The sequence below is a fragment of the Salvelinus fontinalis genome, chromosome 34 (genome assembly GCF_029448725.1).
Source record: "Salvelinus fontinalis isolate EN_2023a chromosome 34, ASM2944872v1, whole genome shotgun sequence".
Classification (NCBI taxonomy): Eukaryota; Metazoa; Chordata; class Actinopteri; order Salmoniformes; family Salmonidae; genus Salvelinus; species Salvelinus fontinalis.
This window is the reverse complement of record NC_074698.1, coordinates 18,418,786-18,490,874: the sequence shown is the minus strand read 5'-3', so window position 1 is coordinate 18,490,874 and position 72,089 is coordinate 18,418,786. Positions and strand designations below refer to the sequence as shown.

Genomic DNA, 72,089 nt, shown 5'->3' with positions numbered 1-72,089 from the left:
GCGCATGCCACACGTTGATCAGCTCCAATCGTTTTGGAATGCAAAGCATGTTATTAAGGTGAGTCACCCTGACTCCCACCACGGGTAGACAGTTAGGTGTGTAGGATCCTGTTGTGTTTTTCACACAATTGAATCACAGACTATTCTTTGCTGGTGCTGCGCTGTGTTGATGTATTCTGCCTCACACCCAACCCCTGTCCAACCCCCAGCCCCAACAGTGTGTCTTAATGAGCAGCTAACACATAACATCAGGTGCCTGTGTGGCTGGAAACCTGGATAAATCCCATTATGCCTCACTTTCCTCTGGGTCACTAACAGCCCCTAATCTAACAGGAGGATGACGAAATGTGGCCTGTCTCCAAGGGAGCTCGCTGTGTTCTACAGGAGCACCATCGAGAGCATACTTTCGGGCTGTATCACAGCCTGGTACGGCAACTACACACAACACACTAGCCAATAGCTTCTAACCCCTGAACAGCCACCACTAGTCAGCTACCTGAATTTCACTGTACCCTGTAATTACATCTGTAACTCTGTACATGTGACTATTAAATTAATCTAATCTAATAGCCTGACTGATCAAAACAGTATGAACTAAATGTTCAAATCCGGGTGCTGCAGGATTATTTTTGCTGTGACAATATAGGTCAGATTTGATCCTACATCTGTCTGTAGTGAAGTGGCATGTAAACGAACACCCATTCAAAGGCAGTATTGAGTGAATACTGGCCTGAACATAGCGGAATAGTCACTTCCAACACTGACAATGTTGTGTTTATTCAAAGCCAATGCGATCTTCATACTTAACTTAAAAATAAACGCATTCTCATGTCCATATCTGTAACCTTGAATTATTTACATATCCCCATGGCTTCCACAGCTGTATTTAGACAGTTCCCACTGCCTGTCTTCCACATCCCCATGGCTTCCACAGCTGTATTTAGACAGTTCCCACTGCCTGTCTTCCACATCCCCATGGCTTCCACAGCTGTATTTAGACAGTTCCCACTGCCTGTCTTCCACATCCCCATGGCTTCCACAGCTGTATTTAGACAGTTCCCACTGCCTGTCTTCCACATCCCCATGGCTTCCACAGCTGTATTTAGACAGTTCCCACTGCCTGTCTTCCACATCCCCATGGCTTCCACAGCTGTATTTAGACAGTTCCCACTGCCTGTCTTCTACATCCCCATGGCTTCCACAGCTGTATTTAGACAGTTCCCACTGCCTGTCTTCTACATCCCCATGGCTTCCACAGCTGTATTTAGACAGTTCCCACTGCCTGTCTTCTACATCCCCATGGCTTCCACAGCTGTATTTAGACAGTTCCCACTGCCTGTCTTCCACATCCCCATGGCTTCCACAGCTGTATTTAGACAGTTCCCACTGACTGTCTTCTATATCCCCATGGCTTCCACAGCTGTATTTAGACAGTTCCCACTGCCTGTCTTCCACATCCCCATGGCTTCCACAGCTGTATTTAGACAGTTCCCACTGACTGTCTTCTATATCCCCATGGCTTCCACAGCTGTATTTAGACAGTTCCCACTGCCTGTCTTCTACATCCCCATGGCTTCCACAGCTGTATTTAGACAGTTCCCACTGCCTGTCTTCTATATCCCCATGGCTTCCACAGCTGTATTTAGACAGTTCCCACTGCCTGTCTTCTACATCCCCATGGCTTCCACAGCTGTATTTAGACAGTTCCCACTGCCTGTCTTCCACATCCCCATGGCTTCCACAGCTGTATTTAGACAGTTCCCACTGCCTGTCTTCCACATCCCCATGGCTTCCACAGCTGTATTTAGACAGTTCCCACTGCCTGTCTTCTATATCCCCATGGCTTCCACAGCTGTATTTAGACAGTTCCCACTGCCTGTCTTCCACATCCCCATGGCTTCCACAGCTGTATTTAGACAGTTCCCACTGCCTGTCTTCCACAACCCCATGGCTTCCACAGCTGTATTTAGACAGTTCCCACTGCCTGTCTTCCACATCCCCATGGCTTCCACAGCTGTATTTAGACAGTCCCCACTGCCTGTCTTCTACATCCCCATGGCTTCCACAGCTGTATTTAGACAGTTCCCACTGCCTGTCTTCTACAACCCCATGGCTTCCACAGCTGTATTTAGACAGTTCCCACTGCTTGTCTTCTACAACCCCATGGCTTCCACAGCTGTATTTAGACAGTTCCCACTGCTTGTCTTCTACATCCCCATGGCTTCCACAGCTGTATTTAGACAGTTCCCACTGCCTGTCTTCTACATCCCCATGGCTTCCACAGCTGTATTTAGACAGTTCCCACTGCCTGTCTTCCAAGTGTGATCGACTGAATGTAGTGCATCGGGCACATCCAGTTTGTTTGTCAATTCACACACCTCGATAGGACTAGCGAGTCAATTCACACACCTCAATAGGACTAGTGAGTCAATTCACACACCTCGATAGGACTAACGAGTCAATTCACACACCTCGATAGGACTAGCGAGTCAATTCACACACCTAGGTAGGACTAGCTAGTCAATTCACACACCTCGGTTGGACTAGCGAGTCAATTCACACACCTCGATATGACTAGCGAGTCAATTCACACACCTCGGTATGACTAGCGAGTCAATTCACACACCTCGGTAGGACTAGCGACTCAATTCACACACCTCGGTAGGACTAGCGACTCAATTCACACACCTCGATATGACTAGCGAGTCAATTCACACACCTCGGTATGACTAGCGAGTCAATTCACACACCTCGGTAGGACTAGCGAGTCAATTCACACACCTCGGTTGGACTAGCGAGTCAATTCACACACTTCGGTTGGACTAGCGAGTCAATTCACACATCTCGATAGGACTAGCGAGTCAATTCACACACCTAGGTAGGACTAGCGAGTCAATTCACACACCTCGGTTGGACTAGCGAGTCAATTCACACACCTCGGTTGGACTAGCGAGTCAATTCACACACCTCGGTAGGACTAGCGAGTCAATTCACACACCTCGATAGGACTAGCGAGTCAATTCACACACCTCGATAGGACTAGCGAGTCAATTCACACACCTCGGTTGGACTAGCGAGTCAATTCACACACCTCGGTTGGACTAGCGAGTCAATTCACACACCTCGGTTGGACTAGCGAGTCAAATCACACACCTCGATTGGACTAGCGAGTCTGAATGTTAGTTTACGGAAGGCAATTTGCTAAACGGGGGTGCTGTGGGATTATTCAAGATACTCTTTGAAGAGGGAGGGTATCAGATGTTTTTGGAAGACGGGCAGGGACTCTGCTGTCCTAGCTTCAGGGGGAAGCTGGTTCCACCATTTGGGAGAATAGCTTTGACTGGTCTGAGAGGGTGCTGACCTCCTGTTGGTGCGGGAGAGCCAAGAGACCAGAGGTGGCAGAACGGAGTACTCGGGTTGGGGTGTACGGTTTGAGCATAGCCTGAAGGTAGGGAGAGACAGTTTCTCTTTATGCTCCATAAGTAAGTACCATGGTCTGTAGTGGATGCGAGCTTCGACTGGAGCCAGTATGATGGGCTGTGGAGCGGGGTGACATGGGAGAACTTGGGAAGGCTGAACACAAGACGGGTTGCGGTGTTCTGGATCAATTGCAGGGGTTTGTTGGCACAAGCAGGGAGCCCAGCCAACAGCGAGTTGCAGTAGTCCAGATGGGAGATGACAAGTGCCTGGATTAGGATCTGCGCCACTTCCTCTGTGAGGTCGGGTCATACTCTATGGATGTTGTTGAGCATGAACCTGCAATACCAAGTCAGTGCTTTGATGTTTGGAGAGAACGACAGGATGTTGTCCAGGGTCACGCAAAGGTTCTTTGCACTCTGTGAGGGGGACACTGGAGTTGTCAACCGTGATGGAAAGGTTATGGAGCGGGTAGGCCTTTCCCGGGAGGAAGAGCAGCTCTGTCTTGTCCACACTCACACACACAAACCAGCCTCTCTCTTGCTCTCTCTCTCTCTCCCTCTCTCTTTCTGTCTCTCTCACTCTCTCTCTCTCTCTCTGTCTCTCTCTCCCTCTCTCTCTCTGTCTCTCTCTCTCCCTCTCTCTCTGTCTCTCTCTCTCTCTCTCTCTCTCTCTTTCTCTCTCTCTCTCTCTCTCTGTGTCTCTCTCTCTCCCTCTCTCTCTCTGTCTCTCTCTCTCTCTCCCTCTCTCTCTCTGTCTCTCTCTCTCCCTCTCTCTCTCTCTCTCTCTCTCTCTCTCTCTCTCTCGCTCTCTCTCTCTCTCTCTCTCTCTCTCTCTCTCTGTATCTCCCTCACAGTTAAACCTCTCTCTCTCAATTTCAATTTAAAGGGCTTTATTGGCATGGGAAACATATGTTAACATTGCCAAAGCAAGTGAAATAGATAATAAACAAAAGTGAAATAAACAATAAAAAATAACAGTGAACATTACACTTAGACATTTCAAATGTCATATTATGTCTATATACAGCGTTGAAATGATGTGCAAATAGTTATAAATAAACATAAATATAGGATGTATTTACAATTTCTTCTTCACTGGTCGCCCTTTTCTTGTGGCAACAGGTCACAAATCTTACTGCTGTGATGGCACACTGTGGTATTTCACCCAATAGATATATGAGTTTATAAAAATTGGATTTGTTTTCAAAATCTTTGTTGGTCTGTGATCTGAGGGAAAGATGTGTCTCTAAAATGGTCATACATTTGGCAGGAAGATTGAAAGTGCAGCTCAGTTTCCACCTCATTTTGTGAGCAGTGTGCACATAGCCTGTCTTCTCTTGAGAGTCAGGTCTGTCTACGGCAGTTTTTTTGTTAATTCTTTCCAATGTGTCAAGTAATTCTCTTTTTGTTTTCTTATGATTTGGTTGGGTCTAATTGTGTTGCTGTCCTGGGGCTCTGTGGGGTCTGTTTGTGTTTGTGAACAGAGCCTCAGAACTAGCTGGCTTCGGGGGATCTTCTCCAGGTTAATTTCTCTGTATGTCACGACTTCCGCCGAAGTCGGTCCCTCTCCTTGTTCGGGCGGCGTTCGGTGGTCGACGTCACCGACCTTCTAGCCATCGGTGATCCACTTTTCATTTTCCATTAGTTTTGTCTTGTCTTCCATCACACCTGGTTCCATTTCCATCAATTACATGTTGTGTATTTAACCCTCTGTTCCCCTCTTGTCCTTGTCGGTAATTGTTTGTTGTAGTGCTTGTGCACGGTATGCTGGTATGTACCGGGTTTTGTTTGACCCATATATTGTATAGTTCTGTTGACGGTAGTTTATGGATATTAAACGACACAGTTGTAAGTCAGTTTTCGCTCTCCTGCGCCTGACTTCTCTGCCGCCAGTACGTACCTCACTACACTGTAGGTGATGGCTTTGTTATGGAAGGTTTGGGAATCACTTCCTTTTAGGTGGTTGTCGAATTTAACGGCTCTTTTCTGGATTTTGATAATTAGCGGGTATCGGCCTAATTCTGCTCTGCATACACTATTTGGTATTTTACGTTGTACACGGAGGATATCTTTGCAGAATTCTGCATGTAGAGTCCCATTTTGTGAATTCTGAATTCTGCATGGTGTTTGTCCCATTTTGTGAATTCTTGGTTGGTGAGCAGACCCCAGACCTCACAACCCTAAAAGGCAATGGGTTCTATAACTGATTCAAGTATTTTTTGCCAGATCCTAATTAGTATGCCAAATGTTCTGTTCCTTTTTCATGGCAAAGAAAACCCTCTCGCTCCACCCGCAGACACAGTAACTCTGGGGGGCTGTATGTGTGTGTGTGTGTGTGTGTGTGTGTGCGTGCGCGCGTGCATATGAGAGGGTAGTCCCCTCACACCACTCACTCTCAGCTCTCTCTCCTCTACCCTCTGCCCTCTGACATCTGAAGAGATCGATCTGGAGGTGGAGGGGCAGGTCTACTGTACGCTCAGACAGAAAAGCAGGGGGAGAGTCCCTGAATGACAAGTTTTAACCAAATTCTAATTGGAAGGCCGCATATTGGTAAGGACCCCCACCAGCAACAACATGATACAATGAATGAAAGCCAGGAGATTAATATCTGCAGCCCATGTAACCCCTCACCCTTACTGTAACTCACTAATAGAGACAGATATGGTCAAGAGCCTCTTGCCTCTGGGGAGACACTACTAGACAGAGAAAGGGGTTAACTGTGTTTTTTTAGCCTCAGAAGAAACAGGGTTAGAAAAAAAACCACCTTCCTGGCAAGCAGACATTAACAGAGACAGGAGGGCAAAGAGCCATTTACTGCTCTGCTAGTTATTAAACTCTGCCTGTGTCCCAAATGGCACCTAATTCCCTATGTAGCGTCTGGTCAGAAGTAGTACACTGTGTAGGGAATAGGCTTTCATTTGGGACACAGCCTTACACTAACTGACACAGAGGGTTAGAAACAATCACACTGCACCACCTGCAGGTTGGCATTTACTGGGAGGACGCATGTACTGGAGGCAGCTCTGCAGGGTGATTTTAAACCTAACCCTAACCTGAGCCCTAACCTAAACCACACTGCTAACCTTATGCCTAACCATAACCTTAAATGAAGGTAGACTCCCTGACCCTGACAGAGACAGAAGGTAGAAGCAGCCCTTACCTCCGGGCAGACTGATGGGGCCACAGCCCTGGCCCTCTGGGTCCTCCTCCACCATGAAGACGGTCTTCATGCAGAGCTTCCAGAGGCCAAAGTGGGCCGTCTCACAGGTGGTGTTGAACTTGTCGAACGGCGGGCTCAGTACAGTCCAGTGGTCCGTTACCATGGCAGCCAGCATGCAGGAGATGCCCACCAGGATGACGAAGAACATGATCTTCACCTTGGTCTTCTTCTCCTCCAACATGGTGCTGAGAGTGTATGAAGTGTGTGGGTGTTGTTGTGTATTATAGTAAAGGTCCCTGTGAGATTGTCTAGCTCCTAGAAAGCAGTATTAAGAATTAGTCTTCTCCAGCAGCCTCAATAAAGCAGGAAACGTCTCCTCTCTCTCTCTCCAGCTCTCTCCATCCACAGATCTCTGCTTCTGCTCGAAGAAAAGAGGCCAGATAACAGTGCCCTAGATTCCTACTCTCCCTCTCCCTCCCAGGAACATGTTTACAGTGTTTAGCCCGAGTCTATACAGCACTGCTGTGAAGAAGGATGTGAAATATTTACCAAAACCGTCCCCACTTCAACCACTCTGAGCTACTTGGGGTCAGGGGTTGTGATGGGGTACAATCGAACGAGACAGGTTGAGGGCTCGATCTGGTTTAAGCTTTCATACGACATTGAAGATTCAGAGGTGGAAAAGACTCATATCTAAGCCAAAGTAAATATTGCACACATTCTGTAGATATTGTTGTTCTAGATACCCTTGAAATCAAATGTGAATATTTAGAACATGTTCTTTGTAATAGATTCCCGTGTTATTTCTACCTATCAGAAAATGTCTTGTTGCTCTCTGGCTCCATTTAAGGGGCTCATGGGAGAGTTCCTTTATTACGAGCTGATCTATTTCTCCACCAATCACTGAGGGGCCTGAGACACGGGGGCCCCCACCTGACGGCTGCACCCAATCCAAATTCGGGAAAAGGAAGGATCTATTTAAATCTAACAGAGGACTACAGAGGACTAAAGATAATATATCTTTACACCTTAATAGTTGACAGTGAAGGATTCATGAAATGATTGTTTTTAATCTACTGTCTAGCGATATAAATCCTTTGTCATTCAAGTACATCCATTCTGCAGATGAATGGGTTTAGTCTTGGAAAGGGCATGTAATTGTATATAGCAACAGGTGTCTCCACTTGTTCCTCTGCTGTTTCACATTATTTTGGTTGTTGTGTTTTAAGTGTCTGGTATTCTATATGTATAGCTGCTTGAAGATGCTACTAAATCCACCATTTATACTATACTGGAATGTAAATGGAATGAATCCTCAGACTAAATAGTGAAAAAAGGGACTTTCTTGGACTTAATGAATGAAACAGAATCAGAGAGAATGTGTGATGAAATCTTCCTCCACCATGAAGATGGTCGACATGCAGAGCTTCCAGAGGCCAAAGTGGGCCGTCTCACAGGTGGTGTTGAACTTGTCGGACTGTGGGGTCAGTACAGTCCAGTGGTCCGTCACCATGGCAGCCAGCATGCAGGAGATGCCCACCAGGATGACGAAGAACGTGATCTTCACCTTGGTCTTCTTCTCCTCCAACATGGTGCTGAGAGAGTGAGAGTGTGTGGGTTCAGAGGGTGTGTGGGTTCAGAGGGTGTGTGGGTTCAGAGGGTGTGTGGGTTCATAGGGTGTGTGGGTTCAGAGGGTGTGTGTGGGTTCAGAGGGTGTGTGGGTTTAGAGGGTGTGTGGGTTCAGAGGGTGTGTGGGTTCAGAGGGTGTGTGGGTTTAGAGGGTGTGTGTGGGTTCAGAGGGTGTGTGGGTTCAGAGGGTGTGTGGGTTCAGAGGGTGTGTGGGTTCAGAGGGTGTGTGGGTTCAGAGGGTGTGTGGGTTCAGAGGGTGTGTGGGTTCAGAGGGTTTGTGGGTTCAGAGGGTGTGTGTGGGTTCAGAAGGTGTGTGTGGGTTCAGAGGGTGTGTGGGTTCAGAGGGTGTGTGGGTTCAGAGAGTGTGTGGGTTCAGAGAGTGTGTGGGTTCAGAGGGTGTGTGGGTTCAGAGGGAGTGTGTGGGTTCAGAGGGACTGTGTGGGTTCAGAGGGTGTGTGTGGGTTCAGAGGGTGTGTGGGTTCAGAGGGTGTGTGGGTTCAGAGGGTGTGTGGGTTCAGAGGGTGTGTGTGGGTTCAGAGGGTGTGTGTGGGTTCAGAGGGTGTGTGGGTTCAGAGGGTGTGTGTGGGTTCAGAGGGTGTGTGTGGGTTCAGAGGGTGTGTGTGGGTTCAGAGGGTGTGTGTGGGTTCAGAGGGTGTGTGTGGGTTCAGAGAGTGTGTGGGTTCAGAGGGTGTGTGTGGGTTCAGAGGGTGTGTGGGTTCAGAGGGTGTGTGGGTTCAGAGAGTGTGTGGGTTCAGAGGGTGTGTGTGGGTTCAGAGGGTGTGTGTGGGATCAGAGGGTGTGTGGGTTTAGAGGGTGTGTGGGTTCAGAGGGTGTGTGGGTTCAGAGGGTGTGTGGGTGTGTGGGTTTAGAGGGTGTGTGTGGGTTTAGAGGGTGTGTGTGGGTTCAGAGGGTGTGTGGGTTCAGAGGGTGTGTGGGTTCAGAGGGTTTGTGGGTTCAGAGGGTGTGTGTGGGTTCAGAGGGTGTGTGTGGGTTCAGAGGGTGTGTGTGGGTTCAGAAGGTGTGTGTGGGTTCAGAGGGTGTGTGGGTTCAGAGGGTGTGTGGGTTCAGAGAGTGTGTGTGGGTTCAGAGGGTGTGTGGGTTCAGAGGGTGTGTGGGTTCAGAGAGTGTGTGGGTTCAGAGAGTGTGTGGGTTCAGAGGGTGTGTGGGTTCAGAGGGAGTGTGTGGGTTCAGAGGGAGTGTGTGGGTTCAGAGGGTGTGTGTGGGTTCAGAGGGTGTGTGGGTTCAGAGGGTGTGTGGGTTCAGAGGGTGTGTGGGTTCAGAGGGTGTGTGTGGGTTCAGAGGGTGTGTGTGGGTTCAGAGGGTGTGTGGGTTCAGAGGGTGTGTGTGGGTTCAGAGGGTGTGTGTGGGTTCAGAGGGTGTGTGTGGGTTCAGAGGGTGTGTGTGGGTTCAGAGGGTGTGTGTGGGTTCAGAGAGTGTGTGGGTTCAGAGGGTGTGTGTGGGTTCAGAGGGTGTGTGGGTTCAGAGGGTGTGTGGGTTCAGAGAGTGTGTGGGTTCAGAGGGTGTGTGTGGGTTCAGAGGGTGTGTGTGGGATCAGAGGGTGTGTGGGTTTAGAGGGTGTGTGGGTTCAGAGGGTGTGTGGGTTCAGAGGGTGTGTGGGTGTGTGGGTTTAGAGGGTGTGTGTGGGTTTAGAGGGTGTGTGTGGGTTCAGAGGGTGTGTGGGTTCAGAGGGTGTGTGGGTTCAGAGGGTTTGTGGGTTCAGAGGGTGTGTGTGGGTTCAGAGGGTGTGTGTGGGTTCAGAGGGTGTGTGTGGGTTCAGAAGGTGTGTGTGGGTTCAGAGGGTGTGTGGGTTCAGAGGGTGTGTGGGTTCAGAGAGTGTGTGGGTTCAGAGGGAGTGTGTGAGTTCAGAGGGTGTGTGTGGGTTCAGAGGGTGTGTGTGGGTTCAGAGGGTGTGTGGGTTCAGAGGGTGTGTGTGGGTTCAGAGGGTGTGTGGGTTCAGAGGGTGTGTGTGGGTTCAGAGGGTGTGTGTGGGTTCAGAGGGTGTGTGTGGGTTCAGAGGGTGTGTGTGGGTTCAGAGGGTGTGTGTGGGTTCAGAGAGTGTGTGGGTTCAGAGGGTGTGTGTGGGTTCAGAGGGTGTGTGTGGGTTCAGAGAGTGTGTGGGTTCAGAGAGTGTGTGGGTTCAGAGGGTGTGTGTGGGTTCAGAGGGTGTGTGTGGGTTCAGAGGGTGTGTGTGGGTTCAGAGGGTGTGTGGGTTCAGAGGGTGTGTGGGTTCAGAGGGTGTGTGTGGGTTCAGAGGGTGTGTGTGGGTTCAGAGGGTGTGTGTGGGTTCAGAGGGTGTGTGTGGGTTCAGAGGGTGTGTGTGGGTTCAGAGAGTGTGTGGGTTCAGAGGGTGTGTGTGGGTTCAGAGGGTGTGTGTGGGTTCAGAGGGTGTGTGTGGGTTCAGAGAGTGTGTGGGTTCAGAGGGTGTGTGTGGGTTCAGAGGGTGTGTGTGGGTTCAGAGAGTGTGTGTGTTCAGAGGGTGTGTGTGGGATCAGAGGGTGTGTGGGTTCAGAGGGTGTGTGGGTTCAGAGAGTGTGTGGGTTCAGAGGGTGTGTGTGGGTTCAGAGAGTGTGTGGGTTCAGAGGGTGTGTGTGGGTTCAGAGGGTGTGTGGGTTCAGAGGGTGTGTGTGGGTTCAGAGGGTGTGTGTGGGTTCAGAGGGTGTGTGGGTTCAGAGGGTGTGTGTGTGGTTTCAGAGGGTTTGTGTGGGTTCAGAGGGTTTGTGTGAGTTCAGAGGGTGTGTGTGGGTTCAGAGGGTGTGTGTGTGGGATGAAACAGAATCAAAGAGAATGTGTAAAATAGTAGAATCGTCATTACAGACACATTAATTCAACCTTTCATATTGTATTTCACTGTGTAAAACATGAGGTTACGGATGTCTGGGCTTTTTATAAACTACTGTGCCCCACTTTAGGCAGGGACTCTGGCCCATTTTCTGTAGTGACAAGTCTATCACAGCCCGCGGTTTTAACACAATAAATGGAGGGCGACGATGTGACAAAAGGGGAAAAAGGCACACTCTGCTGTTTGTGTGTGTGCAATTGTGTGTGCGTGCAATTTTGTGTGTGTATGTGCACGTGTACGAATGCGCGTGTGTATGTGCTTAAAAAGCCCCAGAGAATCATAATGTTTCACACTTCCAGAAACAGAATGCATTCTGATAGAACTAACGTGCTCTTCAGAAACACAATCAGAAGCCTACTGAACCAGCAGATGGACAGTAATCAGCAACACTGGAAGACAAACTAAGGCCCATGGAGTTGAATCAAGACCTTTGTGTTCATTAGCACTTTTGTTCACCTGGATTCATTCTCTGTGAAACCTCTCTCTTTCTCAACCCAACCCTCCTCCCACCCTTCTTGAGAGAAAGATTAGCAATTTCTCTCTCTTTTGAGCTCTCTCCCTCTCCTTTTCTCACTTTCACTCTCTTTCTCTCCCTTTCTCTTCCTCCCTCCCTCTCTCTCTATCTCTGATGACATGTCAGTTGGGAGACCTTTCTATATTTGTAATAATGGTATATTTCCGTGCCGCCTGTCTCCCCAGCTAACCTCCTATCTGTGCCGGTGTAGAATCAAACACCATCCACCTGCGGTGTCGCCAAGCAACAGCCAACAGCGACAACTCATGTCCCTAGCGTCCCTGGCAATGATGGTCAACATCATCCCACCACGGAACCTCTGTCAACCTGTGAAGGATGAGAAACAGTGAATAGGCTCAACACCGTGCGGCAGGAGACTGTCTGTCTCTGTCTTTCACCTGGGAGTGTTATTCAGTGAACTCCGAGGCGATTTTCCTTTAATACCGTATCTCCTTAATGTTCTCCCTTAATCGTTTCTGAGTTATTCTTTTTTTCTTTAGAAAAACAGCCTTAATTGGTGGCTAATTTTACCGGGCGCAGATCATAATTTTAGGGCCTTCTGAGGAACCGATTGTATTCCTTTGCTAATGACAGACAACATTACTCAAGCTAAATGAGATTAGCCCGGCCCCAGGCCATTTCTAGTTGGGTCATGTTAATACTTAGCTATCACACAATGATTCAACAAGCGTTTAGCATTAGTGCTAGTTTACGCTAATGTGCCTGTTGTTATGCTAACGTTGCGCTAGCTTCGACCACGGATCAGAACAGAATTCAAAACAGGAACATTATGAGGTGCAATTATGCAATCATGAGGGCTGGCATTTAATGAGTGTAATATCATACAAAACTCAATTAAATGTAAATGTTCAAGGGCTCGCATCGCCTTTGTAGTCTGGTATCAGATATTCATATCCAAGGATAATTTCCCCTGCTAGATCAATTGCGCTGACGCCTCTTTATTATAAATAACATTCTACAACCTCAGTACAACCAAGACAGTGAGGAAGATGTCACCTTTGCAGTGAGTGTCAATACACCATCGTGTTCGTACAGTTTCTACGTCTATCTGTATTTACCGTTTTATAACAGTTAAAGGTTGATTAGAATCTTAGATAATAGTATTTTTCCACTGGAGTAATGGAACTGTAAGCATTTTTCTCCAAATAAAGTATTTTTAGTTGACTGATGGGCTATAGATTTGATGCACAGATCCTTCACTTTACGTATGAATAGGCATTTCAAAGACCACATCACGCCTCTGAACGTCTCCTTCTATTGTGAAAGGTCAATTACAAAGTGATGGGCCAACATGAAGGTTTGGTGCATGATGACAAAGAAAAGAGAGAGGAAAAGAGAGAGAACATCATTTGTTTGAGATTGCATCATCATGTGGTATGAATGGCCTCCCAACAGAAGTTGGTCATTCGACACGCTGCTTTTTCGGCCACTGGCGATTGGCTAGTTTCAGAGACAGGACTGTCGTCACAACTGGGGTCATCTAAACCCACTGCCTCGGTCTCCATCTGCAGCCTGTGACTTCTCTCATTCTTCAAGGATGGGAAGTTGGACCGTCTTAGGATGGTAAGTTGGTGGTTGAAGTTATCCCTCTAGTGGTGTGGGGGCTGTGCTTTGGCAAAGTGGGTGGGGTTATATCCTTCCTGTTTGGCCCTGTCCGGGGAATCATCGGATGGGGCCACAGTGTCTCCTGACCCCTCCTGTCTCAGCCTCCAGTATTTATGCTGCAGTAGTTTATGTGTCAGGGGGCTAGGGTCAGTTTGTTATATCTGGAGTACTTTTCCTGTCTTATCCGGTGTCCTGTGTGAATTTAAGTATGCTCTCTCTACTTCTCTCTTTCTCTCTCTCGGAGGACCTGAGCCTTAGGACCATGCGTCAGGACTACCTGGCATGATGACTCCTTGCTGTCCCCAGTCCACCTGGCCGTGCTGCTGCTCCAGTTTCAACTGTTCTGCCTGCGGCTATGGAACCCTGACCTGTTCACCGGACGTGCTACCTGTCCCAGACCTGCTGTTTTCAACTCTCTAGAGACAGCAGGAGTGGTAGAGATACTCTCAATGATCGGTTATGAAAAGCCAATTGACATTTACTTCTGAGGTGCTGACTTGCTGCAATCTCGACAACTACTGTGGTTATCATTATTTGACCATGCTGGTCATTTATGAACATTTGAACATCTTGGCCATGTTCTGTTATAATCTCCACCTGGCACAGCCAGAAGAGGACTGGCCACCCCTCATAGCCTGGTTCCTCTCTAGGTTTCTTCCTAGGTTTTGGCCTTTCTAGGGAGTTTTTCCTAGCCACCGTGCTTCTACACCTGCATTGCTTGTGGTTTGGGGTTTTAGGCTGGGTTTCTGTACAGCACTTTGAGATATCAGCTGATGTACGAAGGGCTTTGTAAATACATTTGATTTGATTCAACCTCTCCTCTCATTCTTCAACCTCTCCTCTCATTCTTCAACCTCTCCTCTCATTCTTCAATCTCTCCTCTCATTCTTCAATCTCTCCTCTCATTCTTCAACCTCTCCTTTCATTCTACCACTCTGTTATTTTATTCATGGTTTTATAGAGCAAGGGATGGAAGTACAGGAGGGGAAATGGTTGAATTGATTGATTGGTCCAATGTGGTTGGTATGTTGATCGAGTGAGTCCAACCACAGCATAACTTTCCTCCGTGTGACACTGCCCGACCACAGCATAACTTTCCTCCGTGTGACACTGCCCGACCACGGCATCACTTTCCTCCGTGTGACACTGCCCGACCACAGCATCACTTTCCTGCGTGTGACACTGCCCGACCACAGCATCACTTTCCTCCGTGTGACACTGCCCGACCACAGCATCACTTTCCTGCGTGTGACACTGCCCGACCACAGCATCACTTTCCTCAGTGTGACACTGCCCGACCACAGCATCACTTTCCTCAGTGTGACGCAGCCCGACCACAGCATCACTTACCTCCGTGTGACACTGCCCGACCACAGCATCACTTTCCTGCGTGTGACGATGCCCGACCACAGCATCACTTTCCTCAGTGTGACACTGCCCGACCACAGCATCACTTTCCTCAGTGTGACGATGCCCGACCACAGCATCACTTTCCTCAGTGTGACACTGCCCGACCACAGCATCACTTTCCTCAGTGTGACACTGCCCGACCACAGCATCACTTTCCTCCGTGTGACGCTGCCCGACCACAGCATCACTTTCCTCCGTGTGACACTGCCCGACCACATCATCACTTTCCTCCGTGTGACGCTGCCCGACCACAGCATCACTTTCCTGCGTGTGACACTGTCCGACCACAGCATCACTTTCCTCAGTGTGACACTGTCCGACCACAGCATCACTTTCCTCCGTGTGACGCTGCCCGACCACAGCATCACTTTTCTCAGTGTGACACTGCCCGACCACAGCATCACTTTCCTCCGTGTGACACTGCCCGACCACAACATCACTTTCCTCCGTGTGACACTGCCCGACCACAACATCACTTTCCTCCGTGTGACGCTGCCCGACCACAGCATCACTTTCCTCCGTGTGACACTGCCCGACCACATCATCACTTTCCTCCGTGTGACGCTGCCCGACCACAGCATCACTTTCCTCCGTGTGACACTGCCCGACCACGGTATCACTTTCCTCCGTGTGACGCTGCCCGACCACAGCATCACTTTCCTCCGTGTGACACTGCCCGACCACAGCATCACTTTCCTCAGTGTGACACTGCCCGACCACAGCATCACTTTCCTGCGTGTGACACTGCCCGACCACAGCATCACTTTCCTCCGTGTGACGCTGCCCGACCACAGCATCACTTTCCTCCGTGTGACACTGCCCGACCACAGCATCACTTTCCTCAGTGTGACACTGCCCGACCACGGTATCACTTTCCTCACTTTCCTCAGTTTCCTGACATTGTACAGTTCATCTGTGGATAGAAAAAAGAATGAGGCTTAACATGAATTGCAGCTTCTTTTGAAACCAACAAAGAAAAACATTGAGAATTAATACATGAATACTGACACTTTTTATGTGCTATTATGCCTATGCATTAGATTTGAGATGTGATACGTTTTACACTTGTCTTGCCTGAAAGAGAATAAACAATAGGGAATTGAAGGGAATCAGACACACAATAGAACGACAGACAAAACATACACAAGCCAAACAACAAGAGGTTGTACCCCAATTTTATTTTTTCTCATTCATATTAACAACTTTATGTTGACTGTTGGATGGAGACTGAAAGAAAGATAGAGAACAGCAATATCAGCTAACAGAGATGTGATGGGAATCAGCAGGTAGTTCCTCAGAGTTAGTAGAGGAGAAGAGTACAGGCATACTGTGTGTGTGTGTGTGTGTGTGTGTGTGTGTGTGTGTGTGTGTGTGTGTGTGTGTGTGTGTGTGTGTGTGTGTGTGTGTGTGTGTGTGTGTGTGTGTGTGTGTGTGTGTGTGTTTTATTGTTATAACAGCAAGGCTCAATAGTAGTCCTGTTTAGAACATTGAAACACTCCCCCTCTACGTTCATCACTCTACAGAAGGGAACGGGAATGTGTTTTCAGTGTATTAAATGGAATCCCAGACAGGAACAATGGTATCCACCTCCATGAGTAAAAAGCATGACCGATGCAACAAACTATCAAAGTCTTTTTCCGTCATCACATCTTGTTTGATACATTATTCTATTAAAAGATGTGATTTCAATTCAGCAACACTCTATACATGCTTTGTGTTGGCTTGACTTTTGTATATACATTTTCACATTTCAAACCACCACACGTTTGTTTCAAACTGTAACAATGGTCACACAATGATATCAGCATTTCCTGTTTACGGTGGCCCCTCAGGGACAAACATCCACTTTGAAATCCTCTGCCCATAGTCCAGTTCTCTGCCTCACAACAATGGCAATAAAGCAGTGAATCCTTGAATCTCCAGACCTCAAGGGGTTGAACTGTAGAAGCTATAATGGAATATTTCCTGAGAAATCAAAATGAAAGAGAAGTTTGGAGGACAAGGATGCCATGGATGACTGGAGCTCCAGTTTACAGATGTGGATTGGCGCTAGGCCTCTCGAGAGATGGCTAACTTTATTTTCTCCCAACCTTCAGATCGACTTCTCTGTTCTGCACTGGACGGTGGAGACCTAGAAAACATCCAACCAGACAGAGAGCAGACAGACAGACAGGTAGCCTTTCAGCCACTTCATTCTCTGTCGGTTCTCGATCATTATCCAACCGCCGGCCTGGCTGTTGAAAAGCTGAAAGAAGTCCTGTGCTCTCTCAATTCCTGGGAGAGTCGGCTTTTGTTAGCTGCTCTTTTCCTGTGACCAGTGCCCCCACAATGTCAAATCTCAGTATGGTTTTAGATTAGAACACTGAAGAAAGGGGACTGGGGACTGACATAGAAATAAATAAAGATTGCAGAATGTCCATAGGTTCCATTGACATCATCATGTCAGCCATATTGGACTGGACTCTATGGTGACTGAGCAGTAGGAATGATCTTTGACACAGAGATGAGATGGGGATGAATTGAGATTGCTGTAGGATGAAGGGTATCAGAGATAAGTTTTAAGACAGCTGGTTCGACTTAGCAGTTATGGATAAAATGTCATCAATCCAGTTTCAATTTAAAAAAAGAATTAAACATACACTGAGTGTACCAATATTAGTAACACTTCCCTAATATCAAGTTCCACCCCCTTTTGCCCTTTAGAACAGCCCCAATTCGTTCGGGTTTGGACTCTATAAGGTGTCGAAAGCATTCCACAGGGATGCTGGCTCATGTTGACTCCAATGCTTCCCACAGTTGTCAAGTTGGCTGGATGTCCTTTGGGTGGTGGACCATTCTTGATACACACTGGAAACTGCATGAATAACCCAGCAGCATTGCAGTTCTTGACACAAACCAGTGTGCCTGGCACCTACTACCATACCCTGTTCGAAGACACTTCAATCTTTTGTCTTGCCCATTCACCCTCTGAGTGGCAGACATACACAATCCATGTCTCAATTGTCTCAAGGCTTAACAATCCTTCTTTAACCTGTCTGCTCCCCTTCATCTACACTGATTGAAGTGGATTTAACAGGTGACATCAATAAGGGATCATAGATTTCACCTGGATTCACCTGGACATTCAGTGTCTGCACATTCAAAAGGTGCCATTTCTCTTTTAAACTTGAAAATGTACAACACATTCTTAATCTGGAAATTAGCAGTAGTTTGGATGTGTGTTTTTTTTTATAACAGATGGTCATTTAATCATAGAAGTGTCTAGAATTAAATGGCTATGGTTGCAGGAAAAAAAGGGCATAATATAACATAACTCTAACCCTCACCTTAACCAAACCCCTAACCTTAACCTAACTACAACCAACTAAGTTTTACATGGGTTCGCTGGTCAGTCATGTCCCTTTAGTTTTTCCCAGATACAAATGAATGGCTTTGTTGAGAACTCAATCCTTGGATTTGTTTCTCTATTAAACTGACAGTGACACAAAGTAAGGCTGGACAACAGTAGCTACTAACAGATATCACAGAGACACAGAGCTCTACTCCAGTAGGCTATACAGTAGCATGCAAAGGTGACAGAGGGCTTCAGGTTGGACAATACATTTAGTTGAACTACGTTCGATACTTAAAGCAGGTAAAATAGGGTGAAATGTTGTACATTGAACAATTCACGCAACAGTTTCCCAACACACATTGGCAATCAAAATCCATCAACAAGAGGATATTCCACTCTCTTCTCTTTTAAGCATTTCAAGGACACATTTTAAAGGGAATGGTTTTCTTGTATGTAGTGTACGACATAAACAATGATGGTGACTAGTCTGTTGCAGTCAAAAAGCACAAAGGAACAACAAGGAAGAGAACCAAGCACTGTTTATGTCCAGTGACCCTTAGAAACCATGTCACGGGCAACATTTTATAACCTTATATCTCTGTCCATGTCCTCAGTCCTCGTCCTCATGTTGTTTTTCACTGAGGAGGGGCTTTGTCTTTTCACTGGCTCCGTCTTTCCCTGGAACCACGGACTCTGACCTACCTCCATCCTCCATCCACATCAGGGGGCATCCTCAGTCCACCGGCCCGTCTAAAGCTCATCTCACACGGGCGTGGTCCGCCGGTTGACCCCGTCCTTCAGGTCATTGGGGAAGCAGTTGTGCAACTGCAGGAAATTGCCTGAGCCGTGCTCGGGGCTGTATGCGTTCTCCGGCACGCCCCCTTTCAGACCCCCCTCGCGGGTCAACGTGTACATGGTCAATTCTCCCAACGGCCCCGTTGCCGAGGTCCCACCCTTCAGCCTCGCCGGCGAGTTCTCCTGCGAAGCGTCAGAGGAGCGCGAGCTGGAGTGGGACGTCCGCCGGCGGAAGCGGTAACTGGGTATGCGTGAGTAGGGTGAGGAGGAGGACATGGAGCGGATGAAGTCGCGACGAGCATGGAAGCGGACCTCCTTGTTCTTCTCGATGTAGATGTTGACAGCCAGGACGGCCACCATCTCGGCCACGATGAAGGACAGCGCTCCGAAGTAGAAGGACCAGCCGTAGCTGTAGGTGTTCTTCTTGTCCTCATCGCGCTTGTCACTGGGGTCGCCGGCGTTGCTGGAGATGTAGACAATGATGCCAATGATGTTACTCAGGCCTGAGAGAGTTATAGAAAGACAGAAACACAGAGAGAGAGTGTATATGAGGGAGACACCGAAACAGAGACAGAGAGAGACAGAACATCAGACAATCTCTCAGCCCATTGGTTTTCCTATCAGGCTTCGGCCCTAACTTGAGGAACGTGTAATCAGATCTCTGGATAATACTAGTCATCAGTCAGAGATCCCAGGACACATCTTCTCTCTGGTCTGATAAGTAATGAACAGTCTTAATGATCGGTGCCACTTCTCTACATGACTGACCTCCCCAGCCCTAACACACTGCTCTAATGTATGTAGAGGACAGCGTATGGCCTTCTCAGCCTGCGCTGTGAATGGACTTCACAATTCAGACCGAGCACAGGTAACTGATGACGGTGTGTGTGTGTGTCAGGCCCTGAAGGGTGTGTGTGTGTCAGGCCCTCAAGGGCGTGTGTGTGTCAGGCCCTGAAGGGTGTGTGTGTGTCAGGCCCTGAAGGGTGTGTGTGTGTCAGGCCCTGAAGGGTGTGTGTGTCAGGCCCTGAAGGGTGTGTGTGTGTCAGGCCCTAAAGGGGGCGTGGCTTACCTGCGGCTACGAACAAGATGCCGGCGCTAAGCAGGATGCTGTTCCTGCTGCTATAGATACGTCCCACGGCCAAACACAGCCCCCCCAGCATCAACAGACAGGTGCTGAGGATAGGAAACACACTGGACGCCCGCACAATACCTGGAGTAGAAAGAGGTATGGTTAGTCACACACACACACACACACATGCGCACACACACAAACACACACATGGACACACATACACACACTCTCTGGCACGACTAACAGTCAGAGGAAAAACTCCCTGCAGCTTTTTTCTGTACACACTGAGTGCTACTGTGGGTTTTAGATATTGAATAAAATCACTCTTTAAAGTCTAATGTCTTGGGGGAATATAAGAAAAAATAACCATAACTTAAAATGACGAGCAGTAACAACAGTTAGGATTACTACACACACAGTCATGAGGTCTGAACATTTATTAGAAGAGAAGTGGAGAAGAGAAGTGAAGTGAAGATGACAGGAGAGAGGAGAGGAGAGGAGAGGAGAGGAGAGGAGAGGAGAGGAGAGGTCAAGAACAGAAGAGACAATGACCACTCACGTAGGAGGTATTCTGAGCTGTCTGTGTCATAGTCGTTATCATCTGGGAAATGGTTGATACGGTAACAGCTCCCTACGTTAATCCCTGCAGGACATTGAAAGAAACATTGCATTGAATTTACACACCGTGAGTGAAACAGCTGAGGAACAGACCTCAGTTATTTTCTTACACCGTCAATCAAATCAAATGTTTTATAAAGCCCTTTTTACATCAGCAGATGTCAACAAATGCTTATACAGAAACCCAGCCTAAAACCCCAAACAGCAAGCAAAGCAGATGAAGAAGCATGGTGGCTAGGAAAAACGCCCTAGAAAGGCAGGAACCTAGTAAGAAACCTAGAGAGGAACCAGGCTCTGAGGGGTAAACAGTCCTCTTCTGGCTGTGCCGGGTGGATATTAAAAGAGTAAATGGAAATTAAGGCTAGATCGTTCTTCAGTCACAATGGTTGTAGAGGGTGCAACAGGTCAGCACATCTTCAGTAAATGTCAGTTGGACTTTCCTAGCCGAGCATTCCGAGGTCAGTAGGTGCGGTAGAGAGAGCGAAAGAGGGAGGGAGGGAGGGAGGGAGGGAGGGAGGGAGGGAGGGAGGGAGGGAGGGAGGGAGGGAGGGAGGGTCGAAAACAGTAGGTCCGGGACAAGGTAGCACGGCTGGTGAACAGGTCAGGGTTTCATAGCCACAGGCAAAAAGGCAGAAACTGGAGCAGCAGCACAACTATAGTGGGGCAATAAAGTATTTAGTCAGCCATCAATTGTGCAAGTTCTACCACTTAAAAAGATGAGAGAGGCCTGTAATTTTCATCATAGGTGCACTTCAACTATGACAGACAAAATGAGAAAAAAAATCCAGAAAATCACATTGTAGGATTTTTAATGAATTTATTTGCAAATTATGGTGGAAAATAAGTATTTGGTCAATAACAAAAGTGTATCTCAATACTTTGTTATATACCCTTTGTTGGCAATGACAGAGGTCAAACGTTTTCTGTAAGTCTTCACAAGGTTTTCACACAATGTTGCTGGTATTTTGGCCCATTCCTCCATGCAGATCTCCTCTAGAGCAGTGATGTTTTGGGGCTGTTGCTGGGCAACACGGACTTTCAACTCCCTCCAAAGATTTTCTATGGGGTTGAGATCTGGAGACTGGCTAGGCCACTCCAGGACCTTGAAATGCTTCTTACGAAGCCACTCTTTCGTTGCCCGGGCGGTGTGTTTGGGATCATTGTCATGCTGAAAGATCCAGCCACGTTTCATCTTCAATGCCCTTGCTGATGGAAGGAGGTTTTCACTCAAAATCTCACGATACATGGCCCCATTCATTCTTTCCTTTACACGGATCAGTCGTCCTGGTCCCTTTGCAGAAAAACAGCCCCAAAGCATGATGTTTCCACCCCCATGCTTCACAGTAGGTATGGTGTTCTTTGGATGCAACTCAGCATTCTTTGTCCTCCAAACACGACGAGTTGAGTTTTTACCAAAAAGTTATATTTTGGTTTCATCTGACCATATGACATTCTCCCAATCTTCTTCTGGATCATCCAAATGCTCTCTAGCAAACTTCCGACGGGCCTGGACATGTACTGGCTTAAGCAGGGGGACACGTCTGGCACTGCATGATTTGAGTCCCTGGCGGCGTAGTGTGTTACTGATGGTAGGCTTTGTTACTTTGGTCCCAGCTCTCTGCAGGTCATTCACTAGGTCCCCCCGTGTGGTTCTGGGATTTTTGCTCACTGTTCTTGTGATCATTTTGACCCCACGGGGTGAGATCTTGCGTGGAGCCCCAGATCGAGGGAGATTATCAGTGGTCTTGTATGTCTTCCATTTCCTAATAATTGCTCCCACAGTTGATTTCTTCAAACCAAGCTGCTTACGTATTGCAGATTCCATCTTCCCAGCCTTTGTTTCTGGTGTCCTTTGACAGCTCTTTGGTCTTTGCCATAGTGGAGTTTGGAGTGTGACTGTTTGAGGTTGTGGACAGGTGTATTTTATACTGATAACAAGTTCAAACAGGTGCCATTAATACAGGTAACGAGTGGAGGACAGAGGAGCCTCTTAAAGAAGAAGTTACAGGTCTGTGAGAGCCAGAAATCTTGCTTGTTTGTAGGTGACCAAATACTTATTTTCCACCATAATTTGCAAATAAATTCATTAAAAATCCTACAATGTGATTTTCTGGATTTTATTTTCTCATTTTGTCTGTCTTAGTTGAAGTGTACCTATGATGAAAATTACAGGCCTCTCTCATCTTTTTAAGTGGGAGAACAATTGGTGGCTGACTAAATACTTTTTTGCCCCACTGTAGGTGGACTGGGGACAACCAGGAGTCATCAGGCCAGGTAGACCTGAGGCATGGTTCTAGGGCTCAGGTCCTCAGAGAGAGGGAGCGGAAGAGAGAGAGACAGAGAGAGAGATAGACAGAGACAGACAGAGACAGACAGAGAGAGACAGAGACAGACAGAGACAGACAGAGACAGACAGAGAGAGACAGAGACAGAGACAGAGAGACAGAGAGACAGAGAGACAGAGAGACAGACAGACAGACAGACAGACAGAGAGACAGACAGACAGACAGACAGACAGACAGACAGACAGACAGAGAGAGGGGGAGAGAGAGGGGGAGAGAGAGAGAGAGATGTAAGAATTAGAAGCAGCATACTTAAGTTCACACAGGAAACCAGATAAGACAGGAGAATTTCGCCAGATAGGACAGACTGACCCTAGCCCCCCAGCACATAGACTATTGCACAATATACACAGGAGGCTGAGACAAGAACTTGGCAAGAACTTGGCCGTGTAGACAAAGTGTTTCCAATCTCTCCAAAAGAATGTGGTGATTGATGGTGTCAAAACGTGGTACTAAGGTCTAGAAGCACGAGGACAGAGGTAGAGCCTCGGTCTGAGGCCATTAAAAGGTAATTTACCACCTTCACAAATACAGTCTCAGTACTATGATGGGCTCTAAAATCAGACTGGAGCGTTTCGTATACATTATTTGTCTTCAGGAAGGCAGCTTTTTAAAACATGTTTGAGAGGAATGAGTGGGAGATTCGATACAGGCCGTTAGTGGGGGGGGGGGGGGGGGGGTCAGGCTTTGGCATTTTCAGGAGAGGCTTCATTACTGCCCCATTTAGTGAGTCTGATACACATTATGTTCAACATAGGAGGGCCAAGCACAGGAAGTAGCTCTTTCAGTAGTTTAGTTGGAATAGGGTCCAGTACAGTGATGTGTATTCATGGCTGCCATTTCATTTTTTTCAAATCGCAACAGGCTGAATATATCTCACAAGAGAAAGCATCAGAGCGAAACAGAGTCTCTCTGTTTCTCTACGTGTAGGTCGTCTATCTGATGCTGTCTGGTCCAAACCAATATGACATTGTTGCCGCCCGTAGCATTGAATCCAAGGGAAGCCAGCAAGCATCTGGCCTCCATTGAAAAAAAAAAATTGACAAAACTAGCCAATCATCGTTGAGCTAAACTGAGCGACCTCAGCTGTGCATGGTCCAGGTGCATAAAAAGTGTTAACTATCAAATCCCATTGAGAGCATACGCAATTGACAGAAAAACTTTACTTGTTGCTTCTTGTTGTGTTGTTTTCCTCCGGTAGCTAGCTAGCCAGCTAGTTAAAATTGGCCCTTTCCTAAATTAGCCATGGATGGAGATAGGGATTTGGAGTTTGGTTTTACTTAATTCTCTGTACTGGCTAATGATTAAAATGATGGAAGTTCAATATGTAGCTAGATGTAGAAGGCTAATGTTAACTAGCTAATGTTGCCCATAAATGGAAGTTAGGCTAGCGAGCAAGTACTTTAGCCAAGTAGCCTAGGACAGCAAAAGATAGCGTGTACTGTATGACAGAGCGCTAAGCCGTTTCGTGACCATAAAAGAGAGGAGGATGGCATTGGAGTTTCTCTACAAGTAGAGTGAGTCAACATGTTTTTCTACTTGCACGAACGCTCACACAGAAATCAGAACCATGGACAGCCATATCATAATAAGCTTACGTTGATTGGACTGTTTTGGGTATGTTTTAGTTGTCACTGTATTAGACTAAGCAGAGGTGATTTGATGATGTTGAAATGTTGAAGTTGAAATGGTGTTGGAATAGTGGAGCTCCTGTTTTCTTTGTGACTTGCTGTAACTCTCTGTGGTTCTAAATCAATAGTTGTTTAGTGGTCTGAAAATATCAGAAACATTAACTTTCTTGACTATGCTGTAGGTCATGTAACTATCTGTTACTGTACATGCAATATGCTTTGTGGACTTCACTGGACAGAGGTGGCTTCCTCAGTGATTTTACCCACACACTGCTTCTGGTCCAGTCGACAGCTGGAAGGTTTAGAGGCCATGACTATTTTCGTGAATGTGTTGAGAGATACAAGATAAAAGAACTTGAGTGTCTGCATTGATCCTAGGTCCTGGCAGTTCTGTGCAGACTCAGGACAACCGAGTTTTGGAGAAATAGGCAGATTCAAAGAGGAGTCCGTAATATGCTTTCTAAAGATCATGATCTTTTCATCTAAGAAGTTAATGAATTCATCACTGCTGAAGCGAAGGCCACCCTCTCTTGGGGAATGCTGCTATTTAGTTAGCTTTGCAACAATATCAAAAATACATGTTGGATGGATTTTATTCTCCTCAATCAGGTTGGAAAAGTAGGCTGATTGAGCAGCAGTGAGGGCTCTTCAAAACTGCACGGGACTGTCTATATTTGCACACAGTGTGTGAAAAAGCTGAGGAACTGACCCCGGTTCATTTCTTACACATTAGACTAATACAGTACTTGAAGATAAGGGCACCAGGGGGACAATATAAGATAATAGAAACTGGCATCTCATTTAAAAAATATATTGCCTTCCTCCTATTGAAAAGCTCTAGATTCTCATAACTTAGTGATGAATAGCACTGTAGGACACAATAGGACACCATCTTTTATTCATCCACTATAACAAACTGGTTAACACTGAGATATTCATCCACTATAACAAACTGGTTAACACTGAGATATTCATTCACTATAACAAGCTGGTTAACACTGAGATATTCATTCACTATAACAAGCTGGTTAACACTGAGATATTCATCCACTATAACAAGCTGTTTAACACTGAGATATTCATTCACTGTAACAAGCTGTTTAACACTGAGATATTCATCCACTATAACAAGCTGTTTAACACTGAGATATTCATCTACTATAACAAGCTGGTTAACACTGAGATATTCATCCACTATAACAAACTGGTTAACACTGAGATATTCATCCACTATAACAAGCTGGTTAACACTGAGATATTCATCCACTATAACAAGCTGGTTAACACTGAGATATTCATTCACTATAACAAGCTGGTTAACACTGAGATATTCATCAACTATAACAAGCTGGTTAACACTGAGATATTCATCTACTATAACAAGCTGGTTAACACTGAGATATTCATCTACTATAACAAACTGGTTAACACTGAGATATTCATCCACTATAACAAACTGGTTAACACTGAGATATTCATCCACTATAACAAGCTGGTTAACACTGAGATATTCATCTACTATAACAAGCTGGTTAACACTGAGATATTCATCCACTATAACAAGCTGGTTAACACTGAGATATTCATCCACTATAACAAGCTGGTTAACACTGAGATATTCATCCACTATAACAAGCTGGTTAACACTGAGATATTCATCTACTATAACAAACTGGTTAACACTGAGATATTCATCCACTATAACAAGCTGGTTAACACTGAGATATTCATCTACTATAACAAGCTGGTTAACACTGAGATATTCATCTACTATAACAAGCTGGTTAACACTGAGATATTCATTCACTATAACAAGCTGTTTAACACTGAGATATTCATCTACTATAACAAGCTGGTTAACACTGAGATATTCATCCACTATAACAAGCTGTTTAACACTGAGATATTCATCTACTATAACAAGCTGGTTAACACTGAGATATTCATTCACTATAACAAGCTGTTTAACACTGAGATATTCATCCACTATAACAAGCTGGTTAACACTGAGATATTTATCCACTATAACAAGCTGTTTAACACTGAGATATTCATCTACTATAACAAGCTGGTTAACACTGAGATATTCATTCACTATAACAAGCTGGTTAACACTGAGATATTCATTCACTATAACAAGCTGGTTAACACTGAGATATTCATCTACTATAACAAGCTGGTTAACACTGAGATATTCATTCACTATAACAAGCTGGTTAACACTGAGATATTCATCCACTATAACAAGCTGGTTAACACTGAGATATTCATCCACTATAACAAGCTGGTTAACACTGAGATATTCATTCACTATAACAAGCTGTTTAACACTGAGATATTCATTCACTATAACAAGCTGGTTAACACTGAGATATTCATCCACTATAACAAGCTGGTTAACACTGAGATATGAAGCTCATGGAGCACTTGTTCAACTGAACTTCATCTCCTCCTTGGTGGCGGAATAGATTATTCCATTACTCCCCCTCTTGGTTCGTACACTGGTGTCAGAAGTGGGATTGTGAGGAAGTGGAAAAGAATGTGAGGAATGGTTTGTCCTCAGACCTCGATGGTGTGTTCAACGCGACAAGGGGATGTTTGGCTCACCTCAACCCATTACCTTTTCCCTATATTGGCTTTAGATAAAGCAGCAAGCAGCCGATGAGAACCTCATCTAAGGTGAGGTGAGGCAATGGTTATTTGTTCTGGCTTCCAAAAAGGTGCAGTCAATGCCCTGCGTCTCTCTGGGGCTTGCAAATTAAGATTCCAGCTCATTGCACAACATGTAAATCGTGGGCCACCACAAAGCCAATTTGAGTTAGATGCTGGAGGAACAACACACACACACACACACAAACATACACACACTGACATTACACCACAGTGTGATTAAGAATGCATTACCCAGAGGTATTTCGTGCATTTCAGTGCATGTCCAAATTCATCTGAGGTGAATCTCTGATTGGTTGAGCTCAGGGAAAACAACCACCTTATTGGAACAACAAAGGAGTGGGCTCTCTGATGGCTTTAAGTACCTGTCTCTGTGTCGTGTGTGTGTGTGTGTGTGTGTGTGTGTGTGTGTGGTGTGTGTGTGTGTGTGTGTGTGTGTGTGTGTGTGTGTGTGTGTGTGTGTGTGTGTGTGTGTGTGTGGTGTGTGTGTGTGTGGGTGTGGTGTGTGTGTGTGTCTGTTGGGTAGGGGAGAGACCTATTGCTGTAATATTGTACACACTCAGGGGAGGGAGGGAGGGAAGGAGGGAGGGAAGAGGAGGAGGTGGAGGGATTAGGGTGGAGGCGGGAAGGAAGATGAGGAGGAGGGAAGAGGAGGAGGTGGAGGGATTAGGGTGGAGGAGGGAAGTAACATGAGGAGGAGGGAAGAGGAGGAGGTGGAGGGATTAGGGTGGAGGAGGGAAGGAAGATGAGGAGGAGGGAAGAGGAGGAGGTGGAGGGATTAGGGTGGAGGAGGGAAGGAAGATGAGGAGGAGGGAAGAGGAGGAGGTGGAGGGATTAGAGTGGAGGAGGGAAGGAAGATGAGGAGGAGGGAAGAGGAGGAGGTGGAGGGATTAGGGTGGAGGAGGGAAGGAAGATGAGGAGGAGGGAAGAGGAGGTGGAGGGATTAGGGTGGAGGAGGGAAGGAAGATGAGGAGGAGGGAGGAGAAGGTTAATGGATACATAGTGTTGTTGTGGTATTGCTGTTCAGCCTCCAATTCAATAGACTACTTACCATCTCTGCCTTGGGCTGGACTGGACTGTACCTGAGTTTATTCGCAGTGTTGAGCACAGCCAGCACTCAGCAGTGTCACTGTCAACAGTTACTGTGGTGTGTGTGTTTGTGTGTTTGTGTGCTTGTTGCATGTGTCTTGAACGAATGTTATAAGATTCCATGGACACCTTTAACCATAGTGTTGTTGTGGTATTAACCATCTTATTTCCTCCCTCAGATCCCTAATGGCTGAACACCAGTGACAGGGTTGACACAGTTTCCTCCTGACTGTATAAAACCTTATTAGGTGAGTAACCACCAAGGAGGACCCTAACAGCTAGTCAGAGACCCAGGAGACCCTCTCTGTACACCCAGGGTGACTCACAGAGCAGGGGCCTTGAGACACACACATAGCCATTAACTGGGTCTGCTGTTTAATAAGGACCGTAAAATCACACAGTCTGTCTGTATGTTTATATGGCAAATAAACACCTCATGTAACTGATAATTGTCCCGAAGAAGAGCATCGTTACCCAGTAGTGGTGCGTGGGTGAAATCCCTGGGGAAGCCCCTCCCCCCATAAAAAGCCAAATTTCCACATACAGTATATGTTGTGATAATTGCATTGTTTGCTCTATAACCTGCTAGAACCACAGAGAGTTACAGCAAGTCACAAAGAAACAGGAGCTCCACTATTCCAGCACCATTTCAACTTCAACATTTCAACATCATCAAATCACCTCTGCTTAGTCTAATACAGTGACAACTAAAACATACCCAAAACAATTTTGTACAATCAACGTAAGCTAAATAAGATGTCGCAGTCCATGGTTCTGATTTCTCGCTGTGTGTGTGTGTGTGTGTGTGTTTATTTAGGTGGAAAAAAACATGTTGACTCACTCTACTTGTAGAGAAATGCCAATGCCATCCTCCTCTCTTTCATGTTGACAAAACAGTCTATGACTCTGTCATACAGTACATACTTTTAGTTTTGTTGCCCTAGGCTTCCTGGCTAAAATGCTTTCTCACTAGCCTAACTTCCGTTCATGGGCAACGTTAGCTAGTTAACATTAGCCTTCTACATCTAGCTACATATTCAACTTCCATCCTCTCAGACCAGGGGCACAATGTATGAATTAATGGTTGGATCAGAATCGCCGTTATAATCATTGGCCAGTATGGAGAATTAAGTAAAACCACAAGTCCAAATCCCTATCTCCATCCATGGTTAATTTAGGAAAGGGCCAATTTTTTCTAGCTAGCTAGCCACTAAAGGACAACAACACAATGAGATGCAACAATTAAAGTTGTTTCTGTCAATGACGTATGCTCTCAATGCGATTTGATAGGAGTGAAGCCAAATCCAAACTGGCTTCTTTTGACACTCAGTTTAGCTCAATGCTGATTGACTATTTTACACTTTTTTGTTAAGGGAGGCCAGATGCTCACTGGCTTCCCTTGTCTTCAATGCTACGGGTGGTAACAATGTCATACACTTTATGACCAGACCGCATCAGATAGATGGTCTACACGTAGAGAAACAGAGAAGTGCTGTTTCACTCGCTCGGATGCTTTCTCTGGTGAGATACATTCAGCCTCTTGCAAATTGAAGGAAAATTATGAAAACACAGAGACGAAAGATAAATAATTGAATGTTTTTTTAATTTTGGGGTAAGCCTGGCTTCTCTTGGCATCAATGAATACACACCACTGTCGTTACCAGGACTGTTATTCTCATCTGTGTTTTGTTCTTTCTAACAAAAGCGATGTTTGGACATGACAATGACATTGCTGGAATGGACATAACGGGTGAGCAGTCATTTATTTATGTCCAGCATTTCCCCTCTCTTGCCTCCTCACCCATCTCATCTCCTCCCTCCCCCAGAGCGTCTCACTCAGACCCCAGCTCCAACCTCCCCAGTCTGTCTGCCGCCATGGCCCCTTCCACCTGTGTGTGTGTGTGCGTGTGTGTCTGTCTAGGGGAAAAGGTAAAGAGAATATTGCATCTGATTTGTAATCCGATTAGAGACAGAGGCTCCTGGGCTTGTGATTTACGAGCGGTGGTTATCAGTCTAATGTCTAAGGTGTGTGTGTGTGTGTGTGTGTGTGTGTGTGTGTGCGTGCGTGCGTGCGTGCGTGCGTGCGTGCGTGCGTGCGAGCGAGAGAGAGAGAGAGGAGAGAGAGAGAGAGAGAGAGAGAGAGAGAGAGAGAGAGAGAGAGAGAGAGAGAGAGAGAGAGAGAGAGAGAAAGAAAGAGACAGAGAGACAGACAGACAGCGTGTGAGAGAGAGACCAGTCCCTGAGGCCTTCCTTGGAGACCACCGCTGGGCACATTCTCTCCATGGCAACCCCAGTTCTGTTCCAACAGCCTGATTTCCATAATGTCTCTAAGGATGCCTTTGACATCTTCATTGTGCTTTAGTACAGCTGGCAACCACCGACAGCCTGTCACATGACTCCCTGTCAACAGCCCCCTAACCCCTCAAGAAATATATCCCCATACACACACCTGTCTATACCTGTTGTTTACGAAGCATGTGTTAAATACATTTTGATTTGAAACACAAAACACAGATATTACATCATGTACCCACACACACATGCCCTGTGAGTGAAACAGCTATCACAGCACATCATTGCTGTGGGTGACAGAGTGATGTACTTTGTCATTATTGTGAATTAACTCAGCTCAGCCAATAACGAAAAAGCCTCAGTGGAATAAGCCAATCGCAATACAGTATCACAGCATCATATCCTACACTCTCTCAACTCTCCCTGGTGTCTACCCTGCCTTTTTCCTATCCTCAAGACATATCATCTCTCCAGTTGAATATTTTAATGGGCAGATTAATTAAGGAAACCCTCCAAATGAACATCAATACATATATCTATAATATATAGTATAGACACATCATTAATACAGCCTGGGGGCTATAATGTAATGGTACATGAGGTGGCTGTATAGTACAGTCAGTGAATGTAAGGCAGAGTCCCAAATGTCACCTTATTTCCTTTAAAGTGCACTACTACGCTACTTTCAACCAGGGACCATATGTCTCTGGTCAAAAGTAATGCACTACATAGGGAATAGGGTGTGATTTGGGACTCCTTACATTCACTGACTGTACTATACAGCCGCATAGTATACCATTACATCATGAAAAGGGGCCAGTGAGGCTGTGGGTTGGAGTCTATCAGGGGGAGTAATCTGGTTTTATAGAGCTGTAAACAGATAGGACACTGTTCCCCAGCCTATAAAACAACCAGCCACTGTTCCCTGGTCCTCTCAGGTGGTAGCATAGAAATGTAATTACTAGAAGGGACAATTATTCTGTGATGGGTGGTCCAGCTCCCAGCGGCCATATTAATCTGTTTCTATGGTGGTATAGGCAGCTGGAAGTGCTAAAGGCTGGGATCGCTAGAGGTGCGACTTAATAGTGCAGACTGGCTTCCTCTCCTTGTCTCCTTTCCTTCATCTTCACCAACGTGAATACCGGGATGCATCTCAATAGGCTAAAGTGGCTTTTTCTCCTTGTCTCTTTTCCTGCATCTGCAGTCTGTTACAATGGGATAAAACTGGATAGGTTAAATTTAAGTCACCGGTAAGGATCCTCCATTTCCCATTCAAACCTGTGTTTTCAGATCAGTACAACTGAATGAGAGGAGGTGAGGATGAGGTGAGGAAGCCACTTTAGACTATTGAGATGCACCCAGCATCTCCATAGTTTCCAGCCCACCCACATAATAAACTGGCTCTTAGGTTTGAGCTTCAAAACTAAATATAGGAATAAATGAATCATTCAGTAATGATAGAGTTTGAGTGGCGGTTCACCGATTGAAATGTCACCTGTGTGTAATTTGTAACACATGGAACCAAGCAGCGCTCCACCTGATTTTGTACTCCATTGGCCTATAGTTAGTCATCAGGGTTCAAATGTTATGGTGTTGTCCCCTTATTGGCTCAATAGACCCCCATATAAACTCAGCAAAAAAAGAAACGTCCCTTTTTCAAGACCCTGTCTTTCAAAGATAATTCGTACAAATACAAATAACTTCACAGATCTTCATTGTAAAGGGTCTAAACAATGTTTCCCATGCTTGTTCAATGAACCATAAACAATTAATGAACATGCACCTGTGGAACGGTTGTTAAGATACTAACAGCTTACAGACGGTAGGCAATTAAGGTCACAGTTATGAAATCTTAGGACACTAAAGAGGCCTTTCTACTGACTCTGAAAAACACCAAAATAAAAATTCCCAGGGTCCCTGCTCATCTGCGTGAATGTGCCTTAGGCATGCTGCAAGGAGGCATGAGGAATGCAGATGTAGCCAGGGAAATAAATTGCCATGTCTGTACTGTGAGACGCCTAAGACAGCGCTACAGGGAGACAGGACGGACAGCTGATCGGCCTCGCAGTGGCAGACCACGTGTAACAACACTTGCACAGGATCGGTACATCCAAACATCACACCTGCTGGACAGGTACAGGATGGCAACAACAACTGCCGGAGTTACACCAGGAACGCACAATCCCTCCATCAGTGCTCAGACTGTCCGCAAAAGGCTGAGAGAGGCTGGACTGGGGGCTGTAGGCCTGTTGTAAGACAGGTCCTCACCAGACATCACCGGCAACAATGTCGCCTATGCGCACAAACCCACCGTCACTGGACTAGACAGGACTGGCAAAAAGTTATCTTCACTGACGAGTCACGGTTTTGTCTCAACAGGGGTCATGGTCGGATTCGTGTTTGTCGTCGAAGGAATGAGCGTTACACCAAGGCCTGTTCTCTGGAGCGGGATCGATTTGGAGGTGGATCGGAGGGTGAGGCCTAGGGCCATTCCCCCCAGACATGTCCAGGAACTTGCAGGTGCCTTGGTGGAAGAGTGGGGTAACATCTCACAGCAAGAACTGGCAAATCTGGTGCAGTCCATAAGGAGGAGATGCACTGCAGTACTTAATGCAGCTACCGACTGTTACTTTTGATTTTGACCCCCCCCCCCCACATGTCTGTGGAACCTGTTCAGTTTATGTCTCAGATGTTGAATCTTGTTATGTTCATACAAATATTTACACATGTTAAGTTTGCTGAAAATAAACACAATTGACAGTGAGAGGACGTTTCTTTTTTTGCTGAGAGGAGAGGAGAGGAGAGGAGAGGAGAGGAGATGGAAGGTGGAGAAGGAAGGAAAAGGTAGAGATGAGAGGAAAACAGAGGAGAGTAGAAAAGTGGCAGTGCTGGTGGAAGTGAGAGCCCGGTGGCTAATTAGGACCCTTGCGGCCTTTCGGCGGACACATTTTAATTACAGACCTGTGAAGCATGCTGAGAATGCCAAGCGAGATTCAAAATAAGCTAATTATGAGCGCTATAGTGAGAAAGGAGCTGTCCAGTGCTGAACTTAAACTAACAAAAGACAAGGGTTTGATTTCAGCACCGGACAGCTTCTTACTCTCTGCTACAGCTAATAGCATAGATGGCAGGGATGCTGATGGGTGGGGATGCTGGACAAAAGGGATTTGTCTTCTGCTGACAAATGTATTCAAAGATTTACGGCACCCTACTCTGTGGACAGCGCTCAAGCTCTCTGCTCTGTCTGCTCTGTCTGTGAATGGAACCAGTGACTGGAACCAGTGATTGGAACACAAAGTGCTTGTGGAATAGTGATTTCCAGAGCACTAAATTGTGAATTTCTGAAATTACAATCACAAGGGAATAGAATTAAAGATAGCCATTGACCAATCAGAAGTTATAATTTGTGAAACATGCCGCTAGGCTACATCCTGCTTTTACATTTTTATCCCATGCATATACATGTCGAAAGAATGAACACTTGCTGAGCAGAACACTGAGAAATGAGCTGTCCAGTGTTGAAATGAAACTAGCACAGAGGCTAATAAGAACACATTAGTGGGCTGTGTTCATGCTAATAGCTCTTGCTATGTGCTACTTTAATTTCAACACTGGACAACTCAAGATTCACTCTGCTCAACAAGTGCTTACTGTCCCCATGTTTTAGATGTGTTACAATGTGTTTCTACGGTCTGGTGTCACAGCCGTTGACTCCTAGAGAGAGGCTGCATATCTCACACTTAATGCATGGACCTGGAAGTTGGATTGTGAGGTCAGGTGACAAATACCTTTTCGCACTGACCTAACTATCAATTGCATTACCCAGAATGCTTTTTCAAGTTTCAAGTTTTCAGCACAGATAGAACTATGAGCTAGATATTTCCCCAGATGTATAAATGTGAAGCATCCGGTTGACATTTCCACTCACTACCAAATATGGTGATGAGAGGATGCCCAGTGGCCCACATTCTGCTCATTTTCTCATCGATGAAACATTTGATCTTCATACAGTTTTCTTTTTCCAAACTACAATTTATAACAAACAGAGTGGACTGCGTTTTGTAAACTTTACCCATTCCCAAAGTTTCAAAAAATTCCATTGTTTAGATTTAGAAGGAGTGCAAGGGCGAATTGCACACAATCTTCACCAAGTAGGCGTTCCCTAGCCGAATTATGCAAATAAATATTGGAAAGTGCCACTAGTTCGTCCTTGGCTCTGCCCACTATCATTAATTTGCTCAGATGAAAACGACAGACTTTGGTCTATCTTGGGTTAGTAATAAAAACTCTTTGTTTTTATTGTCACTAGTAGGCCTGCAGTGAAATACTTTTCTTGCTTTCTCTTTCCCAACAATGCAGTAATCAAGAAGTAGGGCAAAAAAAGAAATACAAAAGTCAAGTAGAACCAAAACACACGAGAAATAGAAATGAGAAGAAAACGAGAACGTGAGTAAGCTATGTACTGTACAGTGTCAGTTCCAGGGTCAGTTACGAGAACGTGAGTAAGCTATATACTGTACAGTGTCAGTTCCAGGGTCAGTTACGAGAACGTGAGTAAGCTATATACTGTACAGTGTCAGTTCCAGGGTCAGTTACAAGAACGTGAGTAAGCTATATACTGTACAGTGTCAGTTCCAGGGTCAGTTACGAGAACGTGAGTAAGCTATATACTGTACAGTGTCAGTTCCAGGGTCAGTTACGAGAACGTGAGTAAGCTATATACTGTACAGTGTCAGTTCCAGGGTCAGTTACGAGAAAGTGAGTAAGCTATATACTGTACAGTGTCAGTTCCAGGGTCAGTTACGAGAACGTGAGTAAGCTATATACTGTACAGTGTCAGTTCCAGGGTCAGTTACGAGAACGTGAGTAAGCTATATACTGTACAGTGTCAGTTCCAGGGTCAGTTACGAGAACGTGAGTAAGCTATATACTGTAAGGTGTCAGTTCCAGGGTCAGTTATGAGAACGTGAGTAAGCTATATACTGTACAGTGTCAGTTCCAGGGTCAGTTACGAGAACGTGAGTAAGCTATATACTGTACAGTGTCAGTTCCAGGGTCAGTTACGAGAACGTGAGTAAGCTATATACTGTACAGTGTCAGTTCCAGGGTCAGTTCCAATACCATATTTACAATGTGCAGGGATACTGGAGTGGTAGGGGTAGATATGTATAGGGGTAAGGTGACTAGGCATCAGGATATATGATAAACGGAGTAGCAGCAGTGTATATGATGGCTATTTTAAGTTACGTTTTTATTGTCATGTGCACTAGTACAGTGAATTGTGCACTAGTACAGTGAATTGTGCACCGTCAATTGGCCTTTCTTGCTTGCTCTAAGATCTGGCATGCGTCAACAACGCCTGGGCACAGTCTCTTCCTCTTGTGTTCTTATCTACTGATGATTGTCCCCATGACAACCGAGGGACACTTGTACACTCAAATGGCGTCTGGTGTGTTGATAGTGGTACATTTGATCTGTTAGCCTTGTAATACATGTTGATCTAAATGTCAGAAAGATTGTCTGAATAAATAGCATTTCTAGCCATAATGTACTGTACTGTAGATAGCCTATGTATAGTCTATTCAGATATACAGTACTGTAGATAGCCTATTTATAGTCTATTCAGATATACAGTACTGTAGATAGGCCTATTTATAGTCTATCCAGATATATACAATAACTGTGGAACCTCTGTATGTGCAAGAACTGTAGTAAACAAACATAGCAGTCAAAAATATAGAAACACTTGTTTTCTTTTTTCCCTTTCCTTGATGACTTCTGTTTTCTATAGGCAACTTCTAGAGCTAGCTGCATACTGCTCCATTCAGCTTTCAGCTACATAATACAAATGAAACTTGGCTAAACTAAACTAAACTCTCCTAAATAAAAAGACATACAGAGACTGGATTCTCTTTTCAGACTTTTATTTTGCTACATGTGTAAAAATAAAGGTTACAAATAAATCTTGTAAGGGAAAAAAGTGTCTGTCTTGCTTGTCTTTAGGTGACAGAGGTGTACATTTCCCAGCTGTATGTGTTATAGTACACCTGAGGTGGCGCATAGCAGCCGCAGCAATAGGCCATGGGCTGGACAGTCGCCCATGTGTATGTCATCTGCATCTGCTCGCTGATATCATAACTCGATGTCTGCACCGACCCGGAGTCGGTTGCACGCGCTCCAGGGGTCTCAATGATCTCGAGGGTCTCTGAGGTCTTGGTAGCTGCTGCGGCGGTGCCACGGTTACCAGAGGACGAGGCGATGGCCGCGGCGAGTCCATTAGCAATGGTTGTACCAATGGAAGCAGCGGCGAGGTCACAGTTGATGGCCGAAGCAGTAGTCACGCTGAAATCACCTGAGCCCAGCCGGGTCTCAAGGTTCTGGATGGCTTTTGGAGCGAGTTTCTCCGCGGGGCTAGTATTGGGAATGGGGCTCCAATCCCTGGCCTCAGGTCGAAGGCTCAGTCCTTGGGCGGTCGCCACGACTCGTTTCAAAAGCTCAGTTAATTCTCGAGACTTCACTCTCTTGTCCATTTCAATTGCCATCTTGATTGACAGGGTGAAGGTGTCAACTAAGTCGATGTGGGTGTCCATGTCTGATGGATTTATGATGGTTGATGGACGATGCAGCGCTTTTATAGGTTTTGGACCGTGGCGTCATAATGGATGCGAACATTTCGTCACACGTTTACATCATTCATACACACCAAGCACTGTTATCTTATTTGGTGTCTTAGATTTTTTTTGTTCCTGTTATGTTTACTACCGTGCTGTATGTTTACACGGAATAGATAGGCTATTTGCAGAGCTGAAAGAAACGACAGGGAATAGGATGTTGAAAAACGACGGGGATGTATTGAAAAATCAACTAGGTTGTCCTAATTAGACTATCATGGCCAGTAATATATTTGATAGCCTATAAAACCACGGATGTGTTGGAGAGCTATACCAATCATAGGCCTGCCATCATCCATGCTCATCAAACTTGCTCAGCCTTTCCTTTTCCAGCTGTTTTTTTCCTGTAGAAAGCAGCCAGTAGGTGCAATAAAACACTGTGTGATAACCGCATCAGAGATACTGCACTCCGGCTGCCAAGCCATTTGTAATCTCTGATGGGCCTGTCCGAGCCACGCCTGACTTTCAAAAAATTTCCTGCATCAGGCGCGTCCATGCGCTCGTGGATGTCCGTGATGTGGAGCAGGCATGGATAGATCAGGAAAGATTCATAATGTGTGTTGGAATAGGAGCTGAACACACAGAAACAGACATAGGCTGCCTACCTTTTGGATGACATAAATTGATTATGCCGCCGAAGCCTCGTGTAAAATAACCTGGCTAATCTTGTAAATTTTTCTAGCTTTTTCCAATTGATAGTGTGTTAAAATGTTGTCCATATTTATAATTTCAACAGTGTTGCTTATTAGCAAATACATTCACTATCAGGAGGCCAACATGTTGTATGATGACGAGTTCTGGCTTTAGTCTAAGTCAAACATTCTGGCCGCGCAGTTTATTCAGCACCACCGACAGCTGCTCGAGCGCTATGCTCTGTCTGCGATTGGAACACAACAAAGTGCTTCAAGAATAGTGACTTCACGCGCGCTAAATTATACATGTCTACTTGCTAGTGATATCCACACCCCTCAGCACACGTATTCTCAAATCATTACTAACAGCATTGAGGTCAGGAGTGACTGTGGGTTGACTGAAGGGACACTTGACTTGCAAATTGGGGTGGTAAGCCCTAAGGTCCCATGAAGATAAGACAACCTTGTCATATAGGCTAGGATAAATCCCAAGCCCTTGGAAAAAACTAAACAAGTACAGGTTAAAGTCTGATTTGTTGGACAGCAATTTCAGCAGCTTTGTTTCACCCACGTAAGCTAAACCACCTCAAACTATCATGGAACATTATGTTATTCAAGTAGAGTTTGATACAAGAACCTAAACCTTGAAAACGTCTTAATTCCAATTGTTCTAAAAGGCTAACAGCAGTGGATGAATGGGCATATATTGTTGCCCTTGCCTCCGCATCTGACCAACTAGACTACGAGCCATGTAGGCCTATTGGGGGCTCTGGCCTATACACGACGTATTATCAAAATACTTAACATAAAACTACATTAAGCAAGCATGTCTAGCTATACCTATAAAAAAATATATGCATTTGTACATCTTTAATGGCATAAGAACATTATATTTTACTTTGTTTGGACAATGAGATCTCTGTACAGATTCGTCTTTATTTTTACAACCTAGTCTCTCATGTTTCCATAGCAATTAGAGAGACGTTGCCAAGCAACACCCTCAAATACAATAAAGACGTGAATGAAGGCAGAGCTCGTCCTGAAGGCAGGACTCATAAAGGTCCTCAGAGCGTCTTTAAGTTTAGGAAACAGCAACAGTGTAGTGAACATACCAAACAACTTCACTCTGTCAGTGATTTATAAACTTTTTAAACAAGTGTGTTGATAAACTTGTTTCCTCCATTATCTCCCATAATCCACTCATAGAATTAGAGCACCGTTTCTGATAGAAACGTATTCCCTGTATTTAAACTAGATCATTCTTACGGCCAACACCTTCTGCGTTTCGTGTATGTGTCATGCTCATATCACTGCCAATCAGTCCTTATTAAAGACTACCATATTTACTCTCACCCTGTTTGGCGCGCGTAAAAACACACTCTTTGACGGCGTTAAGTCTTCCTCTCTCTTAGCGAAGAGAAGCCAATACAGTTGATAGTAGAAACAAAACAGCACTTCTATGAGACAGACAATTACCTTGATCATTCTTCCTCCAAATATGTAACATGAAGCCAAATACTTTTCCCTTTTCTGTTTTTAATATATTAGGCTACCCGTAAGCACCCTTTCTCCACATGAACTCAACATGACTTCACATTACCAAAGTATAATAGAAAGAGTAACCTATTTCAGCTTGCCTTACCTTCAATACAACAGATTCTCCACAGCCCAGAGTGCGTAAGATCTCCCCTTGCCTTCTTGGGTTGTGACTGGGTGTCATCCGTACTGGCATTGGTTGCGTTGCATATGTATGCCCGTGAGTACAGCCAGTAGTCCGTCCCGATGGCTATGGTCATGAGGCTGAAAGCGGCGAAAGCCCCCACGGTAGCCAGCAGTGTCTGAACCCCACGGTCACACCACGCCATGGCGCTTCATATTATTCAACAGAGCCCCGTCTACACACACCTGTAGAGCGTCACGGCGCGGCGGGTCATCTGGTCATACCGCATGTCCACTGCGCTTTGCTCGCTCCTCTCTCCTATCCAAGGATCTGAGACGTAGGCTACGTGTTGACTATGGGTGACACCGGATCAAAATGTTCACTTGGAGCTGTAGCGCTCACTCCGTGTGACAGCCAGCTTGAGTGATCCGAACGGGAGAGAAATCGGTGTCCACACTGATCTGACGCGCCCAGACAGCCCACATGTTTGGCCATTCATATTTTCTGAATCGCCTGATATTTAACCCCAGGTTGATTTTATGTTCCTGGTTTGCTCCTAACCTATATACCAACTTTTATTGGAATCATAACCTATCAATATCACTGATCTATGGAGAGATGTCACTAGGAAGGGAGGGGCTGCAGAGAAATAATGACAGTCCGGTATTGACATCTCTCTCTGTGATCTACCTCTCAAGCCAGTTCAAGCCTGGTTCATGTGTCAAAGACATGGAGACCTGAATTACCCTCCTAAACCCCAGATATCTGGCACGAGATATCACCCAGATACGTGGTGCTTACCAGTATTGTCTTAGACCTACTCTCACTACTGACTGCTGCCCCCAATGCCACTGTAACTTAAGCCTCTGAAAACGAAAATGGCGACAGTCACTCGTATTCTTGATTATAATTTAAGCTAAACAGACTGGCAATCAGGATAGCTCAAGCCCTCTGTGCAGGCTGTTAAAAATGCACTTAGATGTTTACTGAGTACATGTTACTATCAAGCACACTATAAATCACAGCAGACAGTAGGACACCACTGTTCTTCACATGTAGCCTGAGGCCTATATGCTATTATAGGTATTGATGAAACAATATTACAACCTCATGCCACATTAACCTTTGGAGAAGACTAGAGACAAGCATATAAGACACAGCCTGCATCTCAAATGGCACACTATTCCCTTTTTATTGCACTACTTTTGACCAGGACCCATAGGGCTCTGGTCAAAAGTAATGCACTATATAGGGAATATGGTGCCATTTGAGATGCACAAAGAGCTACCTGCCTGTGCTAGCCAGCCTATGACAATGACTGATACTGTATGTAGGCACAGCATGTAACAAGAGGCAGTAAAAGTCACAGTGGCCAGAATTTACAGGCTATTGTCCCTCTGTGAAGGAACAACAGGAAGCACCATCCACCCCTGACGTCATGCTGGGCTTCTGATTGGTTGGCTTCCACCAGGCCCAGTAGATGTAGTCTGGGGGTCAATAGTTTGTGTGTGTGTGTGTGTGCCTGACACAATGGTCGATCACTTACTGGAGTCTGAAGAGAGCCAAGCACAACTACCCGTTGCAGCTGATGAGCGTTTACTATTGTCGATATGGAAGCAAACCATGTGGCAACAGAGAGTCAGTTAATTGTGTGGCTGGCTGTAAGCTTTACAGCAAATTATTAGGGCCAGGAGTCTTTTATGACCATGTGACCTGATCAAGAAAAACTCCTGGGTCCTTATTCAAAAAGTGTCTCAGAGTAGGAGTGCTGATCTAGAAACAGTTCCCCTGTGGTGATCAGTAGATGGTTTTGTGTCTTTATGTCACTGTTGTCAAACTCATAAGCATGTTCACTCTAGGGCAGTTTCTCAAATGGCACCCTATTCCCTTAATAGTGCACTACTTTTCACCAGGGCCCATAGTGCTCTATAGGGAATATGCTGCCATTTCGGACTCTAATTCACCTTGGAAAATTGTTCAACTGAGCATCGCCTTTCATATAATCTATCCCCTTATCCTCCACTCTTTCCTTCATTCTTTCCCATGTAGTTCTGTCCACCACACTCCCTAACATCTACTGTTCTATCCTCCTCCCTCCACCTCTCTCTGCTGTTGTTGTTCTTCAGTCGACCCCTCCCTAATTCAACCATACTCCCCGATGTTGCTTCATACCACATCACCTCCCTCCCACAACCATACTCCCTGATGTTGCTTCATACCACATCACTTCCCTCCCACAACCATGCTCCCTGATGTTGCTTCCTACCACGTCACCTCCCTCTCAACCATACTCCCCGATGTTGCTTCATACCACATAACCTCCCTCCCACAACCATACTCCCTGATGTTGCATCATACCACATCACTTCCCTCCCACAACCATGCTCCCTGATGTTGCTTCCTACCACGTCACCTCCCTCTCAACCATGCTCCCTGATGTTGCTTCATACCACATCACCTCCCTCTCAACCATGCTCCCTGATGTTGCTTCCTACCACGTCACCTCCCTCTCAACCATACTCCCTGATGTTGCTTCATACCACATCACTTCCCTCCCACAACCATGCTCCCTGATGTTGCTTCATACCACATCACTTCCCTCCCACAACCATGCTCCCTGATGTTGCTTCATACCACGTCACATCCCTCCCACAACCATACTCCCTGATGTTGCTTCATACCACATCACTTCCCTCCCACAACCATGCTCCCTGATGTTGCTTCATACCACGTCACATCCCTCCCACAACCATACTCCCTGATGTTGCTTCATACCACATCACTTCCCTCCCACAACCATACTCCCTGATGTTGCTTCATACCACGTCACCTCACTCTCAACCATACTCCCTGATGTTGCTTCATACCACGTCACCTCCCTCTCAACCATGCTCCCTGATGTTGCTTCCTACCACGTCACCTCCCTCTCAACCATACTCCCTGATGTTGCTTCCTACCATGTCACCTCCCTCTCAACCATACTCCCTGATGTTGCTTCATACCACATCACCTCCCTCTCAACCATACTCCCTGATGTTGCTTCATACCACGTCACCTCCCTCTCAACCATACTCCCTGATGTTGCTTCCTACCACGTCACCTCCCTCTCAACCATACTCCCTGATGTTGCTTCATACCACATCACCTCCCTCTCAACCATGCTCCCTGATGTTGCTTCCTACCACGTCACCTCCCTCTCAACCATACTCCCTGATGTTGCTTCCTACCACGTCACCTCCCTCTCAACCATACTCCCTGATGTTGCTTCATACCACGTCACCTCCCTCCCACAACCATGCTCCCTGATGTTGCTTCATACACCCATACCACATCACCTTCCTCTCTCAACTATACATATTTCCCCCCCTTATAGACAGGCACCCAATTCCTGGCATTCTCCCTCCATCTATACACCCCCACTGCCATCTTCCATCAGCCACCCTCCCCCTCTCCTATACAGACTGATTTCCCAAAGCCCATCCCCCGCACTCCACTGTGAGTGTGATCATACAGCTGACAAATAGCTTTACTAAACATGGAACAGCAATATCCATGGCTGTATAAACACAGTTAAATTCAGGTTTCAAGACTGAGGATCATAAAGATGAAAATATTAATGGAATCTTAACTTTATATGACAAGCAGTAAAACAAGTGTTTTCTTCTTTTTATATCCACCCCAAGACAGACTATACAGAGTGATTTCATTCCAGATCTAACACCCACAGTAGTATGTACAGAAGAACCTCAGCAGCAGGGAGTCTTTCCTCTGACTGCCGATCGTTCCAGTGTGTGTGACTGCATTCAGTGTCTCCTCAGTGTATTCTGAGCCTCACAGCCAACAGACAGGAGGTTTGGTCTCATCAGGCGGTCGCCAGGAGACAAGACTCCGTGCACTTTCCAGACTCCTGTTCAATACGAATGCCCAGTCAGACAGAGGCAAATAGACAGACAGCATGCAGACACAGACAGACGGGTAGGCAGATGGACAGACGAACAAATCACCTTCATTCTGCAAATATATTCACATTCTGTTAAAGGTCCCCAAAGCGCACTCATCCCTGGGTCGATCCTCTTCTCAGTTCACTGCAGCTAGTGACTGGAACGAGCTGCAACAAGCACACAAACTGGACAGTTTAATCTCAATCTCTTCATTCAAAGCCTCAATCATGGACACTCTTACTGACAGTTGTGGTTGCTTTGTATGATGTATTGTTGTCACTACCTTCTTGACCTTTGTGCTGTTGACTTTGCCCAATGATGTTTGTACCATGTTTTTGTGCTGCTACCATTTTGTGTTGCTACCATGTTGTCATGTTGTGTAACTACCATGCTGTGTTGCTGCCTTGCAATGTTGTCTTAGGTCTCTCTTTATGTAGGGTTGTCTCTCTCTTGTTGTGATGTGTGTTTTGTCCTATATTTATATTGTGTTTTTTTATTTATTTTTTTATAATAATCCCAGGCCCCTGTCCCCGCAAGCGGTCTTTTGGTAGGCTGTCATAGTAAATAAGAATTTGTTCTTAACTGACCTGCCTAGTTAAATAAAGGTTAAATTAAATAAAAATATTTGCATGTACAGGAATATGACTCGGAGAAATGGTGCTGCCACAATAAACAAACAGACAAACAGGATATACATACAGTACCATTCTACAGTTTGGACACTCCTACTCATTCAAGGGTTTCTAATTATTTGTACTATTTTCTACATTGTAGAATAATAGTGAGGACATCAAAACTACGAAGTAACACATATGGAATCATGTAGTAACAAAAAAAGTGTTAAACAAATTCTTCAAAGTAGCCACCCTTTGCCTTGATGACAGCTTTGCACACTCTTGCCATTCTCTCAACCAGCTTCATGAGGTAGTCACCTGGAATGCATTTCAATTAACAGGTGTGCCTTGTTAAATGTTAATTTGTGGAATTTCTTTCCTTCATGCGTTTGAGCCAATCTGTTGTGTTGTGACAAGGTAGGGGTGGTATACAAAAGATTGTGCTATTTGGTAAAAGACCAAGTCCATATTATGTCAAGGACAGCTCAAATAAGCAAAGAGAAATGACAGTCCATCATTACTTTAAGACATGAAGGTCAGTCAATCCGTAAGATTTGAAGAACTTTGAATGTTTCTTCAAGTGCTGTCGCAAAACCCATCAAGCACTATGATGAAACTGGCTCTCATGAAGACCGCCACAGGAAAGTAAGACCCAGAGTTACCTCTGCTGCAGAGGATACGTCCATTGGAGTTACCAGACTCAGATTGCAGCCCAAATAAATGCTTCAGATTTCAAGTAACAGACATCTCAACATCTACTGTTCAGAGGAGACTGCATGAATCAGGCCATCATGGTTGAATTGCTGCAAAGAAACTACTACTAAAGGACACCAATAAGAAGAAGAGACTTGCTTGGGCCAAGAAACACAAGCAATGGACATTAGACCAGGGGAAATCTGTCCTTTGGTCCGATGAGTCCAAATTTGAGATTTTTGGTTCCAACTGCAGTGTCTTTGTGAGATGCGGAGTAGGTGAACGGATGATCCCTGCATGTGTTGTTCACATCGTGAAGCATTGCTACCACAGCATTCTGGAGCGACACCCCATCCTATCTGGTTTGGGCTTAGTGGGACTATTATTTGTTTTTCAACAGGACAATGACCCAACACACCTCCAGGCTGTGTAAGGGCTATTTTACCAAGAAGGAGAGCGATGGAGTGCTGCATCAGATGACCTGGCCTCCACAATCACCTAACCTCAACCCAGTTGAGATGTTTTGGGTTGAGTTGGACCACAGAGTGAAGGAAAAGCAGCCAACAAGTGCTCAGCATATGTGGGAACTCCTTCAAGACTGTTGGAAAAGCATTCCAGGTGAAGCTAGTTGAGAGACTGCCAAGAATGTGTGAAACTGTCATCAAGGCAAAAGGTGGCTATTTTGAAGAATATTTTGATTTGTTGAAAAAAAATTGGTTCCTACATGATTCCATGTGGCATTTCATAGTTTTAATTTCTTCACTATTATTCTACAATGTAGAAAATAGTATAAAATAAAGAAAAACCCTTGAATGAGTAGGTGTGTCCAAACTTTTGACTGGTACTGTATGTAAACTCAGCAAAAAAATAAAGGCCCGTCTTTCAAAGATAATTTGTAAAATCCAAATAACTTCACAGATCTTCAGTGTAAAGGGTTTAAACACTGTTTGCCATGCTTTTCCAATGAACCATAAACAATTAATGAACATGCACCTGTGGAACGGTCGTTAAGACACTAACAACTTACAGACGGTAGGCAATTAAGGTCACAGTTATGAAAACTTAGGACACTAAAGAGGCCTTTCTACGGAATCTGAAAAACACCAAAAGAAAGATGCCCAGGGTCCCTGCTCATCTGCGTGAATGTGCCTTTGACATGCTACAAGTAGGCATGAGGAATGCAGATGTGGCCAGGGTAATAAATTGCAATGTCCGTACTGTGAGACGCCCAAGACGGCACTACAGGGAGACAGGACGGACAGCTGGTCGTCCTCGCAGTGGCAGACCACGTGTAACAACACCTGCACAGGATCGGTACATCCAAACATCACACCTGGATGGCAACAACAACTGCCCGAGTTACACCAGGAACGCACAATCCCGCCATCAGTGCTCAGACTGTCCGCAATAGGCCGAGAGGCTAGGCTGAGAGAGGCTGAACTGAGGGCTTGTAGGCCTGTAGTAAAGGCAGGTCCTCACCAGACATCACCAGCAACGACGTCGCCTATGGGCACAAACCCACCGTCGCTGGACTAGACAGGATTGGCAAAAAAGTGCTCTTCACTTACGAATCGCGGTTTTGTCTCACCAGGGGTGATGGTCAGATTCGCGTTTATCGTCGAAGGAATGAGCGTTACACCGAGGCCTGTACTCTGGAGCAGGGTCCGTCATGGTCTCGGGCGGTGTGTCACAGCATCATGGGACTGAGCTTGTCGTCATTGCAGGCAATTTCAACGCTGTGCGTTACAGGGAAGAAATCCTTCTCCCTCATGTTGTACCCTTCCTGCAGGCTCATCCTGACATGACCCTCCAGCATGACAATGCCCCAGCCATACTGCTTGTTCTGTGCTTAATTTCCTGCAAGACATGAATGTCAGTGTTCTGCCATGGCCAGCGAAGAGCCGGATCTCAATCCCATTGAGGACGTCTGGGACCTGTTAGATCAGAGGGTGAGGGCTAGGGCCATTCCCCCCAGAAATGTCCGGGAACTTGCAGGTGCCTTGGTGGAAGAGTGGGGTAACATCTCACAGCAAGAACTGGCAAATCTGGTGCAGTCCATAAGGAGGAGATGCACTGCAGTACTTAATGCAGCTGGTGGCCACACCAGATACTGACTGTTACTTTTGATTTTGACCCCCCCCTTTGTTCAGGGACATGTCCATTTCCGTTAGTCACATGTCTGTGGAACTTATTCAGTTTATGTCTCAGTTGTTGAATCTTGTTATGTTCATACAAATATTTACACATGTTAAGTTTGCTGAAAATAAACACAATTGACAGTGAGAGGACGTTTCTTTTTTTGCTGAGTTTAGAAGGACAGAAGAAAATAAGAGAGGTGTAGAAGAGTATGAGTGAGTGAAGCAAAGAGAAGAGAATAGGAGGAGAAGGGTGAGGGGGCAGAGCTGAGGGCAGCATGCAAGATGAGAGTTTGCTGAAAATAAACACAGTTAACAGTGGAGTTTTGTGTTGTTGCTGAGTTTACATGAATGTTAACTGAATGTCTTTTGGAAAAGTGTCTATAGTAGAAACAATTAACTTTTTACCTGCAGGATTATTCTGTTCCCACCTCTTGGCATACTGCGTTATATGAACTGATCTGTGAAAAGACTGGAAGGGCAACAAGATTAGTTTGTCAACTATAGTAAATGACTCACCTGCCACCTATTGGACAGATGGGGTACTACTGAATAATTCACACTTCCTTGGCAATCCAGATTAATTTGGTTTAGTCAGTGGTGTAATGCACTTAAGTAGTTTTTTGGGATATCTGTAGTTTACTATCTGACAACTTTACCTTCACTTCATTCCTAAAGAAAATAATGTACTATACATACATTTTCCTTGACACCCAAAAGTACTAGTCAGTGGTGGAAAAAATACCCAATTGTCATACTTGAGTAAAAGTAAAGATACCTTAATAGAAAATGACTCAAGTAAAAGTGAAAGTTACCCAGTAAAATACTACCGGAGTAAAAGTTTTAAAGTATTTGGTTTTAAATACACTTCAGTATCAAAAGTAAATGTAATTCCAAAAATATATCAAAAGAACTGATAGAAAACTATTTAATAAGGAATTTGAAATTAATTATAACTGTACTTTTGATAATTAAGTACATTTAACCAATTACATTTACGTTTGATACTTAAGTATAATCAAAACCAAATATTAAAAAAACACTTTTAAACTTTTACTTAAGTAATATTTTTCTGGGTGATCTTCACTTTAATGAGTCATTTTCTATTTACTTAAATATGACAATTGGGTACTTTTTCCACCACTGGGTTTAATATAGAACAACGTAATATAGAAAATAACATTAAGAGTCTAGGAAGAATATAGAAATACCATTATGTGATGACATAACAAAAGTGTGTTTCAGCCAGACAGTACATTCTGTTCCTCTTCTTAGCGTTTGTCACACCAGCTGTGAAACCCCAGACAACCTACTGTAGTAGTTAGTGCTTGCTTTACCAACCTAACTTACAATAGATCAGATTTGTCATTAAGTTCATATTGATCTCAGTCTAAAATTGATTGTGTAGCTCAATAATTTAAGATGATGCAGACATGAAGCGCAAAAAAAAACTAATATAGGGGACTTGCATTGGATTTGTGCCACATATGCTAAGAAGTTGTCATTTGGTGACAGTGACCAGGTAAACCACAGCATGGATTGATGTCTGACCTTGTCCATAGACTGCTGGCATGGTAAGGAAACCAGATGCACAACTTTTACAGGGGACAGGGGGGGACATGCCCCCCTACACATTCTGAAATTGTATTTTTGCCCCCCCTGTTTTATAATTGATAAGTGATACAAAACGAGGCCTGGAGGAAACCAAGAGGTCATTTTGTAATGTGGGTGAACTATCCCATTCAAGGTCATTCTGTGTGTAACACCTAACACATACACTAAGTGTACAAAACATTAGGGACACCTTCCTAATATTGATTTAGCCCCTCTGCGCTCAGAACAGCCTCATTTCATCAGGGCATGGACTCTACAAGGTGTCGAAAGCATTCCACAGGGGTGCTGACCCATGTTGACTACAGCTGGCTGGATGTCCTTTGGGTAGTGGACCATTCTTGATACACACAGGAAACTGTTGAGCATGAAAAGCCCAGCAGCGTTGCAGTTCTTTACACAAACCGGTGCGCCTGGCACCTACTACCATATCCTGTTCAAAGGCACTTAAATGTTTTGTCTTGCCCATTCACCCTCAATGGTGAATACACAATCCATGTCTAATTGTCTCAAGGCTTAACAAAACTTCTTTAACCTCTCTCCTCCCCTACATCTACACTGATTGAAGTGGATTTAACAGGTGACATTTCACCTGGATTCACCTGGTCAGTCTGTTATGTAAAGAGCAGGTGTTTCTAATGTTTTGTACAGTTACACTCATTGATGTCACAAAGTAACAGTCTCATTCTTTCTCAGGTTATATAAGTGAAGGTTCAAGCGATGAAGAAAAGCTGAAACTAACCATACATACTGACAAAAGAAACGGGGGAAACCACAGTTCAAAGTTTGATCCAAAGTGGACATTTTAGTGATTTAAGAACAAAAACACAAAAGTTTTACTTTTCATACTGTAGATATCACATCAGTAGGTCCTGTTGAGTCACATTTTTCAAACGCTTCTTTAGTTAAACAGCAAGTCACACCCCATTACCCCCCCCATCTGTTTAGATCATCTTGTTAGGCACGAGGGAGGGAGTACTGTGTTTACAGCCCTTTTATAATTCAATACATGCCCATTGCAGCGTCCAAATCATCTTAAAATGCTCCCTTCAAGAAATCCACAATGACTAAAAACAGGTGAAAGTAATGTGTCAAAAACAACGTTATTTCTGGCTCCACCATACCGCCTTCACTATCTATATCTGTTCAGTCATTGCAAAGCTTAGATACACAAGTGACTAAGGGAGCATTTCTAGAGTATTGGGATGTGACATTCAATGATTCCCTTTTCGTTCTGAGCACAGTGCAGAGATACAGTTAAACCCCATAGGCTGGGTCCTGGTGGCGCTCCAGGAAGAAGTCACCCTTACACAGATCTAGGGTCAGACTATTACTTCACCCCCAAACCTCTATTCCCAACAAGGGGACTGAGGCAATATCTGACTCTGGATCAATGGCTAGTGGGTATCTTCTACCTACTCCATGGAAGTACCCTGAGATCTGCTAGGCAGCTGTGGTCACTGCAGTAGAGGGTGGGCGGGGCCAAAGTGGCCCAGGTTCTCACACGCTTTAAGCCAGCGCTGGACGTTGGCTGGAGAGAAGGCGGCGGGGCCTGTCTGGAGGACGCAGCAATAACAGGCGATGTCAGCCAGCGAGAGCTCGGGACCGGCCAGCCAGGAGTCGCGACCCAAAGCGCCGTTGAGGGCGCGGAGGACTGCCGACTGCTCCTTAGCGCTTCCCTCAGCCAGCTGGAAGAAGGCGGTGTCCACCCAACTGTCCACCAGTGTAGCCAGGGCGGGGTCGCTGGGGTAAGGGGCAACGAGGCGGAACAAGAAGCGTGCCACGTTGGCCTCGCCCTCGATGGGGCACATGTTCTGAATACTGAACTTCATCTGCAGCTTTGAGACTAGAGATACAGAGAGGGGAGACAGAGAGCGAGAGGGGAGACAGAGAGCGAGAGGGGAGACCGGAAGAGAGAGGGGAGACCGGAAGAGAGAGGGGAGACAGAGAGCGAGAGGGGAGACCGGAAGAGAGAGGAGAGACCGGAAGAGAGAGGAGAGACCGGAAGAGAGAGGAGAGACCGGAAGAGAGAGGAGAGACCGGAAGAGAGAGGGGAGACCGGAAGAGAGAGGGGAGACCGGAAGAGAGAGGGGAGACCGGAAGAGAGAGGGGAGACCGGAAGAGAGAGGAGAGACCGGAAGAGAGAGGGGAGACGGAAGAGAGAGGGGAGACGGAAGAGAGAGGGAAGACCGGAAGAGAGAGGGGAGACCGGAAGAGAGAGGGGAGACCGGAAGAGAGAGGGGAGACCGGAAGAGAGAGGAGAGACCGGAAGAGAGAGGAGAGACCGGAAGAGAGAGGAGAGACCGGAAGAGAGAGGAGAGACCGGAAGAGAGAGGAGAGACCGGAAGAGAGAGGAGAGACCGGAAGAGAGAGGAGAGACCGGAAGAGAGAGGAGAGACCAGAAGAGAGAGGAGAGACCGGAAGAGAGAGGAGAGACCGGAAGAGAGAGGAGAGACCGGAAGAGAGAGGAGAGACCGGAAGAGAGAGGAGAGACGGAAGAGAGAGGAGAGACCGGAAGAGAGAGGAGAGACCAGAAGAGAGAGGAGAGACCGGAAGAGAGAGGAGAGACCGGAAGAGAGAGGAGAGACCGGAAGAGAGAGGAGAGACGGAAGAGAGAGGAGAGACCGGAAGAGAGAGGAGAGACCGGAAGAGAGAGGAGAGACGGAAGAGAGAGGAGAGACCGGAAGAGAGAGGAGAGACCGGAAGAGAGAGGGTACATTTACTCCAGAGATAATCTAAATAGGTGTAAAAAATGTTTAAAGCAGCTAACAATGAAAGGACACATTGACCATACATATGAATAGTAAATGATGAGCGATACTTGTACGTCTGACATCACATCTCCCTAACCTAGCCCAGTCACGTCAGTTCAAAGCTAGGTGACATTCCCAGCCATACCCTGTCTCTTACTCCACTACTCTTTCTACCCCCCACCTCCCAACATTCCCCTCTTTTTCTACCCAGTCTCTCCACCCCCTTCACTTAACCCAATCTGCCCACCCCATATTTCTCCACCTACAGTCCCCACTCTAAACCTTCTACTCTTTTACTACCCTGTCTCTGACTACCCCCATCCTCACCATCTTTCCATATAAGGGTGAAGCCCAGCTGGAAACGCTGGCGGACGTAGCTGTCTGCGTGGCGCGGCCCCAGGCAGGAGAGGAGCTGCGCGGGCACACCGGACACTGACGAGTGGACATGCACGCTGGAGAGCACCCGGTAGCGCTGGCACAGCATTGCGTGGAGCACCAGAAGGGTGAGGGGCGGTCGTGCTGGATTGGCGTTGATTACAATGTCCCGGAGGGCACCCAAGTCCTAATGGGTACAGGACAAATTATGATGATACCCTCATAAGGCGTTTCCACCAAACTTGGCACAGCCGAAATAGACAAATTAAGCGGAGTATTGACGAAACTCAACTTAATGAATTGCTATTCCTATAAGATCTCTAACAGACAAGAGCTCCACCTCTCTAACAGACACGAGCTCTACTCCTATAAGATCTCTAACAGACAAGAGCTCTACTCCTATAAGATCTCTAACAGAGACGAGCTCTATTCCTATAAGATCCCTAACAGACAAGAGCTCTACTCCTATAAGATCTCTAACAGACAAGAGCTCTACTCCTATAAGATCTCTAACAGAGACGAGCTCTACTCCTATAAGATCTCTAACAGACACGAGCTCTATTCCTATAAGATCCCTAATAGACAAGAGCTCTACTCCTATAAGATCTCTAACAGACAAGTGCTCTTTTCCTATCAGAGCTCTAAATGACAAGGGCTCTATTCCTCACCTTGCCCAGTAGGGAGTCCAGGTCTGCAGTGCCTCTAAAGGCTGTGGCTGTGGGGCTCTGGGAGAGAGAAGTCACAGTCTGGTCCAGGTCAGCGTCGGGTGTGGTCACGGTCTTGGCCAGGCCATCCACAGCTGCCTTCAGTTCATAGAGCCTGCGCATGATCTCATCCTGACGTACCTCCAGGTCTCTGAACGCAGGGTCCACCTCTGTCCCTCCATTCTACGGGAAGGGGGGGTGGAGAGCTATGGTTAACACATATATAGCACATTAAGACAAACACACACATCAGCCGTTACAGTTGATTTTATACTGACGCAGCTCCAAAGCCTGCTCTGCAGGGCCCACCTGTCTGTTATTCAAGACAAAAGAGAAAGTAAACACACCCTGCCACAAACAAACACACACCCATGCTGCCCTCAGGGCCCTGTGAAAGAAATGTGTTAACACAATACAAAGACATTACATGATCCTTCTCTAAACCTGTTAGGCCCAATGTTCCCTCCAAGCTGCACGCAAGCTCACCCGGGACTGCCGCTAGATTGACCTTCTCAACTTAGAGTTTTCCCTGTTAGTTAACATTATCAACGCTTCCCTTTACTGTGGCAATTGTGATCAAATCAACGCAATATTAGCAACTTTCAGTGCAACATTGGTTAGGCCTTTGTCACACTGAGGGACTAAGTAGTCGGGCAGATAATTGTTTTAGGGGGAATGAACACTGAGGGAGGTGAAGGGATTGATTGCCAAGAAAGCTGCGTTTCCTGAGGAAATCTTTAGCTGAGCTGTCAACAAAACACCAAATGTGAAAACAGAAATGTGTCATTGAGGCATTCTTATAAACTAGCTAGATCATTTGGTCTGATGGTTGTAAACAGGGAGTCATTGTTGATAAGGCTGAATTCAGAGCCATTCCTATAGCCAACTAGCAACATTATAATAGACTGCTCGGTTATGGCTGAATCCATTAGCCTACATGGCATACCTTCATATAGAAAAAGGCTACTAGAAATGACTACTCGGCTATAAAACCTAGTTGTTCATCATACTGTATAATGACATGTTTTTTGCAGCTGTCTCTCTAACGTTAGCTAGCTACAGTAGTAAGTTACTGGCAGTCAGTTACACCCACCCATATCATCCACTCAGTCTAGGACACAAAATGTCTGACCTGGGCCAATCATATGCCTGCAGCTAAAAGAAAAATATAAGTTCTGAGTAGTGTACTGGTAACGTTCTGTCACAAATTCTGGTGGGGACAACCAAAACATCTAACTACAGTAGTTTACTCAACTAGTCAGCCACACATCATTGCGTCAGCCGAATAGGAGATTGGTAGGGTTGAAGCTAGGCTAACGTTAGCTAACGTTAATTATCTGGCAAATGATCTAGCTGTTGTTGTTGTGTGGCTATGTAACGTTAGCTCATTTTTGACGACAAAATGTCAAATTTATTAGCTGGCTAGTTAATTCATGACATTAGAGAAATTAGCTAGTCATTTATGGTCGGAATTCAATTAGTTACCTGAAGCGCATGTTCGGAGCAGCCACTTGCACTTCTCTGCGCGTGGATATTCGGCAATTTGTACATGCAGGTTGGCAAATCAATCTTTATGTCATCCCCAAAGACGGGCTTTACCTGGTACATGGGCATATTGTTGGGTGGTTAGTGCCCTCCAAAATAAAAATGACAACCAATTTTCCAGCAACAGCTGACTTCTGGGGACGTTACTTGTCAGACGGCTGCAGCCTGCGACCGAAAGGAAGGATGCCCGACTCGGTGTCTTACGTCACATCCGGTGAAAGTGTTTCGAGTTACGTTAGCTGCTACCGACATCTTTGATTTGATCAGGTCCGTCCGGACCAGGTACGATTTTGTGTGTATAAGGAATATTTCTCCCTATGCAGCTAATGACTAGTCCTGGTCTAATATACTGTAGCTACTGCAGTTATTGCTTAATATCAGCAGCAGTGGCGACGCGTCATTCAGAGCAGGTGGGAAGACAACCAGTTTAGTTAAAAATATATATATTATATATAGTATATATATTCTTCCTGTTTTGCATGTTATTTTGGCATCAATACGTGTGTCACATATCAGTAAAAAAAATATATATATAATTGAGTTAATAAATCCGCATACAAACTTGGTCTCTTTTTTGTTATCTTGTGTAAAGCAGCTCCAAAATGCAGGTGTTTCAGCCTAGCTCAGTGCTTTCTGTGTTGGTGGGGCAGCCAGCGGAAAATACTGAGGGTAGGGGTTGGTAATGTTCTCTAGTTGCGCCGTGATTGGCTCAGTGTTCTGTCACTCATGGGGACACTACGTCACTGCAAAGTCTACGGGTAGAGCTTGAAAACTCAAGTACCTTGGGTGCTGCCATAGACTTACATTAGAAGTGCCCATCCAAGAAGCCTCAAGGTCATTGGCCACAGATATAATTACGTCAAATCACGTTATATGTATCGTAGCTTTGATTGGACTGATCATGTCAACATCCATACTTTCAAAATCTTAGCTAGCAAGCCAGACAAGCAGTCATCATCATGCATCAAATCGGCAATCTACTGGCAAATCCTTTTCAATCCTTGTCATATGAAGAGAAATTATACATAAAACGTATCGGTGCTCATCGGCCATTCGACATAAACATTACACAACAAGTTGGAAATCGCAAATTCAGCAATGAGTGCTAAGGAGCCACTATAGCCCCGGATCAGTGGCGGCAGAGGAGAGATGGCTGCCGTTTTACGGGCTCCTAACAAATTGTGCTATTGTGTGTGTTTTTTCACGTTATTTGTAACTTATTTTGTACATAATGTTTCTGCCACCGTCTATTATGACCGAAAAGAGATTCTGGATATCAGGACAGCGATTACTCACTTCGTACTGGACAAAGATTTTTTCTTTAACGAGTCGGACGCGAAGGATTTACTTCAGAATCCCGACAAGGCCCAAATCCCCATCATTCTCATGAAGAAGAGACAGAGATATCAGGGACGTAGGTCGGGTGGCCTTGTAAGGATCCGACGACGAGTGGGTAATCCGCCTCTACCATCAGTCCTTTTAGCCAACGTGCAGTCATTTCATAATAAAATGGATGATATCCGATCAAGACTATCTTACCTGCGGGACATTAAAAACTGTAATATCTTATGTTTCACTGAGTCGTAGCTAAACGACTACATGGATAACATACAGCTGGCTGGATTTTTGGAACATCGACAAGATAGAACAGGTGCCTCCGGTAAGACAAGGGGTGGAGGTCTGTGTCTATTTGTAAATAACAGCTAGTATACGAAATCTAATATTAAGGAAGTCTCAAAGTTTTGCTCGCCTGAGGTAGAGTATCTCATAATAAGCAGTAGACCACACAATTTACCAAGAGTTTTCATCTCTATTTTTCGTAGCTGTCTATTTACCAGCACAAACTGATGCTGGCGTTAAGATCGCACTCAAAGAGCTGTATAAGGCCATAAGCAAATAAGAAAAAGCTCATCCAGAGGCGGCGCTCCTAGTGGCCCGTGGACTTTAATGCAGGGAAACTTAAATCCGTTTTACCTCATTTCTACCAGGATGTTACATGTGCAACCAGAGGAAAAAAACTATAGACCACCTTTACGCGTACATACCCCAAACACGTACACGTACATACCCCAAACAGAAGCCATGGATTACAAGCAACATCTGCACTGAGCTAAAGGGTAGAACTGCCGCTTTCAAGGAGCAAGACTCTAACCCGGACGCTTATAAGAAATCCCACTATGACATCAGATGAACCATCAAACAGGCAAGCGTCAATACAGGATTAAGATTGGATCGTACTACACTGGATCCGATGCTCGTCGGATGTGGCAGGGCTTGCAAACTATTACAGACTACAAAGGGAAGCACAGCCACGAGCTGCCCAGTGACACGAGCCTACCAGACAAGCTAAATTACTTCTATGCTCGCTTTGAGGCAAGCAACACTGAAGCATGCATGAGAGCATCATCTGTTCCGGACAACTGTGTGATCACGCTCTCCGTTCCCGATGTGAGTAAGACCTTTGAACAGGTCAACATTCACAAGGCCGCAGGGCCAGATGGATTACCAGGATGTGTAGTCCGAGCATGCGCTGACCAACTGGCAGTTGTCTTCACTGACATTTTAAACCTGTCCCTGACCGAGTCTGTAATACCAACATGTTTCAAGCAAACCACCCTGTGCCCAAGAACACCAGGGTAACCTGCCTAAATGACTACCGACCCATAGTCATGAAGTGCTTTAGCCATGAAGTGCTTTGAAAGGCTGGTCATGGCTCACATCAACACCATTATCCCAGAAACCCACTCATATTTTCATGCCGCCCCAACAGATCCACAGATGATGCAATCTCTATTGCACTCCACACTGCCATTTTCCCACCTGGACAAAAGGAACACCTAAGTAAGAATTCTATGCATTGACTACAGCTCAGCGTTCAACACCATAGTGACCTCAAAGCTCATCACTAAGCTAAGGACCCTGGGACTTAACACCTCCCTCTGCAACTGGATCCTGGACTTCCAGACGGGCCGCCCCCAGGTGATAAGGGTACGTAACAACATATCTGCGATACTTATCCTCAACACGGGGGCCCCTCAGGGGTGCGTGCTCTGTCCCCTCCTGTACTCCCTGTTCACCCATGACTACATGATAAAGCATGACTCCAACACCATCATTAAGTTTGCCGACAACACAACACCAACAATGATGAGACAGCCAATAGGGAGGAGGTCAGAGACCTGGCAGTGTGATGCCAGGTAAACAACCTCTCACTCAACGTGGTCAAGACAAAGGAGATGATTGTGGACTACAGGAAAAGGAGGACCGAGCACGCCCCCATTCTCATCGACGGGGCTGTAGTGGAGCAGCTTGAGAGCTTCAAGTTCTTTGGTGTCCACATCACCAACAAACTATCATGGACCAAACACACCAAGACAGTCGTGAAGAGGGCACGACAATGCCTATTCCCCCTCAAGAGACTGGAAAAATGTGGTCCTCAGATCCTCAAAAAGTTCTACAGCTGCACCATCGAGAGCATCCTGACTGGTTGCATCACCGCCTGGTATGGCAACTGCTCGGCCTCCGACCGCAAGGCACTACAGAGGGTAGTGCGTACGGCCCAGTACATCACTGGGGCCAAGCTTCCTGACATCCAGGACCTCTATACCAGGCGGTGTCAGAGGAAGGCCCTAACTCCAGCCACCCAGTCATAGAAAGTTTTTTCTGCTACCGCACGGCAAGCTGTTCCGGAGCGTCAAGTCTAGGTACAAAAGGCTTCTTAGCAGCTTCTACCCCCAAGCCATAATAAGACTCTGGAACAGCTAATGAAATGGCTACCCGGACTATTTGCATTGTCCCCCAGAACCACCATTATTTTTACGCTGCTGCTTCTCTCTGTTTATTATCTATGCATAGTCATTTTACCTCTACCTACATGTACATATTACCTCAATTACCTCGACTAACCTGTGCCCCCACACATTGACTCTGTACCGGTACGCCCTGTATATAGAGTACTGTTATTTTATTGTTGCTCTTTAATTATTTGTTATTTTTCTATTTTCTTTTTTACTTCAGTTTATTTTCTTAAAACTGCATTTTTGGTAAAGGGCATATAAGTAAGCATTTCACTGTAAGGTCTACACCGTTTGTATTCGGCGCATGTGACAAATACAATTTGATTTCATTTGATTTGATCCCAGGCTGTGTTACAGCCGGCTATAACTGGGAGACCCATGGGATGGTGCACAATTGGCCCAGCATCTTCCGGATTAGGGGAGGGTTTGGCCGGCGGGGATGTCCCTGTCTCATCATGCTGTAGCGACTCCTTGTGGCGGGCCGGGCTCCTGCAAGCTGACCTCGATCGTCAGTTCGACAGTGTTTCCTCCGACGCATTGGTGCGGCTGGCTTCAGGGTTAAGCGAGCAGTGTGTCGAGAAGCAGTGCGGCTTGGCCCTCGACCTTCGCCGAGTCCGTAGGGGAGTTGCAGCGATGAGACAAGACTATAACTGCCAATTGGATATCACGAAAAAGGGGGTAACGCCATGGGCCAGAAAAGTTTGAATACATTGACCAGCATGACTTCTGCTGCGTTCAAAACTACTGGAAACTCGGAACTGGGAAATCTCAGACTTTTGTGAGTTCAGGACAACTGGGAACTCGGATAATCGGGATTTCGGGCTTCTTTCTAGAGCCCACAAGAAGGACCGCCGCGCCACCTTCCTGTTCAAGTGAGCACAGCACATCAAGGTCCAACAATGTATTGTATGCTGCTGCATAAATTATGTAATGTGCCAGGGAGATATGTATACTGTAGCCAAGAAAGTAATGCTAAGTGTATGTCGTGTAGTAAGCTGTTAGTACACAATGTTCCTCACCCTAATAATTTTACCTCTTTCCTCCCTCATAACGTAGCCTACTGTTCTGACTTGATGGTGCATATGTAGCCTACAGCCTGTTTTAGAGAAATGTCATCATCGAATATTGTAAGAGCTTTCATTGTCTGCTTATTTGACCCCTTTATTTATCCTACGGTTCTGATTTGGTGTACAGGGGTAATACTGTAAGAACAGCCCATGTTCTGAATTCTGTCGCTGTACATTTCAAAAGTGCTAAACATATAGTTATCTTGACTGCGTCCATCCTAGTTCACTCATTAATGTCTTAATCGAAATTACGGAATGCCTCTTATCCGCTCGTCGTTCCCTTTTGCCATAGTTTGTACATCTCAACTGTCAGTAGAAACCACATTTTTTTCAGCAAGTCAGCCATATCAGCTATGTTTTTTAAAAAGGCAGTAAATGAGGCTGAATGAACCGTTTCGCTGCCAGACAAGGCTCTGCTGATGTTGTAGTGGTAAGGATTTACTCCATGGTGCTGGAAACAAAGCTCTGCTGTTGGGACAGCTTTATGTAGGCCCTAACAGTTTGTTGGCACCGTTTGTCACCGTTGTAGTGCAATGAATGTATTGTTTAGTGTTGTGTTGTGTCTTTGCTGGCATGCATAAAAAAATGTTTAGTTTGCCCCACCAAGATTTACATGCTAAAATCACCACTGATCCGCAGGAGGAATCCTGAAATACTGTTCTACTGCACTCCATCATGCCTCCACTAGAGGGCCTCCTACCACCAGGGAGACATCTGGAGAAGCAGGGAAAGGGAAAGGCGTCAGCAAACCACATAGAGATAGATAGAGGACTCATCTTTATATCTGTGCTATTATAGTGTCTGTGACAGCATGGGCAGTTCGATTGAGGCTACAACCCATAGGAAGCCCCACCCAGTTAACTATTTTGACTTCTTTAAAATGGTGGAAATGTGGTAGAAGCACTCAATAGCAATGTCCATGCTAAAACGGTTTAAATCCATGATGAGTCCTCAATCTCTATGACACAGCAGCACAGCTCTGATAGACTCCTAGACCTCTCATCATTAGAGCCCACTAGCCCAGTCCCCCTGACCATGTGACCGGACCAGGAAACACTCTAGGCCCTAGCTGAATATATATTTCTGGACATGTGGAATTCAGGAGAGCCTGGAATCATCCATCCCATTGGTTATTTCATTTGGTATCATTTGTATCTCGCAGTAGGCTAAACATAGAGGTAGAAAAATAAGAGGTAGGTGTGTGTATTTGAGACCAAAGGACAGTATCACCTGTCTTCAATGACAAGGTAGTCTGTGTTTATTATTCTTGAGACCACAGGGCCAAATCCTATGTTGCAGTAACGTTAACCGTGTAGGTGCAGACATGACAGATGTACAGTGTGAGTTTCTAAGCATGTGTATGTGGTGTGAACACACAAAAGGATGAATGTGTGTCTGTCTGTCTTCCTTTTTCCAGTTAGTCTTCCTGTATACTGTATTTGCTCAGTCCAGCTGTCTACCATAGTAATAATACGATAGGCATTCAGCAGTTGTTTTATCCAATGTGACTTGCAGAACTGTTGACATTGACAGTCATACAGCATTCACACAGACACATATACGATGCACGGACACACACACACACACACACACACACACACACACACACACACACACACACACGGGGACTTTTTGTGTATGTGCACGTTCACAGTAAAGGTTGAATGTGTGACTGTCTTTTTCACTGTTTCTAGTCTGTGTGTGTGCGTATACAGTATGTCACATTTATTCAGTGTATGTGGCCCATGCAGGACTCAAACCCTGGTTTTGCCAGCACCATGCTCTACCCACTGAGCCATTGGAACTACATGTTTAGGGATATGGGATGGTTTCTAGTGGCAGAACCCAATAGAAAAAAACAGAGTGGTTATATTTGAGTAGCTATGCAAATGTCAACGTGCCAGAGTCTGGTCTTGTGGTAGTGCTGCTGCCAGACCACACATACCCGCTGGCAACGGGGTTACGAATCCTACCTCTGTCTCCCTCCATTGAATTAGCTTTCTCTTACTTCCACAAAGCATTCCAGGATGTATGCAACAAGCATGCCCCATTCAAACAATACATAGTTAAGGGCAGAGACAACCCTTGGTTCTCAGGTGAATTAGCTGAAATCATAAGGAAACGGAATACTGTGTGGGCTAAAGCAAGAAGGTCTGATTCGGCTGATGATTGGATGGCTTTTGTCCTACCTGTTTTGAAAGGAGGTGATCCCATTCTATAGAATAACAATTGTCCCATATCTAAATTGTCTGTTATGGCAAAGTAACAGAGTTCCTAGTCAATAAGCAGCTTAAAGACTACCTCAAGGAAAACAATATTTTGAGTGGTTTGCAATCAGGTTTCAGGGCAAGCCACATTACTGTTACAACAACATGTATGGTTTTGGATGATATTCACTGTGCTCTGAATAAGAAGTTGCATTATGCCATGTTAATAGATTTGTCAAAGGCATTTGACACTGTGGACCATACTGTATTGGTGCAGAGACTGAAGTGTATTGGGATTACCGGTCATGCTCTACAGTGGTTTGTGAACTACATGTCAAATAGAACCCAGTTTAATAAGGCAGATAGTTGTAAGTCTGACATCATAAAGCTGCACTCAGGTGTTCCTCAAGGATCAATTGTAAGTCCCCTGTTGTTCATTATCTAGATCAACAACATTGGGAGACATATTGAGACAGTTGATGTAAAATTGTGGTGCGGATGACACTGTTCTCTATTCAAGTGGCAGCAGTTTGACTTTGGCTTTTGAAAAAGCTCAAACAGCTTTTAACAACCTTCAACAGAATCTGTAGGATTTGAAGCTTGTTCTGAATTCCTCTAAAACAAAATATAATGGTATTTTCCAATACTAAACACTCTGATAACCATGCCATTACTACCTTGGAAGGAAATTCAATAGAGCAAGTCAAGACGTACAAATATCTGGGAGTTTGAGTGGATGAGAAGCTGAGCTTCATTAATCATGTTGAGAATAGGTTTTTATTACCGGTATTAGGCTTGTTTTTCTTTGGAGGCCAGAAAAGAGCTGGTACGGTGTACATTCCTGTCTGTCTTGGACTACAGTGATGTCATTTATGTGCAGACCTCAAACACTACCCTGAAGGCACTTGATTCCGTGTATCATGCAGCTCTTAGGTTAATTACCAACCAAAAGCATCTGACACGCCACTGTGATCTCCATAGTGCTGTTGGCTGGTCTTCGTTGACTCTATGTAGGCTCAGACATTGGTATACTATGATCTATAAGGCCATTTTGGGAAAACTGCCTCTTTCTCTCTGTTCTTCTTCGATAAGGTCAGAAAATAAATACCAATTATGGTCTCACTCTAGTTACTTTTAACAGTTTCTAAAACCAGAATGGCTCATGGCAAAAAGTGTTTTAGCTACTCAGCTCCGTGGTTTTGAAACCCCAGGAGCTTGTTTCCTTGGAGGAGTTTAAAAGTTTGTTTGACTCACGTTACTGAGGATTGTGATTGTCATTCGGACTTGACGTGGGCATACATATGATAGTTTTTTTTCTGTAATTGATTGATTCTGTAATTGAAAAAAATGAATATGGTGTGTCTGTCAGTTGTTACATATTTATCTAAAACATTGTTCCCCTGCTGCTGTCTTGGTTGGACCAGGTCTCTCTTGAAAAATAGATTTTTATCTCAATGAGACTAACCTGGATAAATGAAGGTTAAATAAAAATCTGTCTCCCTTTCTACTGTCTCTGTCCTTTGAACAAATAAAATACTTAAAAAGACATATTAACAAAAAAACAAGGTACTGTCCCGATGATTTAATGAATTAACTGTATGTACTGGAAGTTGCGTAAATAAAATATTTCAATAACAGGAGATTTGGAAACCCAATCGTTCCCCCACTCCAGGAATGACCTGAAAGCAAGCAGCAGAGACGAGAGAGCTGGCACAGCATTAGACCGAACAGCATCTCCTCTAACATGTTACACCTGTTTGGTTCACCTTCCACCTTCCTCCCCTCACTCCCCTGTCAAGGGACCTCTCTGTCTTAGTGGACTGAGTCCTGTTACACCGTACATCATGACATCATCAACCCACATACCATACCATATGATATGCATGGAAATTCATTTTGTGAAGCCAGCATACAAATACACAAAACGATACAATACACAATACACTATAATACATTCAAACTGGAAAATACTGGAAAGATAATAATTGATGTACAACATAATTATTCTATCTCTGCAGTCTACTATCCGACCATGTATTGTGCCTACATCTCTCCTATGTCCCACTGTTCAGCATCCTACATCTGTCCTATGTCCCACTGTTCAGCATCCTACATCTGTCCTATGTCCCACTGTTCAGTATCTTACATCTGTCCTATGTCCCACTGTTCAGCATCCTACATCTGTCCTATGTCCCACTGTTCAGCATCCTACATCTGTCCTATGTCCCACTGTTCAGCATCCTACATCTGTCCTATGTCCCACTGTTCAGCATCCTACATCTCTCCTATGTCCCACTGTTCAGCATCCTACATCTCTCCTATGTCCCACTGTTCAGCATCCTACATCTGTCCTATGTCCCACTGTTCAGCATCTTACATCTGTCCCATGTCCCACTGTTCAGCATCCTACATCTGTCCTACGTCCCACTGTTCAGCATCCTACATCTCTCCTATGTCCCACTGTTCAGCATCCTACATCTCTCCTATGTCCCACTGTTCAGCATCCTACATCTGTCCTATGTCCCACTGTTCAGCATCCTACATCTGTCCTATGTCCCACTGTTCAGCATCTTACATCTCTCCTATGTCCCACTGTTCAGCATCCTACATCTGTCCTATGTCCCACTGTTCAGCATCTTACATCTGTCCCATGTCCCACTGTTCAGCATCCTACATCTGTCCTACGTCCCACTGTTCAGCATCCTACATCTGTCCTATGTCCCACTGTTCAGCATCCTACATCTCTCCTATGTCCCACTGTTCAGCATCCTACATCTGTCCTATGTCCCACTGTTCAGCATCTTACATCTGTCCTATGTCCCACTGTTCAGCATCCTACATCTGTCCTATGTCCCACTGTTCAGCATCCTACATCTGTCCTATGTCCCACTGTTCAGCATCCTACATCTGTCCTATGTCCCACTGTTCAGCATCCTACATCTGTCCTATGTCCCACTGTTCAGCAACCTGATGGCCATCGGAATGATACTTGCCTTGCTCCTATTCTTGCTGAACAGTGACAGGGCAAAATCTCAAAACATTGGGTGTAGGTTCCTCTATGATGTGTTTGGCCTTGTCCCTTGTGGACCCCAGGAAGAGTAGCTGCTACTTTTTCAATAGCTAATGGGGATCCTAATAAAAAAATTAAAAAAAATACCTTACCCGTCTATTATAGAGGCCCTGAAGCCCCCTGCACTGCAGCCCACAGAGCTTGGACCCCAGGTTTGCAGTCCTGAGGATGCCCTTGTTGGCTGCTGACAGCCCAGTGTACCAGCCCAGGAAACAGACAGTCAGCACACTTCTATATGGCATCTGTGGTAGTTGGAGAGTATCTGGGTGTTGACATTCAGTTGTCTCAGTCTGTGCAGGAGGTGCAGCCATTGTTTAACATTTTCATAGATTTTTATTGAGTGTTGGCATTAACACTTCTTCCTCAAAGCAAAGAACAAGAGAGAGATTTAATTAAAATGAACAATTGAGTTTGGTGTTCCCATAGCTTGTTCGGCTTGAATAATTGACGTGGCTGCTGAGTTCCTGGAGGAGAGAGAGAGAGAAATGGAGAGAGAGAGACTGAGAGCAGGGAGCCCATGTGCTTAGGTAATGGTGGGATCTAGTTATACTGGGGCGAGAACCTGAAACTAGCAGCGTGAAACCTGACAGGGCGCTGTAAATCATGTAGGAACAAGGGCGGAGAGGGAAACAGAGCCCAGGAGCCGGCCAGTAGAACTGGAGGCTAATGTGTCAGTTAGCTATCTGCTTGAAGGCCAGTAGAACTAGAGGCTAATGTGTCAGTTAGCTATTTGCTAGAAGGCCAGTAGAACTAGAGGCTAATGTGTCAGTTAGCTATCTGCTTGAAGGCCAGTAGAACTGGAGGCTAATGTGTCAGTTAGCTATCTGCTTGAAGGCCAGTAGAACTAGAGGCTAATGTGTCAGTTAGCTATCTGCTAGAAGGACAGTAGAACTAGAGGCTAATGTGTCAGTTAGCTATCTGCTTGAAGGCCAGTAGAACTAGAGGCTAATGTGTCAGTTAGCTATCTGCTAGAAGGCCAGTAGAACTAGAGGCTAATGTGTCAGTTAGCTATCTGCTTGAAGGCCAGTAGAACTAGAGGCTAATGTGTCAGTTAGCTATCTGCTTGAAGGCCAGTAGAACTAGAGAATAATGTGTCAGTTAGCTATCTGCTTGAAGACCAGTAGAACTGGAGGTTAATGTGTCAATTAGCTATCTGCTAGAAGGCCAGTAGAACTAGAGGCTAATGGGTCAGTTAGCTATCTGCTAGAAGGACAGTAGAACTAGAGGCTAATGTGTCAGTTAGCTATCTGCTAGAAGGCCAGTAGAACTAGAGGCTAATGTGTCAGTTAGGTATCTGCTTGAAGACCATTAGAACTAGAGGCTAATGTGTCAGTTAGCTATCTGCTAGAAGGCCAGTAGAACTAGAGGCTAATGTGTCAGTTAGCTATCTGCTTGAAGACCATTAGAACTAGAGGCTAATGTGTCAGTTAGCTATCTGCTAGAAGGCCAGTAGAACTAGAGGCTAATGTGTCAGTTAGCTATCTGCTACCCACACCTACCGGCACTGGCTCCTCGCTGCCTAGCCAGCACAGCAGGTACTAACACTACTGTATCATTCTCTTACTGGGTCACACAGACTTGAAGAAATTACTTGAAAAACTAGAGAAAAAACTAGACCAAATAGAGTGGACAACGGATACATCTTTGCTTGAGATTTTCTCGGCTAGGCTAGAGCTAGTTGCGCTGTCAGAGGGACCAGGGGTTGAATTGGGTAAAAATGAGTTCAAAGTTGACTTTCACTGTCTCATAGGGAGATAGAGGTTTAGTCACGGAACTCTCAATCAAAGATCATCATGTATGGTACCCATATTAGGGCAGCCTCATTCTCAGCAGGATGTCCTACTATGGACACCGTAATGCCGAGAGCTACATTTTGAGGGAATTTGCAACACTTATAATCAATGTAATCCCTTAATTGTAATAGAGCACTTAAGTCCCAGTCCTTCATCAAACATATAGTAAAAGGAAATGGTTTAATCAGACATATACTGTTGTTGGTCATCAATGTTGGACAACTGCTGCAATTTTGCCTTCTGCAACCTCTTAAAGGGATATATTTAGTCCACATATGACACATGCAAGTGAGTAAGTCTATGATGTCATTGAAGGGTCAGGGGGACTAAATGACGAAACACACTGTACCAACAAACAATTAAATGCTGTGGGTGTTCGTCCTATTGCTTCTGACCAGAACATCGGACATCATTTTCTGTTCATTCATTGACGATTCTACATGTTGAGTAGCACCCTGCATGTGGACACTTTACAAAGAGTCATCCTGCCACCTGTAATCGGACCCTCAAACTTAACTGTTACACTCAAATTGTTACCTATACACCCATAATGATTAGGTGCACGTTAGGACACGTCTGCAAACACCTCTTGTAGTTAAACCCAGACAGCACGGGCCTCCTAAAATGGCCTCCATTAACTAACGACTAACCAGTCAAATAGTGGACTGTCTCTCAGTATCTGATGCTGCTCCCTCATTTGGAAAAGTCCACAAAGTGCCTGTCTTCCTCTGCACAGCAATACCATTAACTCATTGTCAGGGTGGACCTTTACAGCACCTTTCAGATTGAGGCGTAGTCTCGTCTACAGTACAACCATGCATTATCACTAATGCAATTTGGCTTTAGTCTACTTACTGTAGTCTAGCCTCCTATTATAACCAATCACCTGTTCTCACTATTCTTGATGACTGATCAAGTTTTCTAGCACTGGCCAGTGGAGGCTGGTGGAGGGAGAAATTGGGAGGAGGTGCTCCCTAATTTTCCCCTCCCCCAGCCTCCACTGGAGTAGGAATGGTACAACACTTTGGAATTTTATTTATTAAAGGTGCAACATGCAGAAATCGCTCCGCCATTTCGTGGTTGCTAAAATTCTAATAGTTTTCTTAATTTCATTTTATGTGACAAAACAAGCAGTCATTGTGTAGAGAATCATTGTACCATCTATACCGCTGTGAAATATATTTTCCTAATTCGAATCCCCGAGCTGACATGGTGAAAAATCTGTTGATCTGCCCTTGAGGAAAGCACTTAATCCTAAATGCTCCAGGATCGCTGATCACTGGCCATGAACCCACTCAGGGAGAATTGGATATGCAAAAAGAATAACATTTTTTATGTCATGTCTCACACCCGTACAGGTTACCTGCTTGTACATGCAGTAAAGCAGGACAAATATATGCACTTCCCTATTTGACCATTGAGGTCACAAGCGAGACCTGGCCAAAATGGGTAGCTCAATGGATGATCCATGATGTGTGTGTCATACCTACTGTATTTATTTATTAATTTATTTTGCTCCTTTGCACCCCATTATTTCTGTCTCTACTTTGCACTTTCTTCCAATGCAAACCAACCATTCCAGTGTTTTTTTTAGTTTTTATTTTACTTGCTGTGTTGTACTCACTTCGCCTCCATGGCCTTTTTATATTTTTATTTATTTATACATATATCTGTTTGCCTTCACCTCCCTTATCTCACCTCACTTGCTCACATTGTATATAGACTTATTTATTTTTATTTTTTTTCACTGTATTATTGACTATATGTTTGTTTTTACTCCATGTGTAACTATGTGTTGTTGTATGTGTCGAACTGCTTTGCTTTATCTTGGCCAGGTCGCAATTGTAAATGAGAACGTGTTCTCAATTTGCCTACCTGGTTAAATAAAGGTTAAATAAAAAAATAAATAAAAAAGTGTGTCATTCAATGAAAAAGAGGGTGCTATTTCTCACTGTCTGTCAAACATGTTAACAAAGCAGGACTAAAGCCGTGTGATAAAAAAGAGCCAGTGCTGTCGTCCGTATACATGGGATCCTACACGGAGCTCACTGAGCCCATTGAGTCATTCTAACACGCCGGCTTTTTTTGAAACTTTTATGGCGTTCATAAAAGACTTGAACATCCACCTCCATGGGTATCCGTGGGTATGCCTGTTTTGTTCCCACCAGCCACTGCAGCAATTTGTTATCAGCGGTGGAGGATGGGGTGCGCATTAAAGTTTCAGATAGACTTAATCAGTAAGGTGAGGTATGACCTTTTTGGTGACAATGAAGCGAAGGCATAAATTATTGAACCATTGCCTGTGAGGCAAGCAAGGACTGTATAGGTTGTGTCAGAGTCGGACCAAGTCTCTACAGACCTACGTTCAGGCCTAATGCATTGTGTCAAGTCCAGGGCCTGTGTGTGCTCGGTAGACCAACTTATCCCATCCCATCTCGTAAATGTATTTTGGTCAACATTAATCTACATTTCACAGCATCATTGGAGAAGCCAGTCAAGACACAATTCAAACTTGGCCGTTTTCAAAAGTTTCAGTCTCTGTTTTTATGGGGGAATTGAAAGCATCTTTCAGCCTATAAATACACATACAACTCAAGACTTCATTCCCCTTTATAAACCATATTTCTTGGATCTTCACAGAAATCCTCTCAGTGCTGCTATGTGATCCAAGGGCCTTCAAAAACGGGGCTGCCACCAGTTGCCCATCCCTGGCCTAGATTAGGACAAAATTAGGTTATCTAAGAAACAAACAATAACCTAGTTGCTGTTTTAATACTGTACAACTGAACACATGTAGGATATGTGTAGATTACCCTTTTCTATCATTTGTCTCCGCAAAATATTGTAGGAAAGGCCCAGGGTAAACTGAATACACTAAAGTCCAAATAACATTTCATGTCATGATTTTGAATCTAAAGTCAAACAAACATCGTTCAGTGAGCCACATCCATCCACCTTTGTATCAGCAAAGGATCTTGTTTGCTGACTGACATTTTCTCCACATTTGCACTGTGTCTACGTAGTCCGGGGCATTATCTCACCATCACAGTTGCCTCTCTCTCTCCCTCCCGCTGCCCTTGAGCCATGATAATCGGCAGAGGATGGGGTGCACATTAAAGTTTCAGACAGACTTAATCAGTAAGGTGAGCCTGACACTCTTTTCTTGGTATGAAATTTTGGTGACAATGAAGCGAAGGCATCAATTATTGAACCGTTGCCTGTGAGGCAAGCAAGGACTGTATAGGCTGAGTCAGAGACGGACCAGGCCTCTTCAGTCCTAGGTCCAGGCCTAATGCATGGTGTCAAGTCCCCGGGACTATATGTGTCCTCCCAGTAGACCCACTTATCTCATCTCCTAAATGTCTTTTGGTCAACAACATTAGCCTACATTTCCAAGCATCATTGGAGGAGCCAGACACATCTCCCTGGAGGGCAGACTTTGAGTTTCAACCTACTAACCCTTGACAGGGGGCTTGTTCAACATTGCAGCTGACAGTGCAGGTGACTGCCGACTGACTAATCTACAAATCCCCAATTGCATCATAAATAACTAGTCATTATTATTTGTAGATCAGTCAGTCACCATTTACCCACAATGCATTATGGATTTGATGCTCTCGAACATGGCCACTGTCTTTTGGTCAACATTAACCTACATTTCACAGCATCATTGGAGAAGCCAGTCACATCTCCCTGGAGGGCAGGCTCTAGTTTCAACCTACTAACTCTAGACAGGGAATCAGGCACATGGATCGTAGGGGTCAGGACAGATGAATGCTGTTTGGTAGTGTTGGTTTTCAGATTCACAACTTTCAGGTAGAAATTATATCATTTGATATTGTGCCTCATAACCCTACAATAATATAGATCGCATCACAATATCAAATGATACATTTTCTTTAAAGTTCCCCTTTAACTTGAAGCACATTGAAATCTGTAACTTCAAGTCAGTAACTTGAACCAATTGAACATTTCAGCTGTAAAAGCTGCATGTGCAGCAGACACAATTCAAACTTGGCCGTTTTCAAGCACTTCAGTTCGTCTGTGCTTTTATACGGGAATTGATATCATCTTTCACAGCCTGTAAAGATGAATACAACTCAAGGGTTCATAACCTTTTGTTAACCATATTGCTGGGATCTTCACAGAAATCCCCTCAGTGATGCTACAAGTGGCTTTAAACTATTAGCCTTTTGGTGCGTTGTATTGAATACTTAAAGAGATACTTCAGGATTTTGGCAACGAGGCCCAATGACCACTTCCACAGAGTCAGATACCATACCAAGATCCCAAAGTATCCCTTTAAATCTGTCCTTACAGTGTGTGCACACATACAGACACAAAACCCCCTCTTTAGCCTGTCATAATCACAGACTACTGACCAAAATGTGTACCTGGAACAAAAACATGAATGAATCCTAGCTCAGTGTTTTACATAGAGTACTAACAACATTGTTGGCCTCGGCCAGTGAGAGAGTCCACAGTCTTCTATAATGTAGGACAGAGGGCTATACTTTTATTGAAGATATTTAAGAATGATTATCCTAGATTTAACCACAATTACATTATCTGAGAACAAACAATAATCGAATTGCTGTGTTAATACAACTAAAGGTGCGTAGGACATGCTCCAACTACATGTGTGGATTAGCCTTTTTTGTCATTTGTCTCCGCAATATATTGTAGAAAATATATTTATTGTCATGCTTTTGAATCTAAATTCAAACAAACATCGTTCAGTGAGCCACATCCATCCACCTTTGTATCAGCAAAGGATCTTGTTTGCTGACTGACATTTCCCCCACATTTGCACTGTCTGTGTCTACTGAGTATTATCTCACCATCACATCACTGTCTCTCTCTCTCTCTCTTTCTCTCTCTCTCTCTCTCTCTCTCTCTCTCTCTCTCTCTCTCTCTCCCGCTGCCCTTGAGCCAGGATCATCTGCCTGTCACATGATCTTGTTCCCCTGTCCCCATGCAGCAGGCAGAGCAGTTCTAGGTCCTGTTCATTGTGGCATGCAAAGAAAAACATTTTTGCAACGGAAAAGGGAACGAAGTATTTACCATTGGACAGGTTCAGTCTGTTTTCTTCTGTTTGGTGATTAATGACCATGACCCTGTTGTGTTCCATTTCCTTTCTGTTTATCAGTCATGGCTGCTGACCCATCAGGGGTCACCACTCGGGTCCATTGTGTTCCCCACCTGGCAGCTTGTGTTACTCACTGGTTTCCCCAACCTTGTCCCCCTCCCCCCGACATGCAATTCCCCGGGACTTACAGTATAGGGTCGCAGATTGAAAGGCAAGTCACAGAAGATGACTCTATTGCTGTCTCTCTTTCTTTCTTTCACACTGCACGCATGTATGCACACACACACACACACACACACACACACACACACGCACACACACACACACACACACACACACACACACACACACACACACACACACACACACACACCATTCTTTTCTTCTCTGTGTGCGTCTCCTGTGGTCCTGGAGAGCAGATTCCCTCTGATAAGGTGGTGTGATCCTCTGAAATAAAGAGTACAGCTCACTGTCCTACTGTAAGTGATGTACTGTATGTCATAGACTGTTCTCTCTGTTACCGCATGGCAGGCGGTACCGGAGAGCGCCAAGTCTAGGTCCAAAAGGCTTCTTAACAGCTTCTACCCCCAAGCCATAAGACGCATGGACAGCTATTCAAAGTGCCCCCTCTTTTATGCTGCTGCTACTCTCTGTGTATTATCTATGCATAGTCACTTCAAATCTACCTACATGGACATATTGCCTCAATTGTACACTCAAATGTACACTCTCGTTGGCTGGCCCTCGCTTCATACTCGTCGCCAAACCCACTGGCTCCAGGTCATCTACAAAACCCTGCTAGGTAAAGTCCCCCCTTATCTCAGCTCGCTGGTCACCATAGCAGCACCTACCTGTAGCACGCGCTCCAGCAGGTATATCTCTCTGGTCACCCCCAAAACCAATTCTTCCTTTGGCCGCCTCTCCTTCCAGTTCTCTGCTGCCAATGACTGGAACGAACTACAAAAATCTCTGAAACTGGAAACACATCTCCCTCACTAGCTTTAAGCACCAGCTGTCAGAGCAGCTCATAGATTACTGCACCTGTACATAGCCCATCTATAATTTAGCCCAAACAACTACCTCTTTACCTACTGTATTTATTTATTTTGCTCCTTTGCACCCCTTTATTTCTATCTCTACTTTGCACCTTCTTCCACTGCAAACCAACCATTCCAGTGTTTTGTTTTTACTTGCTATATTGTATTTACTTCGCCACCATGGCCTTTTTTTATATTTTTATTTATATATTTTATTTGCCTTCACCTCCCTTATCTCACCTCACTTGCTCACAT

General features: G+C 45.1%; 3 protein-coding genes across 4 annotated transcripts in view; all 3 read right to left on the bottom strand.

Moving 5' to 3' along the window:
• The window catches only part of LOC129833386 (voltage-dependent calcium channel gamma-1 subunit-like), a 29,783-nt gene extending 22,644 nt beyond the window's left edge, over positions 1 to 7,139 (bottom strand). The window contains exon 1 of the mRNA XM_055897956.1: positions 6,580 to 7,139. Coding sequence (XP_055753931.1) covers positions 6,580 to 6,820 — 241 coding nt within the window. The 5' untranslated portion in view covers positions 6,821 to 7,139. The remainder of the gene's footprint in view (positions 1 to 6,579) is intronic.
• An 8,600-nt stretch (positions 7,140 to 15,739) lies between these two features.
• Positions 15,740 to 41,167, bottom strand: LOC129833385 (voltage-dependent calcium channel gamma-4 subunit-like). Its single transcript, XM_055897955.1, has 4 exons — positions 39,386 to 41,167; positions 20,358 to 20,441; positions 19,796 to 19,936; positions 15,740 to 19,229 (listed from the first exon to the last, which is right to left on the bottom strand). The coding sequence occupies exons 1-4, from the start codon at positions 39,606 to 39,608 to the stop codon at positions 18,694 to 18,696; spliced, it is 984 nt and encodes a 327-aa protein (XP_055753930.1). The 5' UTR covers positions 39,609 to 41,167; the 3' UTR covers positions 15,740 to 18,693.
• An 8,008-nt stretch (positions 41,168 to 49,175) lies between these two features.
• Positions 49,176 to 53,949, bottom strand: LOC129833384 (aminoacyl tRNA synthase complex-interacting multifunctional protein 2-like). 2 transcript variants are annotated; one of them, XM_055897953.1, is made up of 4 exons: positions 53,829 to 53,949; positions 52,194 to 52,412; positions 51,478 to 51,712; positions 49,176 to 50,243 (listed from the first exon to the last, which is right to left on the bottom strand). In XM_055897953.1, exons 1-4 carry the CDS (start codon positions 53,841 to 53,843, stop codon positions 49,855 to 49,857), a joined length of 858 nt encoding a protein of 285 aa, XP_055753928.1. In that variant the 5' UTR covers positions 53,844 to 53,949; the 3' UTR covers positions 49,176 to 49,854. The 2 variants fall into 2 exon arrangements, with proteins under 2 accessions (XP_055753928.1, XP_055753927.1); XM_055897952.1 differs by having other exon boundaries at positions 53,715 to 53,948.
• Between the last annotated feature and the right edge of the window lie 18,140 nt (positions 53,950 to 72,089).

What these genes read in the sequence shown, in the direction of transcription:
- LOC129833385 (XM_055897955.1), bottom strand. Translation starts at nt 39,608, where the DNA reads ATGGCGTGGTGTGACCGTGGGGTTCAGACACTGCTGGCTACCGTGGGG. An exon ending in GAGAATCTGTTGTATTGAAG is followed by an intron (nt 20,442 to 39,385) that starts GTAAGGCAAGCT and finishes AATGTCCTGCAG; the next exon opens with GGATTAACGTAGGGAGCTGT. An exon ending in CATCTTGTTCGTAGCCGCAG is followed by an intron (nt 19,230 to 19,795) that starts GTAAGCCACGCC and finishes TAACTCTCTCAG; the next exon opens with GCCTGAGTAACATCATTGGC.
- LOC129833384 (XM_055897952.1), bottom strand. Translation starts at nt 53,843, where the DNA reads ATGCCCATGTACCAGGTAAAGCCCGTCTTTGGGGATGACATAAAGATT. An exon ending in GCTCCGAACATGCGCTTCAG is followed by an intron (nt 52,413 to 53,714) that starts GTAACTAATTGA and finishes CCCTTCCCGTAG; the next exon opens with AATGGAGGGACAGAGGTGGA. An exon ending in TGGACTCCCTACTGGGCAAG is followed by an intron (nt 51,713 to 52,193) that starts GTGAGGAATAGA and finishes TGTACCCATTAG; the next exon opens with GACTTGGGTGCCCTCCGGGA.